Below are 52,936 nucleotides of genomic sequence, written 5' to 3'. Positions count from 1 at the left end.
GTTGTCAGCAGACCTCAGTTATATTAAGGAGGATAGCCTTCACTCAAAGGTTCTAGTATTGTTAGTCAAGAGCAACCTCCAATTCTAGTCCAGATGCTTGGACGTGTTCAGTCAGCCACTTGGGTTGTGTTTTGGCTGAGGAACAGAATGTTTGGAGCTCACCAATTCTTTCTGCCCTATTGTGAGCTGTGTTTCCACCTGGAATGGGAAGGTATTATGTATTATGGGAGGTGAAATTGGGTGGCATAGGTATTACGTTTAATGCAGGTGGGGTGACTTCCCAAATGAGTGGAGGCAGCGCAGACATTTTCGTGTTGGAGGTTCGTGGGTGACAGCGAATGAGGGAAGATATTGCAGGCAATAATGAGTGATGGAGCTTAAATTTTGGTGGGAGCTGGGGACAGCAACAGAGATAGAATGAATGTGGAATATTGGAAGCTGATGACTTACACTGGCAGAATGGACAAAGACATTGACCTTCTCTCTACAATGCTGGGCATTCCTCAAATTGGCTGAGACTACTCTAATCTGGATAGCAACCTCTGGCCAGACTGGTGTGGTCTGGTTTGATGGCCTTCTCTGCTAGTCCTAAGGAAAGAGGAAGTCTCATCCCTGCAACTACCCAACTAACAGGATCTCTGGGTTCCCAAGGATGGGGACCAATTTATCCCTGCATGCCATGGCAAATTCTAATAACCATGTACAGCAGTTCAGGGCTGACAGTACTTGTCTAAGTAGATTTTTTTTAAAGATGGCGTGGGTGCCAGATTGCCAGTGGATACTGGGATAGCACAACAGTGGTATGTTCCAGGAACAGCATGAAGTTAAAAGGACATGAGGGACACTATAAGGAAAAGGTATGTGATTAATGAGGTAAGATATTATTAGAAAGCATGCAGCAAAAACACCTCCAAAAACCTGATGCAACTTGTACTTAGCCAAAAAAAGCATAAACTTAGTCTCTTATAACTATTGATAATTGTTATCTAAACCTATCTTGTTCACAAGTATGTCTTAGGGAAGGACATATATCATCCTTTCCTGGTTTGGTCTGCATGAGGCTCAACCCACAGCAATGTGGTTGACTCTGAACTGTCCTCTAAAATGGCCGAGCAAGCCACTCAGATTCAACTAACTGCTGCTAAGTCTGATAAATAAATAACAGGATAGACCATCTAGCATTGAGAAAGGCACCAGAAATAACAATGATGCATGTTGCCCTGTTGACCCAGCAAAGTCATCCTTACTAACATCTGGGGGCTAGTGCTGAAATAGGGAGAATTGCCTCATCAACCAGAAAAACACCATCTGGCATAGTTGTGCTCACAAAATTAGACTTCACTGAAAATGTCCCAGACAACCCCATTAATATCCCTGAATATGTTATGTCCTACCATGGGACAGACAGACACAGCAAGGATGGTGATATATAATATTAAGTTAAGAGCGAACTGTCTAGGGAGACAGTTTCACATTGACTACAGACTTCGTGAAGTCTCATGACGTAGATCATACACAGTGCCACTCCACTATTACTGTGAAGGTGGAGATATATATTGGTTCAATGAAGAATTCAGCAAATCATGCAAGCAGCAGCACCAGATACATCCACAAAAAAGGTGTCAACTTGGTAAAGCTCCAACATAGAACTATTTACGTGCCAACAACAGGAGCAAAATGGAGTCAACAGGGTGAAGAAATATCACATGAATTAATCAGAGCTACGCTCTACAGTCCAACCCGATATAGTTGTGAATGATGGTGGGCAATTCAGTGACTAACATGAGGAAGAGACTCCACAAATGTCTCTCATCATCAACAATAGGTAAGTAAAATACAGGGGATCCTTGATTTATTAATATCTGGCTTATGAAAGCTTATACGGATGAACACAATCCCATACAGTGATGTAATTTTAAAGATTCAACATACAAACATTTCCAGTACTTATGAATGGCTATTTTATATTGTACTGCACTGTGTTCCGAGTTGAGTACAAATCAACTAGCAAACAGACTCCAGACCGGAATTATTATCTGTACCATGTAGAAGAACAAGGGTAACAAACGCATAAAGAAAACCACTGCAAGCCAAACACAACTCTGACTTGGAATTTATTGCTGTTCTTTCACTATTTCTGAAACGGGGATCCCGCAATACACTTCCTAACAGTGCTTTGGATGTTCCAAGGATTGCTGCATTTTAAGAGGGCAGCTCCATACCAGCCTCTCTAAGGAATTTAGCAATAATCAACAAATACTGACCTAGCCAATGATGTCCACTTCCCTTAAATTAATAATAAAGAAGAAAATTGCCTGTCATGCTCTCTTGTGGTTTTGAATTTACTTAGTGCATTGTTTCCAGGTTGGAGGGGTCACAAATCTGATATCCACATTCAATTCCATCCAAGCCTGCTTGCTTGGAGAAACAGTTCTATTCCTTTCATCCTTGGGAGAGCTCATCTCACTGTGGTCCTTCAATATATCCTCCAGGTGAGAATGAGAAACTTGGCTGCTAAATGCACAGATCTCCTCTCCACACTTGTGGATGCTGCAGCCTCAAAAATCTAAGTGTCATGGTCCCCTTAATCAGACATTCGTCCTTTGACAGATGCAGCCAGTCTGATTATTCAGTGAGTCTGGAGGTGGGAGGCTGTGGTCTGGAATAAAAGTCTTAGGCAAACACGGCAATCAGTCAAATGGGTTTCAAACTTGCAAAACATCCTGCTGTTTTAGCAGGAAACAAGAGTGGAATCTTGTAGATGTGATGTGGGTGTTGCCTGCTTGCCTTCTTTGGGAAAGGCATGCAATATTACAAGCAATTCAGGCAATTGCAGCACAAGGGAAGGTATTCAGAATCAAGACCCAATGGTAGAAATCTGTCCTACCAAGGATGGCTGATCAGTTAGAAGTTTGAATGTGAATGTAGTAGATGCTGCCGGAATGACAAGAGTGCAGAAAAGATTGGTTGCAAGATTGGTCCTGCAGGGTGAGGGAGGCCTGCAGCAAGGGCTTAGAAGACATCCCTGCCTTCATTTCCTGATGTTGGCTCCCACAATCAGGAACTATACATTTGAAGGAAGGGCCTCCATTGGTCTAACTGCAGTTGCATTAACACCAGTGGTGGCGAATGAATTACTTTGAGGTCGTTAATATTCCGAGGCCTCAACTGGCAGTGAGGTTGAAGGATTAGTCAAAGGTCATCTTATACTGGGTCTGATTAGGATGGAAGCAAAAAGGTGGCATGAAGCCCATTTATTCTGTACCCCTTAATTATTTTTCCTCTATACCTTCCAACACAGCATTAGAAAGGATAGAAAATCTCAGTCCAACATCCATTCCTGGATAAGCCATAATTTCCTCCTGTTAAACTTTGGCAAAGCCAAAGTTATTAATTAGCTTCATTTAAAGTAAGATCATTGACCTGATAAAGCCAAGACCTTTGCTGACTACAAAACATTCAACATCAGATAGCGGAAGGTAAGGAGGGATGGTGAATACATGACAGGAGATGGGGTTAGAAGAGGGGATGGAGTCAGAGAAAAGGGGAGGGAATGAAGGTTCCAGAGGGTTCAAGTTGTTGCATCTTGTGTGCCTTGATGCCTGAAAGGAAAAGAAAAAGTTGCTTGTTAGCATGGTGAATGAGCTGGAAGATGAAGTGGAAATGCTGAGTGGAGCAGGCCCGAGCCAGTGTGATGCATTACTGTTGGAGAAAGAGAGGTTGAAAGTGTGCATATGTCATATAACTCTGAGTGTGGATCTTAGGATGCAGCAAGAGCTGCTGTCTTTGGACCATTGAAAATCACAAAGATACCCATGATGCTGGATGGATTCAAAGCACAAAGGTTTAAACTTGAGTTGGAATCATGTGGGGTGGGTCTGAGCCAGAGGCAATCACTGAGGAATGTGATGTGGCTGTGGAAACAAGAGCCAGACTCCTGATCCCTCCAGATTCAATATCAAATTAAATATTTTTAAGGCCTGACCTTTCCCATGTCCTAGCCCCCAAACCCACACACCAAGCCATGTTATCACATAGTCCACTATTACACACTACCTATTGCCAGCCACTAAGAATCTCCATTAACAGCGATTCACTTTCCTAACCACATTATCTGTCTACCTGTTCTTCTCTCTCTTTAGGCTCTATCCCCACCTATCCCTGATCGCTTACCCCTGCTCCCCCTACCCTACCTTCTGCATATAAGGAAAGGAGCAGTCACTTTATTGGGAGTTTTCTACAGGCCCCCATTAGGAACAGAGACACAGAAGAGCAGATTGGGAGGCAGATTTTGGAAAGGTCTAGAAGTAATATGGTTGTTGTCATGGGTGACTTTATTGATATTGATTGGAAACTCCTTTAATTCAAATAGTTTGGATTGGGCAGTTTTTGTCAGGTGTGTCCAGGAAGAGTTCCTTACGCAATATATAGATAGGCCAACGAGAGGGGAGGCCAAAATATGATTTGATGCTTGGCCAGGTATCATCTCTCAGTGGGAGAGCATTTCGGTAACTGTGATCACAACTCCATGACCTTTACTATGCTCATGTAGAAGGATGGGAACAGATGGTATGGGAAAGTATTTAATTGGTGAAGGGGGAGTTACAATTCTATTAGGCAGGGACTGGGGTGCCTAAATTGGGAACAGATGTTCTCAGGGAAATGCACGACAGAAATGGGGAGGTTGTTGAGGAAGCACCTGCTGATAGTGCTGAACAGGTTTGTCCCACTGAGGCAAGGAAGGGATGGTAGGTTGTAAGAACCTTGAGTGACAGGAGATTTGGAACATCTAATGAGGAAGGACAAAGCTTACTTAAAGTTGAGGAGGCAAGGATCAGACAGGGCTTTAGAGGTAGCCAGGAAGGAACTGACAAATGGACTTAGGAAAGCGAAAAAGGGGCATGAAAAAGCTTTAGCAGATAGGATTAAGGAAAACCTTAAGGCATTCTACACTTATGTGAGGAACACGAGGATGGCCAGAGTGACAGTAAGGCTGATTAGGGATAGTGAGGGAACTTTCACCTGGAATCGGAGGAAGTAAGGGAGGCCCTTAATGAATACTTTGCTTCAGTATTCACTATTGAGATGGACCTTGACATTTCTGAGGACAGCGTGAAACAGACCAATATGCTAGAACAGGGTGATGTTAGGAAGGAGCATGTGCTGAAAATTTTGAAAAATATAAGGATGGATAAATCTCCTAGGTCAGATGGGATATTATAGGTTACTACAGGAAGTGAGGGAAGAGATTGCTGCACCTTTTGGCAATGATCTGTGCATCCTCACTGTTGACTGAAGTAGTGCCAGATGGTTAGAGGGTGGTAACTGTTATTCCCTTGTTCAGGAAAGAGAATAGGGATAACCTTGCGGATTACAGACCAGTCAGTCTTAAGTCAGTGGTGGGCAAAGTATTGGAGAGGATTATGAGAGACTGAATTTATGATTACTTGGAAGACAATAGTTTGATTAGAGATAGTCAGCATGGCTTTGTGAATGGCAGGTCATGCCTCACAAGCCTTAATGAATTCATTGAGGATGTGACAAACACCTTGATGAAAGTAGAGCAGTGAATGTGGTGTACATGGATTTTAGCAAGTTGTTTGAAAAGATTCCCCATGGTAGGTTCATTCAGAAAGTAAGGAGGCATGGGATACAGGGAAACCTGACTGTCTGTCATACTGCTTTTCCTGCTCCTCGGATGCTGCTTAACCTGCTGTGCTTTTCCAGCACCACTCTGATCTAAACTCTGGTTTCCAGCATCTGCAGTCCTCACTTTTGCCTGGATACAGAATTGGCTGGCCTGTAGAAGACAGAGTGGTGGTTGATGGAAAGTATTCAGCCTGAAGCTCGGTGACCAGTGGTGTTTCAGACCTCTGCTTTTTGTGAGTTTGATAAATGACTTGGTTAAGGAAGTGGAAGGACGGGTTAGGAAGTTTGCCAATGACATGAATGTTGGTGGAGTTGTGGATAGTGTGGAGGACTGTTGTAGGTTGCAACAGGACATTAACAGGATGCAGAACTGGCAGATGGAGTTCAACCTAGAAAAGCGCGAAGTCGTTCACTTTGGAAGGTCAAATTTGAATGCAGAATACATAATTAAAGGCTGGATTCTCTTGGCATTGTGGAGGGTCAGTGGGATCTTGGAGTCCGTGTCCGTAGATCCCTCAAAGTTGCCACCCAGGTTGATAGGGTTGTTAAGAAGTTGTATGGTGAGTTGGCTTTCCTTAGCAGGGGGATTGAATTTAAGAGCTGCAAGGTTATGCTGCAGCTCAGTAGAGCCCTGCTTACATTACACTTGGAATATTATAGGAAAGATGTGGAAGCTTTAGAGAGGTGCAGAGGAGATTTACCAGGGTGCTGCCTGGACTGGAGGGCATGTCTTTTGAAGAAAGGTTGAGAGAGCTAGGGCTTTTCTCATTGGAGCGAAGAAGGATGAGGGGTGACTTGATCAAGGTGTACAAGGTGTTGAGAGGCATAGATAGAATGGATAGCCAGAGTCTTTTTCCAATGGCGGAAATGTCAATCACAAGGGGGCATAAGTTTAAGGTAATTGGAGCAAGGTTTAGAGGAGATGTCAAGGGTAGGTCTTTAATCAGAAAGTGGTGGGTGTGTGGAATGCATTTTCAGCAGTGGTAGTAGAGGCAGATACATTAGGACATTTAAGCGACTCTTGGATAGGCACATGGAAGATAGTACAATGAAGCGTATGTAGGTTAATCTTATTTTAGAGTAGGCTAAAAGGCCAGCATAACATCGAGGGCCAAAGGGCCTGTACAGTGGTGAATGTTTTAAAGAAATTTAAATATAAACTGACATTTTCCTAGCTATCATCAATTCTGAGAAAGGTCACCAGGCCCAAAATGTTAATTCTGGTTTCTCTTTACAGACCTGCTGAACTTTTCCAGCAACTTCTGGAAAATATTTCTCCTGTGTTAATGTTTCTTAGTTGTTGGGATATGGAGCTTTTGGCCTCAGCTTAGGAACAGTCATGGTCCTCGCAGAGGATAAAGAGATAAATGTTGGACATTCCGTCATTGCCCTGGCTTGTTCTGGTCTCTTGTGCACCATTTTCTCCTGAAATGAGACAATGGGAGTGGGTTCAGTGAGTTGAAAATGTGACAATAAACCTTAAATGGTTGCCAGGACATTGAGGTCTTGGCATCCCCTCATGAGCAGTCATGGTCCTCACAACTAAGGCAAGTGATCTTTTCTTGTAGGATGTGGGGAGAAGAATGTCAATCTTCCCACTACTTATCTTAGTTCTCTCCATCTAGTGAGGTGTTTTCCATGAAGTGAGACAAAATAAGAAATGAGGAAGTCACAAGTGGCTGGCTATTTGTGCTGGTGCAGATAGGGGAAAAGTTATGAAGTGTCCTCAGTGAATGAGTAGGCAGCAGAGACGCCATGGAGGCTTAGTAACTTAGAGTAATTGGGTGGGTGAGGGAGTGAAAGAAGATGTTATATGCAATTGTTAGATTTAGTCCATGAGCCTTGTTGGGAGGTGGATGCAGTAAGAGAGTGAATGTGAAATTTCAGAGAGAAGATGGTGGCACATAATCTTGCAGAGCATAGAATGTCATTGACCATTTAGCAGATAGTTCCCCTTCTTTCAGACGAGGGAACCAACACTGACCTGGAATGCAATCTCAGACAGACAGGCAAGTTCTTGTACCATAGACCTCTCTGTTGGTCCTGAGTGAAGAGGACAACTCTCCTCTGCACCACTCCCTTCACCAGGACCTCCAGGTCCTTGTCAATAAAGCAAAAGTGCCAGTTTTCCTCTGTCTGCCCTGTCCTGTTGAGACAAAGGAACTGTGCAGGCAAGCTCTCGACTGAAAGCGCTTGATCTAGTACTCAACCACATTGTAAATGTGGTGCAAGCGCCTGGAATCCTGGGAGGTTCTGGCTATAGCAAATGGTTCTGGTTGTGGCAAGTGCTTCTGCACATGGCAAAAAGGAAGATATGGTGAACAAGGTAACATAGAGGCATAAAGCGTAGCCTTATGGAGGCAAGTTTCAGAAAATAGCACAAGAAAATTTAATAGGGCTCAAAGAGAAATGCTTCTCAAAATTGATACATACCGATTTCTCTCATCAAATTCAGCCCTGAGTTTCTATCAATGTTATTTTATAAATAACCACTAGATGTAGCAAATTGCCTAGACTACCTTACTATTTGTGATGAAGTTATATGAGTTAGACAAAGCTTGATGATTCAACGTATCAGATCAAAGCTCTGAAGTCCTGTGACATTCAGACATGTATAGCAATAGAAGTAGACAGTACGCAGTGTGAAGCAGGAAAGGGTCTCGTGAAGCAGGTTGTTGGAGCAGATCAGGATTACATGAAGCAGGCTGGGAACAGCGTGAAGCAGACCATAGTTGGGGCAGTATGTAGTAAGTCTGATTCAGTGTGAAACACATCAGGATCCTGTAATGCAAGTCACAATGGCTGTGAAACAAGTTGAGAGTAGCGTTAAGCAGACTGGGAGTGGAGCACAGTGTAACTGGTTGGGTTCAATGTTGCCTAAGTTAGAACAGTAAGGAGCAGATCAGGAATGATGTAAACCTGTCCAGGATCAGAGCATTGTGTAGCAGATTGGGATTAAAGCACGATGGACCGGATCAGAAATACTGTGAAATAGCGTGGATTTGGTTTTGATCTATGAATATGAACCAAGCATGAGAGATTAAATAATAAAAATAGTCACAAAGTGATATGAAGAGTAAGAACTTTGAGAAGGAATAAACCATTTGGCCACTCAAGGAAATAGTTAGGGTGAGTACAATCATTTAGTTTAAATTAATCAACTATAAAGTAAGACTTGATAGATTAAAGAGAATAAAAGGTAAAACTTTAAGTTAAATTTGGTAATTTACTATAAATAAAAAATCAGTGCTAAATCAATCAATCATAACAAGGGATAAAATTCAAAGTAAATAAGCTAAACTAGTCAGAATGTTTCAGCAAATTAAAATTTCAGGTTTTAGGTAAGAAGAATTAAGGAAAAGAGTATTTTAATTAAATTTTTAAATTCATTGTGGGTATTTAATGCATAGCCCAAATTCCCCAGAGTTAAGTGTTATGAAGTTGAAGGCATGTACTGAACCTTTAAGAGAGAGTGAATGGTGTTCTGAACTGAGAGGTTACAAGCACCTGTACTTACGACTAGATAGCAGTCTCGGACTAAACTTGAAAATTGAAAATATGTAACATTTAGCTGTGAAATGGATACCTGAGTTTTGGTTGCTGTTTGGTTAAATTCAAATTGTTATCAAATCAGTTTAAATTATGCCCCAGGATGCTAAAACCCAATTGAGTTTCAATTTATTGTTTTGCCAACATCGAACCAATGAAACGATCTAATGTTGGGTATATAAAAATGCAGGAGAAAGTGAGGACTGCAGATGCTGGAGATCAGAGCTGAAAATGTGTTGCTGGAAAAGCGCAGCAGGTCAGACAGCATCCAAGGAGCAGGAGAATCGACATTTCGGGCATGAGCCCTTCTCCTGATTTATATATCTTGATTTATGGACGGGTTGGACCGAAGGGTCTGTTTCCATGCTCTACATCTCTATGACTATGACATTGTCCTGGATAAGCAAAGGAAGTGCAGGAATTGTCATCAAATAAAGACATTCCAGTCACTCAAGAATGACCAAACAGGTAGTATACCAGGTCAGAGTATATTTCAGTCTCCAACCCATATGGTAGTCTGAATATTTGTGAGACTGGTGGTTGTTCTTTAATGAGCAGCCAGAGCCTAATCCACAACGCCACAGATGGCTCAATGATTGTTTCATGGTTAGAATTCGAATTAGGATTATTGTCACATGAGTACAATGAAAAGTTTCTACGATGAGTATTTATATTGCCATCTTAGGTACAAAGGTACCTGGGTACAGGTTCTTAGAAATAAATTAGAAAAATAAAGAAATAAAATGTCCAACATTGCACACCTTCGCACTGTCTTATGTACAAAAGTTACAAAGTCTTTGGAATAAATGAGAATAAAGAATAAAACATTCAGAATTACGGTCCTTCCAAGCAGAGACGATGGAGCAGACGGGTCTATGCTGGGCCTTGACTCCAGTCTGTACCGGGCCTCACCTCCAGTCCAAACTGAGCCTTGTCTCCATTCCGCACCAGGCCTCACCTCCAGTCTGCACCAGGCCTCACCTCAAGTCTGCGCCGAACAGAGCCTCATGTCTGCACTGGACTACACCTCCAGTCTGCGCTGGGCCTCGCCTCCAGTTCTTGCTGGGCTTTACTTTGAGTCTCTGCTGGCCAGGAGTCCATTCTGGCTTCACTCAAGAATGGGAGTCTGCACTGGCTTCGCCCTAGAGATTGTTGGTGCCACCCAAGGATGGGGGATAAGAAGAAAAGCACAAAAATGTAATAATTGTAATGAGGTCAGCCAGGTGGACCTCATGAATTCCATGATTGAGGCTGTTAATCTGGTCTAATTAGGAAGCCCTGATTATAGATATTAATAGGAGTCGTCTTTTTACTGTTTCACTACACATTCAACAGCCATGAGTGATGTGGGGAAAGTATAAGCACTACTACTAGCTCTGTTTCAGTGCAATGGTAGTGTGGGGAATTTTAGAAGAAAACAAAAGGACGTTCGGAGAGACTCCTCATTCTAGGAACTGGCTCTGAGCTGGCTGGTCAGAGCCCATCTGCTGTGCACATTTGAAAAAAGGAAAGAAATATATATATATATATAAGTAGGAGTGTCAGAAGTTTTGTTCACTCTGAGGAAGCTGGGTCAGTGTTAAGGACTCTCCATGTGTAAATAAAGGGTGATTTGGTGATGCGACACTAGTGTTTGTGAAGTTATTTCAGTGGCGATGAGAGAAAAGCATGCTCCTGAAGAAATTCATGCACAACAGTTGTCTTTGAGCTGGGGTAAGCTTTTCTGATACATGACATTATTTGGGAAGCTTGAGTCATTCGATCCTGCCATTGAAGACTGGGCTCAGTATGTAGTAAGAATGAGTTTTTTTCTGCACAGTTGACATTGGGGCAGATGAAAAACAATGGGTAATCCTCCTAACAGGTTGTGGATCAGCTGCTTTATAGGCTATTCGGAGCCTAACTTTTTCTGAGGCACCAAATACTAAAATCTTGAAAGAGTTGATGGATTTAGTTCAGGAACACTATAACCTCAAGCCTCTTCTAATTTTGAGATACTATTGGTTTTACTCAGCAATTCAAGGACCAAGGGAATCTGCATAGGTTTGACTAGGTTAAGATGACTGGTAGAGGCATGTGACTTTGGTTTAACCCTTAATGAGATGCTGAGAGACCATTTGGTGTGTGAGGTTAATGATGTAACCATGCAAAAGCACCGACTAACTGAAGCCCAACTGGACATCAAACAGGCACTACAACCAGCTTTATCACTGGAACATGTGGCAAGTGGAGCAGATGAGTTGCAGGGCTTTCTGATGGAAGTGGACACCCTCACCAGTCCGACTGATCTAGGGGAACACCACTTAAGAAAAGACAATTGCATAGCTTCACTCAGGACATACCCCGAGCAGAGGGATTCCATGCCAGGCCACAGCAAAACCCAAAACAAAGCTAAGCCTTTTCCCAACGTTTAAAATTTTCTTTAGGATTCAGGCTAGCAAGCCAATGGAGTTGCTACCAGTATGCGGACTTGGGAAAACAGAAGAGATCCACTGGACTTAGATTGAGTAAGAGAACTCATAGGCTGATATCAGGGAGAATGCACATCCTGGAAAATGCACCTACATCTTGTTTGGAGTAGTTAAATTGCTTAGCAACATCCAAATCAGAAGCAATCATACTAAATATCTGGTTAAATAGTCACCTGGTTCTGATGGAGGTTGATACCAGTGTGAACGTTTTAGTGATGACAGAGCCATTCTTTAACAAAAATCGCTCTGGATTCCAACCCTTACACAAGACCTCAGCTAGACTGAGAACCTATACAGGAACCTTTACTGATTAAGGATATAAATTCACTTCCGGTCTCATATGAGAAGCATTTAGTTCAGTTACCACAGATTGTGGTAAAAGGCTCGGGCCCAAACTTGAGGGGGCAAAATTGGTTAAAAAAGATTCACCTAGATTGGCTTAATATTTTTGATTAAAAAATGGCTGCCTGAGTGAAGTCCTAATTAAGTACCCGGACATTTTTCAGGAAGATCTAGGCACTATCATAGGAGCCAAGGCAACCTTAATTGTTGACTAAGAAGCAATTCCACAATTCTGCAAGGCCAGCCCAGTGCTGTTTGCCTTTTGAGCAAATGCAGAGGCAGAAATCAGAAGACTGGAAAGTGAAGGAATCATCAAACCAGGCCAAATTGTAGAATGGACAGCACTGGTCCTACCGATGATGAAACCTGATGGGTCAGTTTGTCTTTGTGAGCATTTTAAACAAATGGCAACTGTTTTTCACATATAGACAAATACCTTAAACCTTGCACAGAGGATTTCGCTGCAAAGCTGGCAGGTGGGTGTTGTCCTCAACAAAGCTGGACATGAGCCTTGCATTCTTGCTATTACAGTTAGATGAGGATTCCCAGAGGTATGCTACAATTAATACCCATTCGGGTTTGCAACAAAGTACAAGATTGCCATTTGGCATTTCATCAGCCTGTGCAATGTTTCAGCAGATGATGAAGAACATTTAATAAGGTCTACACCAGGTCACTATTTATCTCAATGACATGCTAATAACAGGAATATCCAATCAGAAGCATTTAGAGAACTTGGCCATAGTCCTTGGATGTTTCTTCCAGGTTGGCATATACTTGAGAAGGGAAAAATGTGTGTTCTAAGCACACCAAAAGACCTACTTGGGCTATGGAGTTGATAAGTCTGGGTTCCACCCATTGGAAAATAAAGTGAAGGCAATCAAAGGTGCCTGGCTCCTACATTTATACTGGTGCTTAGGTCTTTCCTTGGGCTGGTGAATTATTATGGAAAGTTCATAGATAACCTGGCCTACATCCTGATACTTTTGCATCAACTCTTAAAGAAAGGTCAACCTTGGACATGATCAGGTAGCCAACTCATAGCATTCAGAGAAGAGAAGAAACAGCTATCATCTTTTATGATCCCACGTAAGTCTGGTACTGATGTGCCATACCTCCCCATAACATTAGCTCATAGATAGCCCAATGAAGAAGACTGCCTAATAGCGTATGCTTCCAGGACTTTGGCTAATGCAGAGAGTAAATACATCCAGATAGGGAAGGAAGGTTTGGTGATCATATTTGGAGTTAGGAAGTTCCACCAATACCTTTTATGGTTGTAATAATAATGAACCACAAACCAATGCTAGATCTACTTAAAGAGGACTAGGCAGTCCTGCTCATAAGTTTAGGCCAAGTTCAGTGGTGGGTTCTAATTGCACAAAATTACAAGTTGGAACACCGTTTGGGAGGCCACGTAGCAAATGTGAATGCATTAAGTCACCTCTCACTGGCAGCTACATCACCAGTAGTTCCACCACTGAAAGAGTCCATAATGGTTTTAAATTTTCTGGACACACCTCCAATCACAGCTGAAGATATCAGACTTTGGGCTCAGAAAGATCCAATCCTGGAAAAACTGAAACACCTGGTAGTGGTGGTGAAATCAAAGGGCCATCACAATCAAAATTGAAATCTGTTTGAACCTAGAGAATCCAGATCACAGAAAATGATGGCATATTATTTTGGGGAGCAAGAGTGATTGTCCTAGGGCTGTACTGGCTGAACTCCACCAGGGTCATCCAGGGGTTTCCAGTATGAAGATATTGCTGAGAAGTTATATCTGGTGGTCAGGATCAGATGCAAACATAACTGCTTTGGGGGGACAAGGCCCAGAGTTCAAATAAGGACAAAACTTATCATCTACAAATCCTCCATATTCATAGGAATGGCTGGGTAGACCCTGGACTCAGTTACACGTTGACTGTGCAGGTCCTTTCATGGCCTCAATGTTCTTAGTCATTGTGGACACCCACTCAAAATGGCAGGGCAGAAAATTCTTTCATCAAATACAAGGACGATTATAGAAAAACCACGTATCTCTTTTATTATACCTGGACTCCCCAAATGATTCCACATAGGCTGGTATCCTGTCACCAAGTCACCCTTTATTTACACATGGAGAGTTCTTGACACTGGTCCAGTTTTCTCAGAGCCAGCTGCCAGAGGGAACAGAATCTCGGACATTCTTATTTATATCTGTCAGATTGGACTTCCAGATTAGGACCAGATTAACAGCCCCAATCAGAGAACTCATATTCTTTGAGGTCCACCGGCTGACCTTGTTACAATCATTTTATCTTCCTCATCTGAATCCGTGGATGTAGGCCAGTTCTTTTTTTATTTGTAGATCCCCCTGGAGTATTTTACACCTGGGTCAGGTTCATCCAACGCTGCCTCTGATATGGGCAACATGTAATGCACAGTGGGTTGCTGCCTCTTGTGCCTGGAAATGTTGGTCACAGATAACAGGTTATTGCTTACCAGCAGGGAATTTGAGTACAGAGGAACCTCGATTATCCAAGCAAAATGGGTGTGCACTATTTCGTTCGGATAATCAATTATTCGGTTAATTGATTTAAATGCCTTTCCTCTGGGGCTCGGAGTTTTTAAAATCTGCTCCCCGTTCAGGAGGCAAGGCAGCAGCACATCACGGGTGAGCCCCTGTCCAACACTGCCCCCCCCCCCCCCCAACCCAGTCCAACACCGCTCCCGCCCACCCCAACCCTATCTAACACTGCCCCCTGCCTGCCCCTGTCCAACATTCCCCCCACCCCCCCTCGTTCCCCAACCTGGAACAACAGCAACCCCTGCCCACCCCCAAGCTCATCCCAATGCCCGCCGACCTCCCCAACTCCGTCCAGCTTCTTGGTGATGGGCAGGAGTGAATTTGGATGAAGAGTATCAATAGGACCCAGTGTTAACTGCAAGAGCTTCCTGTTTTAATGTTTTCTGACTCCACATTAAGTCTTTTTTCTAATGCTGATCTTTTAGCTGGTGGCTTCAAGTGGTTTATTTAATGATTACTGTTCGGCTACGTGTGGAAAAACAGATGTCCTACTAGTTCAGTATTGCGAAGACTTATCTGGCACACAGAACAGGATTAGGGGCTTAACTAGGGGCTAACCTCAAATGTGGACAATTACTTTTAATGCAGCCAACCTTGGCTGTACTGTGTTCAAGACTGCATGAGAACATAAGTAGATCTATAAGTAGGCTACATGGGCCATTGAATCCGCCCTTCATTTAATATTAAGATTGATTAGGAACAAACGGGCGGCACTGCTACCTCACAGCGCCTGAGACCCGGGTTCAATTCCCGACTCAGGCGACTGACTGTGTGGAGTTTGCACATTCTCTCCATGACTTCTCTCCAGCTGCTCCGGTTTCCTCCCACAATCCAAAGATGTGCAGGTCAGGTGAATTGGCCATGCTAAATTGCCCGTAGTGTTAGGTAATGGGTAAATGTAGGGGTATGGGTGGGTTGCACTTCGGTGGGTCGGTGTGGACTTGTAGGGCCGAAGGGCCTGTTTCCGCACTGTAATGTAATCTAATCTAATTAAAGGTACTTATACACTAAATAGTAAGGTCCTAGGGAGTGTTGCTGAACAAAGAGACCTTGGAGTGCAGATTCATAGCTCCTTGAAAGTGGAGTTGCAGGTGGATAGAATAGTGAAGAAGGTGTTTGGTATGCTTTCCTTTATTGATCAGAGTATTGAGTACAAGAGCTGAGAGGGAAAGTGAGGACTGCAGATGCTGGAGACCAGAGTTGAAAAATGTGATGCTGGAAAAACACAGCAGGCCAGGCAGCATCCGAGGAGCAGGGGAATCGACATTTCGGGCATAAGCCTGCCTGGCCTGCTGTGTTTTTCCAGCATCACATTTTTCAACTACAGGTGTTGAGAGGTCATGTTGCAGCTATACAGGACATTGGTTAGGCCACTGTTGGAATATTGCGTGCAATTCTGGTCTCCTTCCTATTGGGAAGATGTTGTGAAACTTGAAAGGGTTCAGAAAAGATTTGCAAGGATGTTGCCAGGGTTGGAGGATTTGAGGGAGAGGCTGAACAGGCTGGCGCTGTTTTCCCTGGCATAGGTTTAGGGTGAGAGGGGAAAGATATAAAAGAGACCTAAGGGGCAACTTTTTCACACAGAGGGTAGTATGTGTACGGAATGAGCTGCCAGAGAAATTGGTGGAGGCTGGTACAATTGCAACATTTAAGAGGCATTTGGATGGGTATATGAATAGGAAGGGTTTGGAGGGATATGGGCCGGGTGCTGGCAGGTGGGACTTGATTGGGTTGGGATATCTGGTCGGCATGGGCTGGTTGGACCAAAGGGTCTGTTTCCATGCTGTACATCTCTATGACTCTATATGAAGGCAGACATATATTGCTAAATAAAATTATTTCAATCAGAATGTTATAAATCATGGGAATGATTTTCTCATGTTTTTACACATTATATCATACTAAATATTCCTAATGCTCAGATTTCAATTTTTGGCCAGGTATCTTACAGACAGGAATCTGGATAAATAGTAAACCATCTAGCCTTGCACTCATGAGGTCACATTACTGAAAATATGTCAAACTTTAAAATTTTCTCACAAACACAATCTTTGCTTCTGAGGCTTCTGGACCATATACTGCTATGCTGTAAGTATGTGTGTTTATTTGACAAAAGCAATACTGAGAACTAATGTTATTTCCCACTTTAAGCTTTTGGTCGTTGTTGTCAACTCTACTGAATAATTTTCCAAACTGACCCTGTTAACAATTGTTCTTCTTTCAAACAGGGTTATCCATATCTCTCCTCCAAGGACAACGGACTCCATGGAGAAAACTTGAATTTCCTTGAGACATATAAACATTTAATATTTCCTTACTTTCTACCTTGGGCTGTACAATAATTTATTCAGAAACAACCTTGCAAGTTAGAATAAAACAGGAATTTTTCTAAAGCATGAAGCACGAAGAAACAAATCAAGACTGGTCTAATGCAAAATGTTTTATTTGGCTAAATTTTGAAAAGCTTCTTAAAGTGATGATATATAGTCTAACACTAAAGTTTAAAAAGCTTTAAAGTTTAATGTAGCAACTAGTTAATGCAAAATTTTTGAAATGTGAACATGGTCTCAAATGTTAAAAAAAAGCTTCATCATTCGATCTTTTGAAATTCAAGTTTAAGCTACAAAGAATCTTGCATTTACTTTTGGTAGGAATTCACAGTTATTAAATTTTGCATTCTCTCTTCCATTACACAAACTCCAAACTCTTTGAATAACTGCAAAGCTGTAGCTTTTCATTACTTGTGGTATTGACAGTTTCTTCAGTGGCATCTAAAATGGAATGCACCTTGCTCAGGTGCAATATTGCTTCAGACTGTTGGTTGGCCCTGCAGCTTGTTGATGCAAGTGCTAATGAGTATAAAATTTGCACTATCCCTTGTGAACAACTGAGTCATATAATAGCAAATGACATGGCAGTGGTGCAATATTGTTACTTGATCAGTAATCCAAAGACCTAGGCTCATGTTCTAGGACAAAGGATTCATATCCCAGCTTGGTAACTGATAGAATTTAAATATGTGGTTCATCCCACCAGTACTACATGCTTGTCCCAAAGATTAAAACAATGCATGTTAAATATACGCGGCCAGTACAGTGGAACTGCAAATGGCCCATTAAATCAGTTATGGTTCCTTTCATCACTCCAAATATTATTTGTTTAACTGATAATTCTAGGGTTAAGGTTAATTCTTGAAAATGAGCCCTCACCCCTGTAGGGATATATGTATTTATCAGAACAAATCTCTACAGTAAAATTTGAATTGAAAAATAAATCTGTAATTAAAAGCTGATCTACTGGCAAACTTATAACCACTGTTAATTTTTGTTCATACCTATCTTGTTCATTAATGTCCTTTCAGGGAAGGAAAACCTTTCCCTGTTTGGCCCACCTGTGACTCCAGATCCACAGAAATATTGTTGACTCTTAACTAACCTCTGTAAAGGCCTACTAAGCCTTCCCATTCAAAGATAAATTAGTGATGGGAAGCAAATGCCAGATTCCATTTCACTTTCCATTGGCACAGGAATTCATTTAACCATGTAACTCTTCAAGTCATTTCACAGTCAGACCTTTGGCAAGGTCTTAATGTTATTAATATTATCTCTCAACTGTCATCCATCAAGTTTGATTTTCTGAGTTCTTTTGTAATGAAATTAGCAAAGCAGCTTCATTAATATTGGTGAATTTTACTTTTATACTTGCCTTTCCTATTTTCATTGCCTTTCCACTCCATAAAGACATTTGCGGTTCAAAATTATGGAAACCTCTGGTTCAGAAATGCCATGTTTTTGTGCAACTAGCTTTTGAATTTACAATTCCTTCAATCTGTTGCGAAGATCTCCTTATTCATGCAGTGACAAATAAGTTTTTTTGTCAATGAGCCAATTGGAAATTTGACTTCCATTTTTCCCTCTCACACACTCTCACAAACAAGTGGAAACCAGATCAAGCTGGTTCTCAGGTTTAATGAGCGTAGATCCCAGTCAGATTGAGAGGGTTTCCAAAAGACAGTCCAATTAAACTTAGAATATTAATTCTATTTCACTCTCCACAGGTGCTACTGAGTTTCTCCAGTATTATTTTTTCAGGTTGAGAGGAAATTAGATTTAAAGTTGAAAAATCTTATTAAAGTGGGATTGCTGTTAACAATTAACAATGTGACTTTAATAATTTTATGATAATTACAGAACTCTCGTTTTCTATTTCTGCAGAAACCCAAATGAAAATAGTCAGAACTTTCTCTATGCAATTTCTACCAATATCACCAAATCAAATATAGAATAATTTATGAAGGCCTTATCAGCCCAAAAGCCCAGACTTTGCAAGGGTTTTGATTTTGCAGGGATAATGCTGTTAAAGCTGTCAGTGTTGATTGTTGCTGAGCAGCCATTTTAGCCCTCAAAATCTAATTTTATATTTTTGAAATGTCAAATTTCTTCTTTATGAAAACTGTCATAGGACTTAATATAAAATCATTTTCGAATTTCTATTCAACATATTTCACTTTTTGTCTTAATCCTATGTGTGCACTCCAATCTGCAATTCATTCTCTACAAGTTGATGGAAAAAGTGAAGGATAACCAATGCATTTTATATCCCGTTTTCCTGTTACTGAGAATTTTTCAATTTACTATTTAGTGGCATTGGTGCTGGATACCAGCATGCCCCTATTCTTGGCAGTAAAATCAAATTAACACCAGGAGATGTAAAATGCATTCCTGGGCAAATCCTTAGAGGTCAGCAGTGAGTGTTATCAATTTGCCATTGATGACAAATTGGGGCCTTAAAGAAATTTTAAAGCAAATTATAGTTGCTTAGAAATTTTAAAAATCAGTGACTACAAAGAACATTTAAACGTATTTATAATAAATGAAGGCTGCTGCTAATGAGGGAGAGAAGCTAAAGGAGTTTTTTTATACAATGTGCATATTGCATCTGGGTTAAGTGGTTACATTCTTATGATGTACTATGAACGTATGCATAAATTGTGCTATTACAATTCCAATGCATTATGTTACTTTAAGAAGAAAGAAGGTTGTTCTTCTGTTCAATAATATTGAACATTTTCATTCACCAAGTACTTCAACATAGTCAGCGTCATTAACTTCTGCAAATAAAAGACAAATGAATAGTAAATTGAGGAGATTGTATTGAAATAATGCTTAAATCATTTCAAAGTAACTTTTATCTATTTTCTGGCAAGTTTTTGTTCCAACTTTATTTTCTTTTCAGATCTCTGCAACTCAATGCCACTTCTAATAGAGGTTAAGCACATGTTACTGTCAATGCCTGGTAATTATTCCACATAGTTGAGAGGAGATGACACAGAGTAGCTCAGTTGATGTTTCTGATCATATTTTCTTCAATAACTTATTAATGATGTAAATTTCTCACAAACAATAACATTGTGGAAAAAGAACAACAATGGAAGCATAAAATGCTTGGCAGTGGCTGAAAGCAAAATATCTATTAATACCTAGGCTTGATTAAAGTACAATGGCCTAAATTGCTACAAACCACCTGAAACCCTTCCACCGTTTATTGTCCCTTTTTTAGCTTACTTCTTTTAAAAAAATGCTCATATAAATAATTTATGATTGAATAGAAGCCATTTTATAAGTTGAAGGCAAGATTTGCAGCTGCAAATAGCCTATCTCTGACCTGATAATGTGCCCATTATTACTTCTGTCATTGAGCAGTCAATGGCTCACATTTCTTTCTCAAGCAGTACTCATGAAACATGTAAGAATGTGTCAGACACCAGCTATTCTTTCAATTTTTTTTGCATACACAATCTTACATAGCTGATTTCATAAAATAGAAATTATGCAGACATTTCTTCCTGATAGTGCTCAGAAATCATTAACTATTTGGGGGAGGTGGGAGCGTATAGGATTGTCACTGCACGACAAAGTTAATGCTCTTTGGATCTAAGTTCAAATCCCATCATTGCAGATGGTGAAATTTGAATTTGGTTAACAATGTGGAATTAAAAACTGGTCTACTGTGATCATGAAACCATTGTCAATTGTCAAAAAAACTCATCTGGTTCATTAATGTCATCTGGTCTTGCCTACTTGGTACTCCAGATCTGCAACAATGATGTTGACTTTAAAATGCCTCTGGAATGGCCCAACACGTCACTCAGTAATATCTAACTATACAAAGTCTAATAAAAGAAATGAAACTAGACAGACTATTTGGCATCTACCAAGGCACTTGAAACAAAGATCAGTCAGAAGCTGAGTTGTGAAGAGCACAAAAGGGATATGGATAGGTTAGGTGAGTGGACAAAGATCTGGCAAATGTAGAACAATGTGGGAAATTGTGGCATTGTCTATTTTGGCAGAAAGAATAAAAAATAACATATCTAAATCATGAGAGATTGCAAAATTCTGAGATGCAAAGAATCTGGGAATCCTAGTGCATGAATTGCAGAAGGTCAATATGTAGGTACAGCATATAATTAGAAAAGCTAACAGAATGTTATGTTTTATTGCGAGGGTAACTGAATGCAAGATTAGGGAGGTTATGCTTCAATTAGACAGGGAATTGGTGAGACCACATCTGGAGTACTGTGTACTGTATTTATGCAAGGCTGTTAATGCATTGGAAGCAGTTCAGAGAAAATTTTCTGGACCAATACACCGAAATGTTTGTTAACCAGCACCTCTGGCAGCAGGAGTGTACCAGTTGATCAAATATTCTGGATAATCAAGAGCTATGAATAACTGCAGTAAACTCAGACCAAGTGAAGCTTCAAAACATCAACATTCCTGAAATAAAATCTCTGTATAAACATCAACACACCTCCTAAAACCAATGTAAAAACAGATAGTAAGTAATAGAAACATAATGCAGGGGTGTACGCATCATTGTTACACTTTATTTACAGCATAAATACTTGGACATCATAGTAAATCGCAGTAATTGAAGTAAATAATTTTTGCTGGTTTATCAAGAGTGCTGGTTGATAAGGTGCCAGCTAAAATAAAGCTTGCTGTACCTGGAATGAGTAGATTACTTTATAAGGAAAGGTTAGGCAGACTAGGTATGTGTCCTCTGTACTTAAGGAGTGGATATTGAAACAATGTTTCCTCTTATATAAGAATCTATAACTAGGGGTTATAAAAATAAGAGACGCCCATCTAAGACAGAGATAAAGAAACATTTTTTTTAATCACAGAGGGCTGTAAGCTTGTTGGCAGTTGATGTACAATCTTTGAATATTTTCAAGATAGAGGGAGGTAGATTCTTGATTACCAAGGGAATGAAAGATTATTGGGGATTTAAAGAAATGTAGACTCGAGGTTAACATCAAATCAGACACATTGTTATTAAATGGCAGTGCAGACTCGAAGGACCGAATGTCCTGCTTTTGTTTCTTATTCATATGTTTGTATAAAGAACACTGTGAACCAGGAAAGTTCCCCCTTCCTAGGATTTGAGGATACTCATTAGGCAGAATGTTATAGGAGTCTGAGCACCATGTTGTCAGATTATGGCAGGATCAAGAGACAAGTACTGTGAGGTCATCTCGAGATCAGGAACAACTCACGCCATACTTTATGCTTTTGACAAGTGGCATGGCAAGATCCTCACTAAGCAGTGATAAATGTCACAACCAACCTCATTAATATTCAGTCAACCATTTTACCAAACTCACCAAATGATCTTGACATCAGGAAAACACGATAAGGAAACTGGAATGAAGACTTGGCAAATTTAGCTCACTGCTGGCTCCAAAGGCTCTCCGTGTTGAAAACTGGGCACCAACATCTCAGGGCACGCTCTGGTACTAGCCACACACACACAAAACCTATATCTATGGACATTGGCATCTGACACGCCAGCCTCTCTGAACCCTCAGGTTCATCTTCTTTCAAGACTTCTACACTTAAATGGTCAGCCTGGACTGCAAGTCACTAGCGAGAATGTCATAAAGTGGATTTTTTTTTTCAACATTGAGGATCCAATTTTTCTAATTTCTTCATATTTTCTAAATGACTCACTATTGCTCATATTTTTCAGTGGCTGGGAAAATTCAGCTTGAAGACTCAGAGTTCCCCGATAAGAGAAATATCCTCTAAATGTCCAACGTGAAAAGCCCTTCCAGATTCTTAGTAGCTTTAATAAGAACATATGTAATTCTTCTAAACTCCTCTGAGTGTCAGTCAGACTTGATCAAACATTTCTCACAGGGCAACGTTTTATAATATAGTACCAGAATATTATCCCAGGAGCCATTTAATGAATTTGCTTTGAATTGTTTCCAATGCAAATATATCCCTTCTTAAATGATTGGACACTGTACAGACTACTGTAGGGGTGGCCTAGCTGCCTAATCCTGAAGAGTGGTAGCAAGACTTTATAACTTTAATATTCCACCCTCTTGCATTATGAAGGCCAATGGTTCATTTGCTTTTCTAATTGATTGATTGAAGAAGCTGAAGATTTCCTGAGAAAAAAAGAACTGAGGAGATTTGATAGAGATGTTCAAATTCATGAAGGTCTAAACAGAGCAGATAGAAACAAACTGTTCCCTTTGGCAGAAGGTCAACTATCAAGGAACACAGATTTAAGGTGATTGACAAAAAGACTGAAAGTGACATAACTAAACATTTCTTAATGCAGTGAGAGGTTAGAAACTGGAATGCACTGCCCAATTGGGTGGTAAAGGCAGATTGTACATTTCAAAAAATTATTGTATAAGCACCTGAAGATAAAATAAAGAAAGGACAAGACAGTAAGACTAGATGAATTGTCCTTGCAGAGAGCAGTCATGGATTCAATGGGCTGTAAGGGTTCCTTCTATGATAATCATTGTAACCACCTGACCTATTATACTGGAGGAGAAAGTGAGGACTGCAGATGCTGGAGATCAGAGTTGAAAATGTGTTGCTGGAAAAGCACAGCAGGTCAGGCAGCATCCAAGGAGCAGGAGAATCAACGTTTCGGGCATGAGCCCTTCTTCAGGAATGAGGAAAGTGTGCCAAGCAGGCTAAGATCTTAGCCTCCTTGGTTGGCACACTTTCCTCATTCCTGAAGAAGGGCTCTTGCCCGAACCGTCGATACTCCTGCTCCTTGGATGCTGCCTGACCTGCTGTGCTTTTCCAGCAACACATTTTCAGCTACTATACTGGAGGGCAACCTAACCATTGTAACCACCTGATCCATAATACTGGAGGGCAACCCAGACACGTGTTCAGCAGGTATAGAATGAAAGCTATGCCACCACACAATTCAACAGACCAGTTTGACACAAATAATAAATCAGTTGCCTGGAGCACTCTGGAGGAACCCTGAATTAATTGCCAGGCATGCGTTACTATTCATTCTGGTCTGCTGTATCCTGCACAACCCTATCACTATGTGGCAAAGTCCTTGTTATCACTTTGTACAGCAAGCAGTCATTTACGTTCATCTAAGCAGGCAGATGGTTATCGGCTTAACGTATCATTAGAACTAAGGCTGCTGCCTTTCAGTGGGAGAGACAACAAACGGCCTTCCACTGTTCTGTCATTAGAAAACCAGCTTCAAACTGCAGTATTTCGACATAAGCTGGCAGCAGTCTGGGCTTTCTAGTAGACAGACAAGAGCAAGGTGTTTTGTAAAGCTCTTGGCAAGATGTGAAATGATAAGTGTCATTTTCCTCAGAAAGGGCAGTAGCTCAGGCACTGCAAAGCCACTAAAAACCCTATGAGGTCTCAGCAATCCTTGTAATTTATTTGAGGATAGATTGCTGAGTTGCAATAAGACCATTTGATTTTACTCCTTTGAGTACTGTTATCAGTAGCTGTGATTTCAGCAGTCCATGATCTTGCATGACCCAAACTTGGATAGCAACAAGCATATATCTCATGATAGGTAAAAACAAGGGCTGCAGATTCTGGAAACCAGAGTCTAGATTAAGAGTGGTGCTGGAAAAGTACAGCAGGTCAGGTAGCATCCGAGGAGCAGGAAAATCGACGTTTCAGGCAAAAGCCCTTCATCAGGAATAGAGGCACAGTGCCTGCATAGTGGAGAGATAAATGAGAGGGGGTGGGGATGGGGAGAAAGTAGCATAGAGTACAATAGGTGAATGGGGGTGGGGATGGAGGTGATAGGTCAGAGAGGAGGGTGGGGGAAGGTAGCAAAGAGTACAATGGGTGAATGGGAGTGGGGATGAAGGTGATAGGTCAGAAAGGAGGTTGGAGTGGATAGGTGGAAAGGAAGATAGGCAGGTAGGACAGGTCATGAGGGTGGTGCTGAGCTGGAAGGTTAAGCTGGGGTGAGGTGGGGGAAGGGGAGTGATCTCAGTCTGAGCTTTAGTTGCATGACTGAATGTTGTGCAGCTTCTGCTTTTACTGCAGTACAAGTTGAGACACTGGGTCGCAGACGCTGTATCATGATCAGTTCCATAACTGTTATCATGAAGTTGGCTGCCATTTCCATATGGACTCCAAACTCTGCCGTTAGCCTTGTGGCACCTTGGAGCCAGATTTTTAAACTGCTGTACAATGCTTATATCCAAGCTGGTATTGTGAGTGTGAGATCCCTTGATCCTCACATCACCAGATGATAATTGTTGCAAATCTAAAGGAAGAAAGGCATGAGGGGAAGCTTATGGTGGAGGGTAGGGGGAGAGGGGTTGTCTTTGCTTGGACCATCACCAGTTTGTAAATCAGAAGGTATGCGTGAGGTTGATTGAGTTGAAACATCCCATCAACATCAATCTTTTCAGCCCTGCTACTAGCCTATGTCACTTTCCATGATGGCCAGGACCATCTTCACCTTTGGGATAAGGACTTGCAGTCTACCTGTCATCTGTTAATTCAGAGCTGCTACCAAAATGTTCTGAGAGAAGTCACTGTATCAGTGTGTGAAGTGCAATGTACTTGTCATCACTGAATAGGTGAACAGCTGTGAAATGTTGCAAGGCTTGCAGCTTGAGTGTTGAAGATGTGGTGAAACTGTGAATGTAATTTAGGTTTGGTTGTGGTTGATTGAAATTCTGGGTAGATGAGTGAGGTGGTTGTGAGCATGTTAACCAAGTGGTTTGGTAAGTAAAGATATAGTTGAAAATGCATTCCCTGACCACTCACAAAAGATTACTACATTTCTTACAGCTCTAGATCCAGACCTTGGGGCTATATTGCTGACCCTGGAGCTACAATGCTGACTTTGAAACAGTGGTTTTCTTCTCCGATTGCCTCACAGTATCTGGAGGGCTTTCTGATACCTTACAGATATGGAATCTTTTCCTCCTATTCACCTTCTGCACTAATGCCTCTATTGATGCACCAGAGATCCTTAAAACATACTTTTGGCCCTGTTGTTTTATTAGTTTGCATTCTTCCTGGTCAGAATGCCTTCCAATGACTTCCATCACTGCTGCAACCAAGATTCCCTTTTAAGAGGTACAGTCTGGTATTATGGAGTGCAGGCTAACTGCAAATAAACCTAGATCCCTTACTAGGATGTGCAGTCACACTTTGGTTGACACTCCCATAGTCATTTAACTTATTAGGCAGCACAAGTATGCATTCTATCTGCATCAGTGGTAATGGATGTGGATTAATTCTAAACTATTTCTGACTTTTTCACTTATTTTCGCCATCAAATTAATTGCTTCTACAAAAGCTGTTAAAAAACAAAAAATTTTAAAAATCACCCCACATACCTTCATATTCAGTGTCTTCATCTTCCTGTTTAGTTTTGTTTTTTTCCAGAGGGCAACTTAACTGAATCACTAGACCTTTGCCAGGTTTTTTATAGTAAGCAATTAAATCAGGCAGTCTTTTGAAGAACTTTTCTTTAACTCCATATCCAGTCTGTAACAATGAAAATACATCTTGTTAAAAAGTAGCATAATCCATTCATGGTCAGTCAACAGTCTACTTGTCAGAGTGTTATGCAAAGTTGAAAAATGTGGTGCTGGAAAAACACAGCAGGCCAGGCAGCATCCGAGGAGCAGGGGAATCGACATTTCAGGCATAAGCCCTTCTTCAGGAATGAGGCTGGTATGCCAAGCGGGCTCAGATAAAAGGTAGGGAGGAGGGAATTTGGGGGAGGGGCGCTGGGCATACGATAGGTGGAAGGAGGTGAGGGTGTGGGTGATAGGCCGGAGAGGGTGTGGGGGGGGAAGAGGTCGGGAAGAAGATTGCAGGTCAAGAGGGCGGTGCTGAATCCGGGGGTTGGGACTGAGAAAAGGTGGGGGGAGGGGAATGAGGAAGCTGGAGAAATCTGCATTCATCCTTGTGGTTGGAGGGTTCCTAGGCAGAAGATGAGGCACTCTTCCTCCAGGCGTCATGTGGTCAGGGTCTGGCGATGGAGGAGGCCAAGGACCTGCATGTCCTTGGCGGAGTGGGAGGGGGAGTTAAAGTGTTCAGCCACGGGACGGTTGGGTTGGTTGGTGCGGGTGTCCCAGAGGTGTTCCCTGAAACGTTCCGCAAGTAGGCGGCCTGTCTCCCCAATGTAGAGGAGATCACATCGGATGCAGCGATACAGTAAATGATGTGTGTGGAGGTGCAGGTGTATTTGCGATGGATATGGAAGGATGCATGGGGCCTTGGAGGGAGGTGAAGGGGGAGGAGTGGGCGCAAGTTTTGCACTTCTTGCGGTTGCAGGGGAAAGTGCCGAGAGTGGAGGTTGGGTTGGTGGGGGATGTGGACCTGACGAGGGAGTCGCGGAGGGAGTGGTCTCTCCAGAATGCTGATAGGGGTGGGGAGGGAAATATATCCCTGGCGGTGGGGTCTGTTTGGAGGTGGCGGAAATGACGAAGGATGATATGATGTATCTGGAAGTTGGTGGGGTGGTAGGTGAAGACGAGTGGGGTTCTGTCCTGGTGGCGATTGGAGGGACGGGGTTCAAGGGCGGAGGAGCGGGAAGTGGAGGAGATGCGGTGGAGAGCATCGTCAACCACGTCTGAGGGGAAATTGCAGTCTTTGAAGAAGGAGGCCATCTGGGTTGTTCGGTATTGGAATTGGTCCTCCTGGGAGCAGATGCGGCGGAGGCGAAGGAATTGGGAATATGGGTTGGCATTTTTATAGGGGGCAGGGTGGGAGGAGGTGTAATCTAGGTAGCTGTGGGAGTCGGTTGGTTTGTAGTAAATGTCTGTGTTGAGTCGGTTACCCAAGATAGAAATGGAGAGGTCTAAGAAGGGGAGGAAGGAGTCTGAGATGGTCCAGGTAAATTTGAGGTTAGGGTGGAAGGTGTTAGTAAAATGGATGAACTGTTCAACCTCCTCGTGGGAGCACGAGGTAGCGCCAATACAATCATCGATGTAGCGGAGGAAATGGTGGGTGTTGGTGCCAGTGTAGCTGCGGAAGATGGACTATTCCACATAGCTGACGAAGAGGCAAGCATAGCTGGAGCCCATGTGGGTGCCCATGACTACTCCTTTGGTTTGGAGGAAGTGGGAGGATTGGAAGGAGAAGTTGTTAAGAGTGAGAACCAGTTCAGTCAGTCGTAGGAGGGTGTCAGTGGAAGGGTACTGGTTGGGTCGGCGGGAGAGGAAGAAGCGGAGGGCCTGGAGGCCTTCGTGATGGGGATGGAGGTGTATAGGGACTTGGATGTCCATCGTGAAGATAAGGCGTTGTGGGCCAGGGAAGCGAAAATCATGGAGGAGGTGGAGGGCGTGGGTGGTGTCCCGAACGTAGGTGGGGAGTTCTTGGACTAAGGGGACAGGGCAGTGTCGAGGTATGCAGAGATGAGTTCGGTGGGGCAGGAGCAGGCTGAGACAATGGGTCGGCTGGGGCACTCGGGTTTGTGGATTTTGGGCAGGAGGTAGAAACGGGCGGTGCAGGGTTGTGGGACTATGAGTTGGAGGCGGTGGATGGGAGATCCCCTGAGGTGATGAGGTTATGGATGGTCTGGGAGATGATGGTTTGGTGGTGGGAGGTGGGGTCATGGTCAAGGGGGCAGTAGGAGGAGGTGTCCGCGAGCTGGTGTCTAGCTTCAGCGGTGTAAAGATCGGTGCGCCAAACTACTACTGCACCTCCCTTGTGTTATTCAAAGTCAAGGATCGACAACTAATAGGATTTCATATTGGAATAATTCATAAGGTTTCCTTTACAAGTTCCCTATTGTTTTTATGCCTCTTTCACTGTTAGGAAACTTCTCACACATACATCTTTCATGTCATGAAAATCTTTAAACGATTCCATATATTGCAATTGTAAGATTAACTTTTGTTCAGTGAATGCTTGCTCAGGAGAGGGATTTGATAGAAAACAAGTTAGGCTGAATTTGCCCAAACCCCTGAATTGCATGGATAATGACAAGCCAATTAGGTTATACAGCAAGATCAGAAAAACGAGATTCTTGATGTCAAGAAGATAAAGTCCAATTTCGCACCCAACATTTGAATAGCAAGATGAGAATCTTGCTAGCCAACAGTGAGGGCCTATTGACATGTATTTACATCTCATTAGTACCTAATCTCATGTCATTTATATGCAGTTTGCTATTCTGCCATGTAACAATGAGAAACTAAGACAGTACGATTCTCAAAATGAAAGTCAGAATGAAAACCTGACAGCTCCAGCTCACTGCTCCTCTGAATCTTCTCCTTGACTAGCAATCTCCAACATCTTAGGATATGTTCCATGAGAAGCAACTGCCTGCATAGTTCATCCATGGAAGTTGGTATCAGACACACCTCACCAGATCATCATGGCACATCTCTGAATCATTCAGAATACAATTATCCACTTCAGTACTGCACTTTGGAGCACACTGACATCCTTTGTGGCAATGCTCCTGCCACGTTGTGCAAAAGAACAGGCACTTATTTCAAGGATTATAGCCAGGTGCATCTCAGGGCACCTAGCTGGTGCTTTCAGTGCTCACTCACTTTGTCCTACTTGGATGCTCACTGCATCTTTGCCTTGCTGTGCTTTGCCTTGCTGTGCTTTGCCTTGCCTTACCTTACCTTACTTTTTGGTACTTTGTCACTTCATTCAGAATTTACAGCCTTGCAGGACCTCTGACATGCCTGGAACCAGATGTAACAGTATTGCAATTGAGTCAAGGTAACTACAAAGGCATGAGGGAGGGCTTGGTCAGATTTGACTGAAAGGAGAGCTTAGCAGGGAAGACAGCAGAGTAGCAAAAGCAGGAGTTTCTGGGGGTAATTCTGGAAGCCCAAGGAAGAAGAAGCATATTAAGAGAAGGAGGAGGGAACCATGGCTGACAAGGCAATTCAGGGACAGCATAAAAGCAAAAGAAAAAGGTACAATGTAGTGAAGATTAGTGGAAAGCCAAGGGATTGAGAAGCCTTTAAAAACCTTTGCCCTCCTGATTTCCTTCTTAAGTATACTCCTACTTCCTTTACATTCTTCTAAGGATCCACTCAATCTATCCTGTCAACACCTGACATATGCTTCCTTCTTTTTCTTTAGTCATCTCGCATTCCCTATACCTACCTGCCTTTCCTTTCACCCTGACAGGAATATACTTTCTCTGGATTCTTGTTATCAATAGGGTGAAAATATCAATAGGGTGAAATATGAGGATAAGATGCCAGGATCAAGGATGTCTCAGAGAGGGTGCAGAATGTTCTCACAGGGGAGAGGGGCCAGCAAGAGGAAGGTAAAAGGTTGAGATTCTGAAGGGAGATTACAGAGAGTAAGGCAGAAATTTAAAAAGGACATCCTTATGGCTAGTAATATCTGGATTACTCCCAGTACTACGAGCTAGTGAGGGCAGGAATAGGAGATAGAGTAGACGAATACATGGCTGAGGAGTTGGTGTATGGGAGAAGGATTCACATTTTTGGATCATTGGAATCTCTTTTGGGGTAGAAGTGACCTGTACAAGAAGGACGGATTGCACCTAAATTGGAAGGGGACTAATATACTGGCAGGGAAATTTGCTAGAACTGCTTGGGAGGATTTAAACTAGTAAGGTTTGGGAGGGGGGGAGGGGTGGCAGCGGTGGGTGGTGGTGGGACCCAGGGAGATAATGAGGAAGGAGATCAATCTGAGACTGGTACAGTTGAGGACAGAAGTGAATCAAACAGTCAGGGCAGGCAGGGACAAGTTAGGACAAATAAATTAAACTGCATTTGTTTCAATGCAAGGGGCCTAACAGGAAAGGCAGATGAACTCAGGGCATGGTTAGGAACATGGGACTGGGATATCATAGCAACTACAGAAACATGGCTCAGGGATGGGCAGGACTGGCAGCTTAATGTTCCAGGATACAAATGCTACAGGAAAGATAGAAAGGGAGGCAAGAGAGGAGGGGGAGTGGCATTTTTGATAAGGGATAGCATTACAGCTGTGCTGAGGGAGAATATTCCCGGAAATACATCCAGGGAAGTTATTTGAGTGGAACTGAGAAATAAGAAAGGTATGATCACCTTATTGGGATTGTATTACAGACCCGCCCAATAGTCAGAGGAAAATTGAGAAACAAACTTGTAAGGAGATCTCAGCTATCTGTAAGAATAATAGGGTAGTTATGGTCAGGGATTTTAACTTTCCAAACATCGACTGGGATTGCCATAGTGTTAAAGGTTTAGATGGAGAGGAATTTCTTAAGTGCGTACAAGTCAATTTTCTGATTCAGTATTTGGATGTACCTACTAGAGAAGGTGCAAAACTTGACCTACTGTTGGGAAATAAGGCAAGGCAAGTGACTGAGGTGTCAGTGGGGGAGCACTTTGGGGCCAGCAACCATAATTCTATTTGTTTTAAAATCATGATGGAAAAGGATGGACCAGATCTAAAATTTGAAGTTCTAAATCTGAGAAAGGCCAATTTTGTCGGTATCAGACAAGAACTTTCAAAAGCTGATTGGAGGTAGATGTTCGCAGGTAAAGGGACGGCTGGAAAATGAGATAACAAGAATCCAGAGAAAGTATATTCCTGTCAGGGTGAAAGGAAAGGCAGGTAGGTATAGGGAATGCTAGATGACTAAAGAAAAAGAAGGAAGCATATGTCAGGTATTGACTGGATAGATTGAGTCGATCCTTAGAAGAATGTAAAGGAAGTAGAAGTATACTTAAGAGGGAAATCAGGAGGGCAAAAAGGGGACATGAGGTAGCTTTGACAAATAGAATTAAGGAGAATCCAAAGGGCTTTTACAAATATATTAAGGACAAAAGGGTAAGTAGGGAGAGAATAGGGCCCCTCAAAGATCAGCAAGTCGGTCTTTGTGTGGAGCCACAGAAAATGGGGGAGATACTAAATGAATATTTTGCATCAGTATTTACTGTGGAAAAGGATATAGAAGATATAGACTGTCGGGAAATAGATGGTGACAGCTTGCAAAATGTCCAGATTACAGAGGAGGAAGTGCTGGATGTCTTGAAATGGTTAAAGGTGAATAAATCCCCAGGACCTGATCAGGTGTACCCGAGAATTCTGTGGGAAGCTAGAGAAGGGATTGCTAGGCCTCTTGCTGAGATATTTGTATCACCGATAGTCAAAGGTGAGGTGCTGAAGACTGGAGGTTGGCAACTGTGGTGCCACTGTTTAAGAAGGGCGGTAAAGACAAGCCAGGGAACTATAGACCGGTGAGCCTGATCTCAATCGTGGGCAAGTTGTTGGACAGAATCCTGAGCAACAGGATGTATATGTATTTGGAAAGGCAAGGACTGATTAGGGATAGTCAACGTGGCTTTGTGCGTGGGAAATCATGTCTCACAAACTTGATTGAGGTTTTTGAAGAAGTAACAAAGAAGATTGACGAGGGCAGAGTAGTAGATGTGATCTATATGGACTTCAGTGAAGCATTCAACAAGTTTCCCCATGGGAGACTGATTTGCAAGGTTAGATCTCATGGAATAAAGGGAGAACTAACCATTTGGATACAGACAGACTCAAAGGTAGAAGACAGAGGGTGGTGGTGGAGGGTTGTTTTTCAGACTGGAGGCCTGTGACCAGTGGAGTGCCGCAAGGATTGGTGCTGGGTCCATTACTTTTTGTCATTTACATAAATGATTTGGATGTGAGCATAAGAGGTACAGTTAGTAAGTTTGCAGATGACACCAAAATTGGAGGTGTAGTGGGCAGCGAAGAGAGTTACCTCAGATTACAACAGGATCTGTACCAGATGGGCCAATGGGCTGAGAGGTGGCAGATGTAGTTTAATTCAGATAAATGTGAGGTGCTGCATTTTGGGAAAGCAAATCTTAGCAGGACTTATACACTTAATGGTAAGGTCCTAGGGAGTGAAGAAGGAGGTTAGTATACTTTCCTTTATTGGTCAGAGTATTGAGTACAGGAGTCGGGAGATCATGTTGCGGCTGGACAGGACATTGGTTAGGTCACTATTGGAATACTGCGTGCAATTCTGGTCTCCTTCCTATCGGAAAGATGTTGCGAAACTTGAAAAGGTTCAGAAAAGATGTACGACAAGCTTCTATCCATTCTAGCACTTTGCCTCTAACACCATGGGCCCTTATCTTACTCAGTAGCCTCCTGTATGGCACCTTGTCAAAGGCTTTCTTGAAATCCAGATAGATAACATCTCTTGGCTCTCCTTGGTCTAAACTGCTTATTACTTCCTCAAAGAATTCAGCAGATTTGACAGGCATGACCTCCCCTTGATGAAACCATGCTGACTTTACGTTATTTTATAATACACTTCCAAGTATTCAGAAATCTCATCCTTCACAATGGATTCCAGGATCTTACAACAACCAAGGCTCGGCTATAATTTTCTGTCCTTCTGCCTTACTCCTTCCTTTTAAACAGCAGTGTCACATTAGCAATTTTCCAGTACTCTGGGACCCTCCTTGATCTTAGCAATCACCACTGATGCCTCCACTATCTCTTCAGCTTAGAACTCTGGGGTGTGGTCCATCTGGTCCAGGTTATTTATCCACCTTCAGATCATTCAGTTTTTCTCGCACTTCTCCTTGGTGATGTTCACCATACTCAGCTCTGCCCCCTCACTCTCTTGGATTTTCAAGATATTACTTGTGTCTTCCACCGTGAAAACTGACATGAAGTAATTATTCAGTACTCTGCCATTTCCTTGCTCCCCACTATTATTCTTTCCAGCATCATTTTCCAGTGGCCCAATGTCCCCAAAATAGAGAAATAAAAAGTTTAGAACAATAGTCTTTCCAACTCAGCTCACACTGGCACCGAGCCTCCAGTAAGCACCAGGCCTTGACTGCAGACCATGCTGGGCTTCACCTTGAGGCTCTTGAGGCTGGGAGACCACTCTGCAATCCCCTTGAGGTTCATCCTGAGGCTATGCTGGACAGAAAGACTGCCACTGGCCACTGGAAGACCACCATGTCGGCCGACAAAATGTGGTGCCGGAAAAGCACTGCAGGTCAGGCAGCATCCGAGGAGCAGGAGAATCGACATTTTGGGCATAAGCCCTTCATCAGGAATGACCTGCTTGGGATTCCTGATTAAGCACTTATGCCCAAAATTTTGATTCTCCTGCTCCTTGAATGCTGCCTGACCTGTGCTTTCCCAGCATCACACTCTCGACTCTGATCTCCAGCATCTGTAGTCCTCACTTTCTTCTCAGCCAAGGGAATGCCACATTTTGTCAAGCAACCATCATGCTCGGCAGAGAGATTGCCATGCTAAGCCGGGGGACTATCACACCAGGCCTGGTGATTGCCGAGGTAAAAACAATGACTGCACATGCTGGAAATCAGATTCTGGATTCGTGGTGCTGGAAGAGCACAGCAGTTCAGGCAGCATCCAAGTAGCTTCGAAATCGACGTTTCGGGCAAAAGCCCTTCATCAGGAATAAACAGAGTGAGCCTGAATCATGGAGAGATAAACTAGAGGAGGGTGGGGGTGGGGAGAAAGTAGCAGAGAGTACAATGGATGAGGGGGAGGGGATGAAGGTGATAGGTCAGGGAGGAGAGGGTGGAGTGGATGGGTGGAAAAGAAAATAGGCAGGTAGGACAAGTCCGGACAAGTCACACTGGGCCAGGAGGATGTCTCACTGGGTCCACGCTGAGGCCAGATTTCTTACAAGAATTACTAGAGCTACGATGGTCCCAGAGGACTGAAAAATGGTTCATATGACACCCTATTTAAGAAGGGAGTGAGGCAGAAGACAGGAAACTAAGGACTATTTAGCCTGACTTTGAAGCTTGGTAGGATCTTAGAGTCCATTATTAAGGATGAGATTGTAGGGTACTTGGAAGTGCATGGTAAAATAAGGTTGAGTCAGTATGATTTCATCAAAGGAGATCATGTTTGACAAATCTGCTGAATTCTTTGAGGAGGTGACTAGAAAATTAAACTAAGGAGATCAAATGGATGTGATCTTTTTGAATTTTTAGAAGACCTTTGACAAGATGCCACACAGGAGGCTATTAAATATATGAACCCATGGTATTATGGACAAGGTACCTAAACAGGTAGAGGATTGGCAGACTGGCAGAAAGCAGAGTGCAGATAAAGGCATCTTTTTCGGGATGATAGTGGAGTTCCATAGGGGTCCATGTTGGGACCACAACTATTTATGTTATATGTTAACAAAATGGACAATGGAACTGATACCATTGTTGCTTAGTTTGCAGGTGATACAAAGATAGGTGGAAGGACAGGTAGTATGAGTAAGTGGGGAGATTGCAGAAGAACTTGGACAAGCTTGGAGAGTGGGCAAAGAAATGGCAGATGAAATAACATATGGGAATGTGTGAGGTAAGGCACGTCGGGAGGAAGAATCAAGGTAAGTTGTAACGATTCACTTTAACTGCAAAAGCTGAAGTCACCTTCCAGTTTCATAGTCTACACAAGTTGTTCACTTCAGGGCAGCATGGTGGCTCAATGGTTAGCATTACTGCCTCACACAGCCAGGGACCTAGGTTTGATTTCACCTTTGAGAGACTCCTGGATGGAGTTTGCACATTCTCCCTGTGTCTGCGTGGGTTTCTGCTGGATATCTGTTTCCGCCCCCCCTTTAGTCCAAAGATGTGTATGTTTGGCTATGCTAAATTATCCATAGTATTCAGCGATGTGTAAGTTAGGTGCATTAACCATGGGGAAACGTAGGGTTACAGAATGGAATAAGAGAATAAGGGGATGGGTCTGCATGGGATGCTGATGGTATGGACTTGTTGGGCCAAGTGGCCTGTTTCCACACTACAAGGATTGTAAGATTAATATTTTAGACTCTTAAAGATCCACACAATTATCCTATATTAATTGCTGCCTTTCTTGTATACTCTGAGGTTTGTTGTCAAGTGAGATGTTCGCATTATTGCTATCACACATACTATCTCCTAGTACAGATAAAAGGCTTGAGCAGCATATGTCTGGATCAGGTCAGCAGTACACAAAGTGCACATAGAGGCATCCTTCTGCACTCCATGTTGGAGACTTCTATTTCACAATATTTCGAGGTAGCTTATAAATGTTATTTATGTGTGCTGCAACCCCTGAATTATCACATTACAGAGGAACAGCTTTGTTTCTGATATTGGCCATATAGACTCATCGGAACTATGCAGAATGAATCTAGACACAGAAGTGTGGTTGTCTCTGTAGCTGTTTCACATGATAGGATGAGAAATAAATGCATCTGGGAGGCCAGGACTAGCAGCAACCTCCAGGGGATGTGAAGCAGTTCCTATTGCAGAATTCTAGGTGTAAGTGCCCTTGTGATGTGTCGAAGATGCCAAAGAGCCACAGAAACTCACCTTTAACAGAATGTCATGCAGGTGAGAGAAAGGCAGTGGCACTGTACTTTGTTTAGATGTAGCAGTCAAAACACCATGTTAAGACATCTAGTATATGTGCAATACAATACTATATCCCACTTGGGTAAAGGAGGACCATACAGTGGCTCCCTCACATCAAGCTTCCATTCTGGTCATTTATGGGAGTTTGTTGAGGCACTGCTTAATTCTCTTAAAGTGGTGGATGCATGAAGGCTATGTGATGGATGATGAGGACTCCTGAGAGCCATAGCATGGTACAGTAAGACACTGAGAATATTATTTTGAAGAAACAGCACCTTCAGCATCCCAGAGCGCAGTGGTGTTGGCAGAAGCAACCCAGACAGGACTTCTGTGTAATATAGGGGACCTGAACCCATGTGTTTGCAAATGTTTTGATGCTCCATCAGCCAGCACTCCCTGTGTAATCCCAAATGCAACTGTAGCTTGGCCCTTTGATTTTTTTTATATTTTTGTAGTTGTTTAATAAAATTTAAGGTTAAAAATTAATGGAAGCCTTCACAACATCTGATGCTCCTTTATTCAATCTGACAAAGTTACGTGCTAGTATGGGTGTGGTGAAAAGGCTGGCTATTGTTCAAACAGGGTTAGCACATCATATGGCACTAAGCATGACTAGCGTCTCGATTTCCATCCTTGTAGTTAAATCTTTAATGATAGTTAATCACTCTGCTGATGATGGAAAGTCAACATGTCTCTATAAATGTGATCATGCATTTACATTGAAGTGTCGCCCATGCCACTTATATTCCCTCAGATGGCTGTTATTTTCTTTTGCCTTCTACCACACCTAGATGCAGTCTTGTGTTGGCAGCTGTGGTGGAGGGAACCTGTCCTGTGGTCTGTTGGTCTTGGAGCTTTGGTCTGGTGCCTCTGGGGCCATTGTGGCTAGAGGACCCTAGCCAGATGCAGGTTCACCGTCCTCAGTTGGAACTCCCAAAGGGTTCCAGGTTGCAGGCAGGGTGGAGGTGGTGGTTCTGCTCTTCTGGAGTGTACTGAGAGGTGACTTCTGGGTTGCCTTATGTGTTCCTCCTCATGCTGGGTGCCTAGTAGTGAGGAAAGGCACTTGTAATGAGATAAAGGTCCCTCATCTGCCTGTCAACTTGCCATCAATGCTGAGCACCTATGACTCGAGGAATGGAGTGTGGGTCTGTGCGTATATTTGACAGACACTGAGTGAACAGGCCTGGGCCTTCACAGCAACCATCGACCAGTCCACAGGGGTGATCAGATGTCAGCATGCCACAGGGAACACAGTACAGATACTGTTGGTGCACTTCTCCAACTTTTGAGTCAGTTTCCCAAGTGCATCTGACAAACCTGCCTGCTGCTCCTGTTTCTTAGTGTGTATTTGAATAAAATTATTAATGCTGACACCATTCCCTACCTAGGGCTAAGTAAGTGCTTGATTTCTGGAAGCTCTCTAAGTGCTAGCAACCTGGGAAATTTCTTTCTCAGACAACTGTGTCGAAATGGCAGTAATGTGCTCATCAGAATTTGCTCTGGGCTCCAATGTAGCTTACATATCAATGAAGTGTCAATGTCTGTGCTGGTGGAGAAAAGAGTTGTAAGTGCTTCATCTGAGGTGTCTGTAGCTTGTTCCTCAGCAGTGGAGGAGGTGATAAAGCACCGAGGGCTAGCCTTTTCTTGGAAAAGACCATGTGCCTTACAGCACCAGGGTCCCAGGTTCAATTTCAGTCTTGGGCGACTGTCTGTGTGGAGTTTGCACATTCTCCCCGTGTCTGCGTGGGTTTCTCTGGGTGCTCCGGTTTCCTCCCACAATCCAAAGATGTGCAGGTCAGGTGAATTGGCATTGGTAAATTGCCCGTAGTGTTAGGTGCATTAGTCAGAGGGAAATAGGTCTGGATGGGTTACTCTTTGGAGGGTCGGTGTGGACTGGTTGGGTCGAAGGGCCTGTTTCCACGCTGTAGGGAATCTAATGTAATCTAGATGCCGCTAGTGCCTACAGGAGAATAAAGTGAAAACGAGTCATGAAATATGGTTGAAGTTTTGGCACGTAAAAATACATTCATACTGCTGGTAATGGGAGAGCAACACAGCATGTGACAATGAACATTATATTTGGTTTTCAGAATGTGAAGGTCTCTGTATCACTATATGACAGTCAAGGTCCCCTCCCCTCTTAAGGCAAGGATTCTCTCCTTGTAGGGTGTGAGGGGACTAAGGTTGGGCATCGACTACCAATCTTGGCCTTTTCAGTTATGTGGAATGTTTTCTGCTAACGTGAGACAAAGAGAGGAATTGAGTGAGGTGGTAGTGTTTGGCACAGCTATAAATATTGGTACAGGTGGAGAAAAGGTTGTAAGGTGACATGAAAAGGATGCGCAGACTCCATGCAGGGTGAGTAGTCTGGGGGTTCAGGTGCACAACAGCAATTGAGGCCAGATATTGCAAGCAGTTATGAGCCTTTGTGGGAGGTGGGTGCAATAAAGGAATTGGAGTGATTATAAGGTATCAGAAAGAACATGGTATCACTTACCCTTCTGGAGCACACTAGGTCATTAACCTTTTTTCAGCAATGCTGGGCATTCCTCTCAATCGTGAACACTACACTATCCTGGGTGGCAACTTCCGACCAGGCTAGTAGGGTCTGGGGTTGTGGTCTCCTCTGATGACCCAAAGGAAAAAGGATGGCCATCCTCACTACCACTATGTCCACAGGACCCCCTGGATCCTGTCAGAAAATAGGGGTACCAACTTGCCTCTGTTGGCAATTTGTTCAACATTACAACTGTAACTGACAGTTTCTGACTTGCAGCAATTGACCTCATGTGCGACTGCAGTTTCAATATAGTGCCTGCGTCAGGTATCCCAGAAGGTCCTGAATGTGCTAAGTATTTCTGCTGATGTTAGATACAGTATAGTGTATGAATGGCATTATAGATATGTGGTTCATACACAATGACATGAGTAGCAAAGAATTGTATGAGATAACTTGCTCGAGCTCATGGAGAGTTCTAACACCCAAGTCAGGTAAGAGCAAATTCCCTCAGATGCTGGAAGAGTCTAGCTGACATTTCATCAAAGCATCATCCAGCTCTGTTGAAGAGTCATCTAGACTCAAAATGTGAGCTTGCTTTCTCTCCATGGATGCTGTCTGACCTGGTGTGATCTCCAGCATTTATTGATTGCTAACATCCAACTCCCCTGATTTAAGCTTGGATTTTAAATTTTTAAAGAATGGCTTGCTGCTGTAGCCCAAAAACTACTAGGATTTCAGTTAAAACTGCTCCATTTAATTTTGCATCATAATTGTCCAGCATGTTAACAAAAGAATCTTGTAGGCCATCAATCTGATCTGTCACTTAGTAAATGTCTTATAAGTTAAAGGACAGTGCTCTGTGCCACCTAGTTCCCTTGTATAAATATTCAAAAATTACGTAATCTGACATTAGTTTGTAACCAACAGTTTACACTTACATTTAAAAATACAAGCAATATTTTATGTACAGATCAACAACTATCACCCATGTTGTAATAATGCAAATTGTCTGGGGTAAAAAGAACAATCATAAATGTTATAAACCTGAAATAAAATGAAAGTACTATTAGGGTTTAGTCTGTACATGAAACAGAACTGCAGCTTGAAACAAAAGGGTAGTTTTGATTCCGGCATTGATTGTGCAAGAGTAAAACCAGCATCATGAGTCCTGCTGCTACAATATACACATTTGAGCCTAAATGTTCAAACTAGACGTGCTACACTGCTGTTGTCTGAAGAAAGTTGCTTGCTATAACAAACATGTCTACAACAATGATTCCTCCTCACCCCTTGCATGCACAACCATTTTATACAGAGTGGTTTGTCAGCATAGAGGAGTGGTGCAACAGCAGAAAGTGCATCAATAAATACCAGTAGTCAACATAGGTTCTTACCGGCGATAGTTATCTGAAATGCTCAACAACATATAGCACATGTGGTTTGACCTCTGACTATCCAACTATGTTTAAAGATAAGCAAACTTGAAAACAGTCTGTTGTTTCAGTATCTTAGAAGTCCTAATTTTAAACTGCACCAAACTGGTTAAATTGTACAAATATATGTCTAAGTATTTCTACTGCTAATTAAAGTTAAGCTGCAAAATTAATTTATTACATTCATTGTTTTTATTACAGTAGTTTCTCAATATTCAGAAAGAATGATTTAGACCCAATTTGGTGAACTGATTGTTGAAGTTTATAATGTTAACAGCTAGGGTAAAGGAAGCAAATTGGTGTAAATGCTACTGGAAAGCCTGTGTAACCCCTTTCACATCAATTTCTATAGTACATAAGACAAGCTTCAAAGCCTCAAACAATTCCTCTAAAAATGAGCTTTGACTTATTCAGTAAAATCAAATTAAGAACAGGAGCATTGAGCTCTTTGAGTCAGCTACACTAGTTAAATAAGATCATGGCTGATCTGATTATGATCTCAACCCCATATTCCTGCCTATCCAAGTAAATTTTGACTCCTTTCTAAATGGAAATTCTATTTACTTCCAACTTGAGGATATTGAATGACTATCTCTACTACTTTTTGAAGGAGTGTTAAAAAAGCACAACCCTTGGAGAAAAAAAAATTCTTATCACCGTTATAAATGGAAGATCCTTTATTTTTTAAACCCTATCTCCCTTAAGGGGAAACATTCTTTTGAGCATCCACCTGGCAAATCCACCCATAAACTTTTATGTCTCAATTAGGGGAAGAAAACAGAGTGAGGGTTAGGAAAAAATTGGGGAATTTGATGATAATTTAGATGACCCACGTGAGGTGTTTCTATTTACAATGTAATTTCCTGATTACGGAGTATTGCCAGGAAATTATGGAAAGTGAACGAATTACAATTGCCAACTATAAATATTATATACCTTTTCATCATTGAATTTTGGTTATATCAATATCATAGCTCCTGCTATGCAATTCTCTGTTCATTTAGAATTCAACGGAAAGAATTCTAAAATGACAAGTTCTTAATGGTGAAGGGCTTTTGCTCGAAACGTCGATTTTACTGCTCCTCGGTTGCTGCCTGAACTGCTCTGCTCTTCCAGCACCATTAATCCAAGTTCTTAATGGTGTTTCTTTTAATTTTGAATTTAAGCTGAACAACCAATTTTACTGGTGTGCAATTCAAGTACTAAATCCTAATGATATTGAAATAGAAAAAAAAATCACCTACCAGGGCACAAATACATATAATTAGACAGTTTGCTTTATTAAATGCAACATGTAGAAGATACTTTCGGTTTACAAATTCAATTTATAGAAATATTCAATTAACAATAGTGGACCACCTCCAGTCTCAGTCACGTAGGTTTAAATTCAAGATTGCTCAATATGGTTGCCTCAAAAATGTTGCAATTGCTAAAAAGGTCAATAGTTCCATCTCTGCGATTTTGCAGTTGAAAGTAAATTTGAAACTGTATCAGCTTAATGTATTAATTATGAGTTTCAGGAAATCTGTTGTTTTAGGAATAAATTAACTCCAATTTACTCTCAAAGTTAAAAACCGCTTTGGCTTTTAAACAACACTTTTTTGGGAGGGACATAATTCTCTTAAAATTGAAAGGAAAAGATAAAGATAACACCCAAGAAACAATGAAAGCAAATTAATAGGATTATTAGAATAGCTGCAGGTAAAATGTTTTTGCATTCTGTATAATCAGAATAAATACGTTCTTACCTTAAAGAAAATTATGAACAGAGGATTCAGCATCTGTGATTATATAAAGAAGTTAAGGAAAGTATTTAAACTTAAGGAAAAAACATATAACCGTTGAAAGATGAGTGGAATAACATATGATTAGACAGAATGTACAAAACAGTAGAGAATGAGTTAAATGTCAATCATGATAAACAAACTAGAGTTAGTTAGAAATGTAAGAACAGATAGCAAGAGTGCTTACTGGTACATAAAAGGAAAAGACTAAATAATCTGAGTGTGGGTCCTCAGACAGTGGTAATAAAGAGTAATAGCAGATAATAAGGAAATGATATTTGAAATGAACAAATATTTTGCTGCTGTGTTCTCTATAGAGGGTACAAAGTGCATTCCAGTAATAACCATAAATGAGAAGGTAGAAAACAGAGAGGAGCATAGTGAAATTACAATTACTAGGGAAGTGGTACTAAACAAATTGATGGTGGTGCAGAGTCACAAGTTTCTGAATAAAGATGGACTTAATTCTGAGGTCATAAGAAGGGTAACTAATATAAACATATTGATGTTGATCTTTATTTCTAAGAATAACTGCATTCAAGAAAAATTGCATTAGGCTAGAATATAGAAAATATAACCCCTCTATCTGAAAAGTGATAGGCAGAAAACAGGAAATTAAAACCATTTATCTTGATGTCTGTCATAGTGAAAACATTGGAATTTAATTAAAGAAATTACAATTTGGTACTTAGAAAACCTCAAGGTAACAGGAAGAGTCAGCATGAACTTGTGATGGAAATCTTGTTTAACTGATTTATTAGATGTCTTTGCAGAAGTAATATGCGCTGTAGAAAAGGAAACGTGTCAAAATACTGCACTTGGACATGGTACCACATAACAGGATTTTGCTGAAAGTAAAAGCTCGTAGTGCATATTAGCATGAACAGAATATTGGCTGACTGGCAAAAAGCAAAAGAGTGTGCATAAATGTGTCTTTGTTTGTTTAGCAGGATGTGATGAGTGGGGACCAGTTCAGTCAGTCGAAGTTCTAGGTAGCTGTGGGAGTCGGTTGGTTATAATAAATGTCCGTGTTGATTCTGTCACCCGAGATGGAAATGGAAAGGTCTAGGAAGGGGAGGGAGGAGTCTGAGACAGTCCAGGTGAATTTGAGGTCGGGGTGGAAAGTGTTGGTAAAGTGGATGAACTGTTCACCTAACAATTCATCCACTTTACCAACACTTTCCACCCCGACCTCAAATTCACCTGGACCATCTCAGACTCCTCCCTCCCCTTCCTAGACCTTTACATTTCCATCTCGGGTGACAGAATCAACACGGACATTTATTATAAACAAACCGACTCCCACAGCTACCTAGACTACACCTCCTCCCACCCTGCCCCCTGTAAAAACGCCATTCCATATTCCAAATTCCTTTGTCTCTGCCGCATCTGCTCCCAGGAGGACCAGTTCCAAAACCGTACCACCCAGATGGCCTCCTTCTTCAAGGACCGCAATTTCCCCCCAGACGTAGTCGACGATGCCCTCCACTGCATCCCTTCCACTTCCCGCTCCTCCGCCCTTGAGCCCCGCCCCTCCAACCGCCACCAGGACAGAACCCCACTGGTCCTCACCTACCACCCCACCAACCTCCATGTCCAACGTATCATCCGCTGTCATTTCCGCCACCTCCAAACGGACCCCACCACCAGGGACATATTTCCCTCCCCTCCCCTATCAGCGTTCCGAAAAGACCACTCCCTCCGTGACTCCCTCGTCAGGTCCACACCCCCCACCAACCCAACCTCCACTCCCAGCACTTTCCCCTGCAACCGCAAGAAATGCAAAACTTGCACCCACACCTCCCCCCTTACCTCCCTCCAAGGCCCCAAGGGACACTTCCATATCCACCACAAATTCACCTGCAACTCCACACACATTATCTATTGCATCTGCTGCATCCGATGTGGCCTCCTCTATATTGGGGAGACAGGCCGCCTACTTGCGGAACGTTTCAGAGAACACCTCTGGGACACCCGGACCAACCAACCCAACCACCCCATAGCCCAATACTTCAACTCCCCCTCCCACTCCACCAAGGACATGAAGGTCCTTGGACTCCTCCATCGCCAGACCATGATGGTTGGAGGAAGAGCGCCTCACCTTCTGCCTGGGAACCCTCCAACCACAAGGGATAAACTCAGATTTCTCCAGTTTCCTCATTTCCCCTCCCCCCACCTTGTCTCAGTCAAATCCCTCGAACTCAGCACCGCCTTCCTAACCTGCAATCTTCTTCCTGACCTCTCCGCCCCCACCCCACTCCAGCCTATCACCCTCACCTTGACCTCCTTCCACCTATCGCATTCCCAACGCCCCTCCCCCAAGTCCCTCCTCCCTACCTTTTATCTTAGCCTGCTGGACACACTTTCCTCATTCCTGAAGAAGGGCTGATGCCCGAAACGTTGATTCTCCTGTTCCTTGGATGCTGCCTGACCTGCTGCGCTTTTCCAGCAACACATTTTCAGCTCTGATCTCCAGCATCTGCAGTCCTCACTTTCTCCTTGGATGAGTGGAGCAAAGGCGCAGTAGCTAAATTCACAAATGGTACCAAGATAGGTAAGAAAATATGTTGTGAAAAAGTCAGAAAGGGCTGGAGGTAGATCCATCGCAATGCAAGGTAGCAAGATAGAATAACTAAACAAAAGGGAAGATAAAAGGACAAAACCAGACATCTGCTTAATTGAATAGTCCATTGTACCTATAAAGGAAGATCAGAGAAATTCTCAAACAGGCCAGGAAAAAGTGAAAGTGATGCCTCACTTAGTGGAAGACCCATGTTGGGTCTAAAGCAGAAGCTGAATATCCACCTGATGGCAGTAACCTTCCAGAGAATATGAACAGGTTCAGGGAGAAAACCAAAGGGAACATCCTCCACAACAGACACTACTGGTGGAGATGACAAGGAGCATGCCAGTGCATTCAAACCAGAGTTATCCATTGTGAAATCAAAGGAACAAGCCAAGTTTCAAAACTCAAACAGATGAATTGTTTTGATGTAAAGTTCAAAGCAAATGACATGCAGAATACAAGTCCAGACCTACATACCACCTGAAATGGAATGTGGAAGAACGGCTGAATCAAACACATGGACTGTAGATTAAAGAAAATGGAAGTGTTTCTTGCTAGGACTTACAATGAGACAAAAAATTAAATGGAACTGTGTACCAGGAACAGCTTTGAGATAAAGTGAGGTGGTGTTGATCGAGAGAAAGGGAGAAATGATAGTGTGCTTGTGAGGATCTTAGCTGTCTGAGGAGCATTCTAAAGAAATTCCAAAGAAGAGACTTTGAACTTGAAACACTCTGTTTCATTCTCCACAGATGCTGCATAGCCTGCTGAATGTCTCCTGTGTTTTGTTTTTATTGCAGATTTCTAGCATCTTTAGTATTTTGCTTTTACATAAAATTTCAAACAAAATAGTGAACACATAAAATTCAGACAGGTAGCACAGACTGAGTGCCAAATGTGTTTTTAACCTGGGTTTTTAACCCAGGTTTAAACAAAGAGAGTGAATATGGAATGTCTGTGTACTGATCTCATTCTGACCAACTATTGTGCAGTGTCCATTTTGTCTGTGGAAAGGAAATGTCACAACAAAATAAATATAGACTATTGTCTTTGAAATCCATGATCTGGTTTAATACCTGGGACTTTCATGAACTAAAATGGTTTTAAATTGGGAGCAAAATCACTTACTTAAAATGGCCACAGACAAGACGTATAAATTGGCCACTGTTGGGGATTAAATCAATTGTGAAGTGGGTAACTCACTCATAGTGGTCCAATTTAGAGGAAAAATGAATTGCGCCACACAAACCTTGAGTTATTGACTTTATTCATGAGCTCACAGGGAGAGACAAGTTGACCGAATGGTCACAAATCACTCCAATAAGATATAAAGAGTTATGTGATTATATTATAGGTTACAATCATTTAACAATTAGGAAACTGTTAATTGCAGAACAATGAGTAAGTAGGCACTTTGCCCGGTCACTAGCCTCAGTCACGTAGTGTCTGGACAGTGCTGGTTAGTAGCTGCTAAGTGTTAGTATTACAATAGATTCTTGTAAAATAAGATGTCCATGCTGGGAAAGATTCTGGATTAGTGGTGCTGGAAGAGCACAGCAGTTCAGGCAGCATCCGAGGAGCAGTAAAATCGACGTTTCGGGCAAAAGCCCTTCATTAGGAATACAGGCAGAGTGCCTGAAGGGTGGAGAGATAAATGAGAGGAGGGTGAGGGTGGGGAGAAAGTAGGATAGAGTACAAGAGGTGAGTGGGGGAGGGGATGAAGGTGATGGGTCAGAGAGGAGGGTGGAGTGGATAGGTGGAAAAGAAGATAGGCAGGTAGGACAAGTCATGGGAACAGTGCTGAGCTGGAAGTTTGGAACTGGGGTGAGCTGGGGGAAGGGGAAATGAGGAAACTGTTGAAGTCCACATTGATGCCTTGGGGTTGAAGTGTTCCAAGGTGGAAGATGAGGCGTTCTCCCTCCAGGCATCAGGTGGTGAGGGAGCGGCGGTAGGGTTGGTGTGGACTTGTAGGGCTGAAGGGCCTGTTTCCATATTGTAGGGAATTATTAGATTTAGAAAAAAGTAAAGGTGTTGCATTTTTGACTGCGGAACTGTAAAAAGCTCTTTCTTCCTCCCAAGAAGAAAATCTAGTGACAACACTCAGTGAAAAGAAACATTGGGAAACCAAGATTTGCAGTATTATCTGCTGTTAATGGTCCCTTAAACCAGTTGTAGTCGGTGAACAATTTATACTTTGTTGACATCCAACAGATACTGAACCATATATATTTTAAACTTCGTTTAATTCTGGGCACTATAATTTTCTAGCTTTGTACCTCTGTATGCATGAGATTGCTTGAAGACAATATGCTTAATAGGTCTAACTGAGTTTCTCCAGTATTTTGTATATTTATTGGCTACATTTTAACTGGTGAATGGTACAGCTAAATGCTAAAAAAAAGGGTTAAACCTTTGTTGCGACCAATCAAGGAGATTGAAAAGAAGGGAGCCTGTTCACTCCTCTTCACCTTGTCAGAACTTATGAAAAGCCCATAATAGATGCAAAACCAAGTTTTTTTGCTAAAAATGCTTATAAGCTCATCCCAGAAATAGATTGTGAAGTTGGATGCCTGAAATATGTGTTCAAGAATTTTTTTCCATATAATTAGTCACTTAAATACCAAATGCCAGTGGGATTTATTTGGACTGCTTTATACTTGCACTTAATTTAACACTTAATTTATTTGAACAGATTAATATATTCATGCGGTAAGAAAAGATAAATTAATTACTTTAATTATAAAGGACCAAAATAAATTTTCTTAAAATCTTTGTAACTTTAACTTTGCTTATAGATGAAGAATGTTTGATCAATAAAAAACGTGAGCACAGAATACCTCCTTTTGGACCACTTCCAGAAACAAATATTTCAAGCACTCCCTGGATTGTAAAAATGGGAGAAATTTGGTCTTGCGCTCACAATTTACACTATGTATTATAATAAACATTATCTTAGCAAAATATTAATTTCAAAAGCATTTTGTCAAAGGGATTAAGATGCTGACTTTGGATAAATGCGAGCACAACCTTTTACAAAGATAGGATAATAATTGATCTAATTTCTTCTGTCATCCATAATCTAAATCTATAATTTCTGATAACCTCACGGATGTTCTGTGAATCTAAATATGTGGAGAGATCTAGGAACTTAAGGATTTCAATGTCTGTCTGTTTATGTCAAGTTTTTCAGTTATAGCATCTTACTGATTATATGCAAAGTCATGTTTTTGAGGCTGGAAAATTGAGTTCAATTTAAACTGAATAAATTTATACCCTCTAATCTATGTTATGTGCATCGATAACTGTAATGTGATTGATGAACCGCAGTTTAAGAGAATGGCTTGGATCTCCTGAGAGCTAAAAGCTCGTCAGAAAATTGTCTCTCATTTCTTTGAAAAATAACTTTCTGTGCTATATAGTGCAGTGGTAGTAGGTCAAACAACAATAATTGCATTCTTTTCTGAACAATAAAACGTTCTTGATGATTTTTTAAAAACGGTATAGTATGTAATTATTTGCAATATTTGTTTTAAGATTATCAATATTGTAAACATTCAATAAACTGTATCTGACAATAAACCAATGAGCAGTTTAATGAATTCTAAGGAATTGATTATTGCTGAAAAAAAGCAGATTATTGAGTAGGACTAGTGGGTTCAGAGAAATAACTAGCAAATTTAAATAGTGCTTTTCATATCTCAGGACATCCCAAAACATTTCACATCTGCATACAGATCTCCTACCTTTTTGGTGTATTTATCAGTTAAATATAATCAATAATGTTAAGTAAAGATGACTGGACTACTTCGTAAAACAGCCTTACTGTTAGTACACAGAATTTTAAAAAAAGATCTTGCATATACATGCACAAATGTGTGAAAGTTACAATATAAGTATAAATATGAACCACCAGCACGGGTGTGGGTGGTTTTTAACTTTTTTATTCACTGCAAAGGATCTACTTGTTGCAGAATATTTTTACAATACAATCTATATTGCTTGTTTGGTCACTTGCATGCAATAATCAAGCAACATGAAGTAAAATATTTATTTGTAGAGTGAAAAATATAGGCTGACTATTAAAGCATTCATTGCTGATGAAGGGCTTTTGCCTGAAACATCGATTTTCCTGCTCTTTGGATGCTGCCTGACCTGCTGTGCTTTTCCAGCACCACTCTAATCTAGAGTCAATTAAGCGAGTAGCACGATGTGGCATCATGTTGACTTTATGCAAAAACATATCTTTTGAGGCTGGAGAAATTAGTTCATCTTATATACTGCTCAAAGTTATACTCCATGATCTATGTTATGTGCACTGGCAACAATGTATCACAGCTTAAGAGAATGGCCTGCATCTCTTGCGAGCTAAAAGCTTGTCAGAAAATTGTCTCTCATTTCTTTCCAAACAATTTGCTGTGCTATATACTGCAGTGAAAAGCATGATAATGGATCGTAGAATCATAGGTCAAAGAACATTAATTGCATTCTTACCTGAACCATATAACGTCCTTGATGATTTTTAAAAATTCTATATGTATATACAGTTTTTTGAAAGCTAAGCAAGAAAAAAAGGTATTCGTGAGTATCTCTGCACCATATTGATTACTAAACTGTAAAATTATTAAATTTATACAATTAGTGTTGAGTGAATTTTATGACAATATATGTTTTGCATCTTTTAAGAGACAATTAACACTGTAAGTCAGAAATCTCTGTTCAACATTGCTGCTAAATCAGGGCTCAACTAGATGTGAACACAAATGAGAGATTCAGTAATGTTCTGTTAATAATTATTCTGACCTTTTCCATACCTCATATCCATGCCTAATTCAAACCAGCAATGGAGCTTCATTATTACTGTTTTATAAATCTGTGCTTGTGTTCTGCCTTGTAAATTTGGATTTGAGATCCCAACTGACTCGAGAATAAATTGAATTATGATTTTCTCATTCATAAAGTGTCAAATCTTTGCATCTATACCAAGTGATATTAATGAAACCACTTTTACAGTTTATAAGCAGCTTAAATTTTCTGAAACTCTGGCATTCAATAAACGATTTACAGCCATTATATATTATTAGTCAAGATTAGAGTGGTGCTGGAAAGGCACAGCAGGTCAGGCAGCATCCAAAGAGCAGGAAAATCACCACCACCAGGGGTATATTTCCCTCCCTACCCCTATCTGCTTTCTGCAAAGACCGTTCCCTTCGTGACTACCAGGTCAAGTCCATGCCCCCCCAACAATCCACCCTCCCCTCCTGGCACCTTCCCCTGTCATCGCAGGAATTGCAAAACCTGGGCCCACACCTCCCCCTTTACCTCCATCCAAGGCCGCAAAGGAGCCTTCCACATTTACTAAAGTTTCACCTGAACTCCCACAAATGTCATTTATTGTATCCGTTGCTTCCGATGTGGTCTCCTTTACATTGGGAGACTGGACGCCTACTCGCAGAGCGCTTTAGGGAACATCTCTGGGACACCAATACCAATCAACCCCACCGCTCCATGACTGAACATTTCAACTCCCCCTCCCACTCTGCCGAGGACATGGGCCTCCCTCCACCACCACTCCCTCACTGCCCCACATCTGGAGGAAGAACACCTCACATTCCGCCTTGGAACACTTCAACCCCTGGTCATCCATGTGGATTTCACCAGTTTCCTCATTTCCCCTCCCCCACCTTACCCCAGTTCTCACCTGCCAGCTCAGCACCATCCTCATGACCTGTCCTACCTGCCAATCTTTCTTCCCACCTATCTGCTCCACCCTCCTCTCCGACCTATCACCTTTATCCCCACTTCCATCCACCTATTGCACTCTTAGCTACCTTCTCCCCAGCCCCACCCCCTTCCCATTTATCTCTCCACCCCACAGGCTCCCAGCCTCATTCCTGATAAAGGGCTTTTGCCCAAAATGTCGATTTTCCTGCTCGTCAGATGCTTTTCCAGCACCACTCTAAGCTTGACTCTGATCTCCAGCATCTGCAATCCTCACTCTCGCCTATTATATATTCTTACCGGATTCACTCTACAGCCTGAAACCACTCACAAGTCTGATAATGAATGCATATTTCTTCAAATTAATAAACTCCTTTCCTCCAAAAAGAATACAGCATTCAATGCCAAAACCACACTTACATATAACATACTTTCAACCAAAACAGCATTATCATTAATTGCAAGAGCATTTATTTTGAATTCTGTAATTTCAAAATGAAGAACAGTTGACAGGAAAGAATACACTCCTTTATTACTCTTTTAAAGCAGTATAACATGCGTCCAGTTTCCCAATGTCAACTCTCTGTCATTCACTATCCTGTCATCTTTAGTAGATTTATGATAGTGAGAGAAAAATGAATTTGTGAGAAAATGTAGACTAAAAACATTAGGCCACATGTCAAATTAATTCTTATAAAAGAATTGTTATGCATCTAGGTATAAGTGATTAAAAGTGATGAACTGAGACATGCAGAGCAGAAGAGTCTCAGGTTAACTCCCAATGCTGAATTAGTTGACCTGAGCTGAGGTGTTATTATGTCTTCAAGTTGCAAGAGAACGAGCAAATTGGTCAGTGATCTTATTTCTGATCAATAACTAATGTACGCAGCAGAAATATTAGTTGACGACAAACAAGAGTTTGGCACATTTTTCTGTTTCCTTTGGAAATTTATAGTTTATTGGAAAATATTTTTGACTTTTTCTTAACAATGAACCTGTAAGTAAAACTCATGATGTTGCAGTGGTACTTACAAGACACTGAGGCATAAAGCATTTGGGATGGTCTCACTCTCTCGCACTAGATAACTTCCATCTTTTCCCTTGGCTGCAAATAAAAGTTCACAGGCCTTTTTGCTGATGTTTCCATGAAAATATGGGAGTGATGTCACAGCAGACATTTGGCCCAGCTTTTTTCTCATATCTTCATTTCCACTCACATTTGAAATCTTGTTCTTTGTACCGAAAGCCGAATATTAAATAGTGAATAAGAAAAGATAAAAATAATAATTTATTATTTTGTAACAAGCAAGATGAAAGACGACTAATGAAGATCTAAGTTTGGGAATTTAGTTCAAAAAGCATAGCTTAAACCATAAGTACTGAATTATCACAATGAGCTATTGGTTTGAGGATAAAATCAGATTATCAAGGAAGGCTGGCTAGGATTCTGATTGCAACTCCCCTTCCCACATGGTTGACGATGCCCTCAAGCATATCTCCTCCACTTCACGCACCACGTCCTTGAACCCCACCCATCCCAATGCAACAAGGACAGAACCCCCACCTCCACCCCCCAACCCCCCCCCCCCCACCACGTCCACACGTTCACCCAACCAACCTCCGCATACAGCATATCATCCTCCACCACCTCAAAACGGACTCCACCACCAAAGGCATATTTCCCTCCCTACCCTTATCAGCGTTCCAAAGAACCCATTCTCTCCGTGACTCCCTCGTCAGGTCCAAGATCCCCCCACCAGCCCACACCCCACTCCTTGAACTGCAGGAAGTGCAAAACCTGTGTCCACACCACTCCCCTTACCTCCATCCAAGGCCCCAAGGGATCCTTCCACATCCATCAGAAATTTACTTGCACCTCGACCAATGTCATCCATTGCACCTGGTGTGGTCTCCTCTACATCGGGGAGACAGGATGCCTTCTTGCGGGTCGTTTCAGAGAACATCTCTGGGACACCCGCACCCACCAACCCCACCACACCATTGCTGAACACCAACTCCCCCTCCCACTCTGTCAAGAACATGCAGGTCCTGGGCCTCCTCCACTGCCAAACCATTACCACCTGACGCCTGGAGGAAGAATACCTCATAATCCACCTTGGGACCCGGCAACCACACAAGATAAATGTGGATTTCAACAGCTTTCTCATTTCCCCTCCCTGACTTTATTCCAATCCCAAGTCTCCAACTCAGCACTGCCCTCCAGACCATTCCATCACTACCCCCGCTGACCAATCACCCTCTCCCTCACCTTCATCCACCTACCGCTTTCTCAGCAACCTTCCCCACACCCCCCCAACCCCACCCCCCTCCCATTTATCTCTCAGCTCTGGCCCACAAGCCTCACTCCTGATGAAGGGCTTATGCCCGAAACGTCGATTCTCCTGCTCCTTGGATGCTGCCTGACCTGCTGTGCTTTCCCAGCAACACACTCTCAACTCAGATCTCCAGCATCTGCAGTTCTCACTTTCTCCTATGATTCTGTTAGACCAACAGGTATCTTGCCCACTGATCAGAGAACTCCTGTTTTGCTATGGGAAAACACAATGGAATCAAAAGTGGGAATTTAAGTGGTCACAAGTGAACTCTTGCTTGAGTTCCTGGTCATGGGAGTCCCTCGCAGCATGAGCTGCCAGCCAAACATTGACTGGTTGTTCCATTCCTTTTAATTCCAGTTGG

General features: G+C 42.0%; 1 protein-coding gene across 1 annotated transcript; it reads right to left on the bottom strand.

Moving 5' to 3' along the window:
- Positions 1–19,544: 19,544 nt before the first annotated feature.
- Positions 19,545–51,438, bottom strand: LOC140486353 (SH2 domain-containing protein 1B-like). The gene is made up of 4 exons (XM_072585374.1): positions 51,272–51,438; positions 49,013–49,076; positions 26,246–26,396; positions 19,545–19,690 (listed from the first exon to the last, which is right to left on the bottom strand). Exons 1-4 carry the CDS (start codon positions 51,436–51,438, stop codon positions 19,650–19,652), a joined length of 423 nt encoding a protein of 140 aa, XP_072441475.1. The 3' UTR covers positions 19,545–19,649.
- Positions 51,439–52,936: the final 1,498 nt, after the last annotated feature.

Source organism: Chiloscyllium punctatum, chromosome 15, assembly GCF_047496795.1.
Source record: "Chiloscyllium punctatum isolate Juve2018m chromosome 15, sChiPun1.3, whole genome shotgun sequence".
Lineage (NCBI taxonomy): Eukaryota > Metazoa > Chordata > Chondrichthyes > Orectolobiformes > Hemiscylliidae > Chiloscyllium > Chiloscyllium punctatum.
Note: the sequence above shows the minus strand (reverse complement) of the source record. Positions and strands in the feature narration are given on the sequence as shown.

Excerpts from the sequence above, each read along its gene's own strand:
- LOC140486353 (XM_072585374.1), bottom strand. The coding sequence starts at position 51,438 with ATGAGAAAAAAGCTGGGCCAAATGTCTGCTGTGACATCACTCCCATAT. Across the intron at positions 49,077-51,271 it reads GCTTTATGCCTCAGTGTCTT|CTTTCAAAAAACTGTATATA; the intron begins GTAAGTACCACT and ends TTTCTTGCTTAG. Across the intron at positions 19,691-26,245 it reads TGAAGACACTGAATATGAAG|AAGTTAATGACGCTGACTAT; the intron begins GTATGTGGGGTG and ends TTTTATTTGCAG.